The 72,089-nt window shown below is 30.5% G+C and overlaps 2 protein-coding genes and 1 long non-coding RNA gene across 7 annotated transcripts; 2 read left to right on the top strand and 1 right to left on the bottom strand.

Moving 5' to 3' along the window:
- Positions 1–48,193: 48,193 nt before the first annotated feature.
- On the top strand, positions 48,194–51,444 carry LOC111308475 (putative beta-1,4-xylosyltransferase IRX10). Its single transcript, XM_022906800.2, has 4 exons — positions 48,194–48,659; positions 49,003–49,391; positions 50,199–50,440; positions 50,721–51,444. The coding sequence occupies exons 1-4, from the start codon at positions 48,566–48,568 to the stop codon at positions 51,232–51,234; spliced, it is 1,239 nt and encodes a 412-aa protein (XP_022762535.2). The 5' UTR covers positions 48,194–48,565; the 3' UTR covers positions 51,235–51,444.
- A 6,068-nt stretch (positions 51,445–57,512) lies between these two features.
- Positions 57,513–60,549, top strand: LOC111309323 (uncharacterized). The gene is made up of 7 exons (XM_022908399.2): positions 57,513–57,766; positions 58,313–58,484; positions 58,583–58,632; positions 58,927–59,227; positions 59,577–59,765; positions 59,863–60,045; positions 60,137–60,549. Exons 1-7 carry the CDS (start codon positions 57,579–57,581, stop codon positions 60,380–60,382), a joined length of 1,329 nt encoding a protein of 442 aa, XP_022764134.2. The 5' UTR covers positions 57,513–57,578; the 3' UTR covers positions 60,383–60,549.
- Positions 60,550–63,450: 2,901 nt separating this feature from the next.
- On the bottom strand, positions 63,451–68,383 carry LOC149520018 (uncharacterized). Of its 5 annotated transcripts, none has more exons than XR_016331494.1 (5): positions 67,851–68,383; positions 65,707–67,695; positions 64,491–65,405; positions 63,646–63,994; positions 63,451–63,548 (listed from the first exon to the last, which is right to left on the bottom strand). It is a non-coding gene; the product is annotated as an uncharacterized LOC149520018 (long non-coding RNA). The 5 variants fall into 5 exon arrangements; XR_016331495.1 differs by having other exon boundaries at positions 63,646–65,405; positions 65,707–65,797; positions 67,031–67,695; XR_016331492.1 differs by having other exon boundaries at positions 63,646–65,405; positions 65,707–67,403; positions 67,602–67,695.
- Between the last annotated feature and the right edge of the window lie 3,706 nt (positions 68,384–72,089).

Genomic DNA, 72,089 nt, shown 5'->3' with positions numbered 1-72,089 from the left:
AGTATACCTAACCAAAGTGATTGGACCAACCGAAAATAAAGCCTAGTACTAGGCAAAATTTTGCTTTAATATAATGTTTACGGCTCATTTTTTGCTTGGTGATTCTTTTTTATTATTGTTGATTACTCAATTGCTTGTTGCTTTGTTGAATTGCCGACTATTCTTGTGATTTTTGCCTCCAATTGCTTATTAATTTTCCTTCTCCCTTGGCCCATAAACTTTTTCTTCAAAAATTAAAACTTTGTGTTAGCTTTATTTATTGTGTTAACTGCTTCTTCATTTTTTGATTGTTGCTGATTTTTTATTGAGAGTTAGGCTCTTCATACAAGGATTGAATTCCTTTTCAATTTGGAAAATTTTAATGCCCACTGAATCTATCAAAATCCTACCAAAATTTCTTTTTCCTTCTAGTAGAAACTTGATTCCCAAGAATTACCAAAATCAAATTCAGTGTTTAAATTTCAAATCTAAATAAAATCACAATATTTAAAAAAATCAAAATTTATGTTCATTTTTTTACCATAAATAAAAAAAAAAAACACTTTTAGGCCTTTAAATTTGGGTTTAAAAATGACTTTTAAAACCCAATATCAAAATGCAATTTGAGAACCAATAATATAAAAAAAGATCGTAAACAAAATTAGGTGTCTGTAGTTGCCCATTTTTGCACATTTCCTATGAAATAGAAATTGTATAAAGATAAAAGATATCCATTTTGTTCGAGTCAACAAACATTGCTGAAGAAAATTGAAAAGGTTTTTCTTTAACAAAGACTTTGAAACTTTGAAAATTTTAAGAAGCTCATTTTCAACAGAGGTTTTGAGCTTTTGGAAAATATAAAAAGTTCCCCCTCAATAGAGGTTTTGAAACTTTAAAAATTTTAAAAGGCTCCACCTTAACAAAAGATTTAAAAGGCTTTACTTTAGCAGAAGCTTTGAAACTTTGGAAAATTTAAATTGCTTCTCCTTAATAGAGGTTTTGAAACTTTAAAAAATGAAAGAGATCCTCTAACTAGAGGCTATGAAACTTTAAAATTCATAATCAAAAAGCTCATTTAACATGATGCTTTTGACACTTTAAAAAAATGAAAGAGCTCATTTAACTAAAGGCTATGAAACCTTAGAAATGAAAGAATTCCTCTAACTAGAGGCTTGAAACTTTAAAATTCACTACCAAAAAACTCCTCTAAATGGAGGCTTTGAAACTTTAAATTTGTAACCAAAAAGCTCTTCTAACTAGAGGCTTTGAAACTTTAAAAAATCAAATTTGAAAAGGTACCTGAAGGTTTAAGGATCATACCTTAAGGTCTTATAGATTGTGCCCAGTGGTCTTGGAGATTCTACCCAGAGGTCTTGGAGATTCTACCCAGAGGTCTTGGAAATTATGCGAGGAAGTCTTACAAATTTTTTCTTATTTGAAAAAACTTCAGTTCAACAAGAGTTTTGAAACTTTAAAACATCAACATTTTTCTTGTGCCAACATATTGAGCTTAAATTCTCAATTGGTGCCATGGGCTTAAGATTTAACTAGAGCTAGTCATTATGGACTTAAGTCTCATCATGTGCTTGCTAACTTGGACTTACATCTCATCATGTGCTAGCTAATCTAGGCTTAAATCAAATCTTTTTTATTCTTTTTTCACTTCAAAGTTTGAAAAAAATGTAAATGTCATGATATGAATACCAATGTATCCTACCAAGATACATATGTAAATGCAAGTATCTATCCCAATAAATTAGATGTAAATGTCCTTTTGTTATCATCTTTCTTAATTATTCAAAAATCTTAATTAAATGATGCAAACATTTGTAAATGTCAAAGATCTAAATGCTCACCAAATGATGCAAATGCAATATTCAAAACAATGAATTAAATTCTCACCAAATGATGTAAATGCATGATCCAAGCAATTATGTAATTTATAAATTCCCTAAATTATGGAAATGCATAATCCAAACAATGATGCAAATGCATGATCCAAACAATGATGCAAATGCATGATTCAAACAATTATGCAAATGCAAATATCAAAACAAAGATTTGTACATTGACCAAATGATGCAAATGCAATTATAAAAAAGAAAGCATTTTTGTTGACAAAAAGGCCATTCTTGTCATATTGATTTGAAAATCATCTTTATCCTATCCACCATAATTCATATGTGCAACAATCCAAATGTAAATGTATTTCAAAAACTCCTAAAAGAATGGTAACAACAATTACCCTAAAATAAAAAAATTACCTCTCATAATAATTTTCCATGACCAAAACAAAAACATATCATGTCTTTAAGAACATGTGACATTTGGATTTCTTGGAAACTGGTGATTACTAACTAGAATGAATTAGCTTAATCGCATTTTGGTCTTTCTAAAAAGAAAAAATGGTTTGGCACATCAAGATTTCAGTTGCTAAGTTAGACTTTATCTTTACATGAGAGAGCAAAAATCAAATTTTCTTCATCTAGGCTCACAAATGAAAGTTCAAATTTATTGAAAAATTATTCATATTAAAGCATAATCCATTTTGGTGCTCTTGTAGGTTTTTAATATGTGGTATTCTAACAAATATCAAGACTACTTATGATAGACTCAAAATTTTTAGGAAAAAAAAAGGCTTAAATTTTAGAATAAATCTTCAAACCAAGTTGATCTTCTTGGGTTTCTCAAAGGATTCCAATTCTTTTTTGTTCATTCAAAATGCCTTCATTTACTACTTTTTGCTTTGCATGTAATTGCATGACTTATTTTCAAAATTTCAATCTTGGTTTAGATTGATCTATTGGGTTTTTACCTTAGAGCTTCCTTCTTTCTTTTTTTTTTTTGACTTTTTCATCGTGCATTTGAAAACTCAAAATTCATCCAAAATAAAAAAGTGATGGTGATTTCCTAAAGAAAAGTCTTCAATTTAGATATTAACACTTGATCAAAATGGGCTTTTTAAAGGATGTAATATAGACCAGGGTTTTGGGTTTTGAAAGAAAGGATAAATAAGCCTAAAATTGTCTTTAAAGGTAATTAAATCAAGGATTGTTTCTTTTCCCAGCAACATTTGTCATTCCACTTCTCAAAACATGCATTTTCATTTTTATTTTTATTTTTATTTTTATTTTTATTTTTATTTTTATTTTTATTTTTTTCATTTTCATTTTTCATTTTCATTTTTTATTTTCATTTCATTTTTACTTTTTTCTTGCATGCTTTCACTTTTGACAAATTGAGTTCAAAATTTTAGAATGTTATTTACTATAAGATTGGCTTTTGGTTGTAGGTGTTCTTTCCTTATCCTTAACTTTGGATTAATATTTTTTCAAATAGATCATCATTCATACTTGCCTTTCATGTAGAGCATGTTGATTGGTTAAGGATTCTTCAAAAAGAATTTAATAGACTCAAAAGGGGTAGCAAATGGATTTTTTTTTTTTAAATGGAATATGTAAAATGGTCATTTATCATATCAAATATGGATACTTCTATCGAAAAGCAATTCTTGGAAGAATGTTTTTTCCTTTTTGATTTTGGAATCATTTGAACATCTCATATGCATGATATTTCATTTTTCTTTTGCTCTCTTTTTCTTTACAATTCAAGCACGAAATGTATCATCTCACTACATCAAATGAAGCCTTAATGTAACAATCTTCATTTTCATAACCCACACCAAATGTTCTTGTAATCTTCATTCGATAAGAGATGAAATGGATGCCATGTAGATTGAAAGATAATAGGAAAATTGGATAATTTAGCTTTTTGGTAATTTTGCCCAAGATGTATGTAAAGGAAAATTTTAGGGCAATGAATGAAAGAGAAAAGGAATGTTGCATAAATCAATATGTTGAACAAGGATATTGAAGGGATATGGCCTTTTTAATAATTATGCCTTAAGGAAAAAATCAAAAAGTTTAAGTTTTATGAAGAAACTTGGGTAGTGATGTGTTTAGAATATCTTGACACTTATCAAATTGCCAAAATCTAGAATCTTTAAGAGAGTGCCTCGTCTATTGGCATACAAAGAATTTCTCAAAAAAAATTCCAAATTTCTTTGCTTATAGTCTTAGTGAAGATCATTAACTTGGAAATCCCTCTTTATCAAGTGAAAATAGGGTCGTGGGACTTAAAAAGTCAAGCTTTAAATGATGTGGTCCATAACTGAACTAGGGTATGGAATGATAAGTGAAAAGACTAGGTATTATCATTCTTGATAGTAATCACCAATTCTCTTAAAATTGTTTCCAAAAAGTTTTTTTCTTTACAAAGAACATTTTTCAATCATGGAAAGAAATCATGTGAGCCTCAAAACTTGTATTCAAAACAATTTTAAATTCGAAAGGATGAAGTAAATATAAACAAATACATGTATTCAAAACTTATGTACTAAAACTAAAAAGAAAAAAAAAATGCCCCAAACAAATGAAATAATGTACACATAAAAATGTTTACATGGACAAAAATGTATATGCAAATACATGTATCCAATACATAGTAACAATAAGAATTCATTTTTATAACTATTTACAAAACTAAAAATAGGCAAAGATTGTCCCCAAAAAAATTAAATAATGTATATACAAAAATGTATATGCAAATATATGTATGCAATACAAAGTAACAACAAGAATTCATAGTCACAACTATATACAAAAAGTAAAAAAAAAAAAAAAAAAACTCTTTAATTTACAAGTTGGCATTCACATCTTTTTATATATGAAAAAGTGAAATGGAATATTGCATGAATGAATGGACAACAAAAATATATGAACAAATGCATGTGTGTAATGGATATGATCTTAAATTATATTAACAAAAAAATAATACATTTCAAAATTTCACTTATTTTCCTTCTTTTTTTTTTAAGAAAAAAATTATAAAAACACTTTTATTTTTGTACAAATTCAAAATTATCTTATCAAAACATAAATATAAACAAATATAAGGTGAATGAAAAAATATGTTCCTTCATGCATCTTATTTTAGGGTTTTCTACACAAAGGGGGATGGTAGGGCTCTAGCTTAGGATTTGATTCTTAGGGTTTATTTACATGCTGGGTTTAAAAGTTTTGACAATCTAAAGGCTCCTAAATTGTTTCTTATATCATCTTTCATTATAAACTCAAACAAAAAGAGTTCAATTTGAATGAGAGTTTTTGTTAGTTTACATGGAGGTTATCACCTCACAAGAGTCTAGGTACTTACTCTCTCTTAAGAAAGGACAAAATTCAAGTCTATAGCATATATATCAATGCATGTGTAATGTGTGAAGGAACCATTGGCAGATCTTCACATATAAACTTAAGAGGCCCAATTAATAATATATTATATATTTTTATTAGATATATATATGCGCACACACACATAATACGTAAACAATATATTAATAAAAGTTAACCAATTTATAAAATTGTAACATAAAAATATTAGAATTATAGCATTAAACTTTTAAGGATAATAAGAGTTTTAAATTAATGGTAAAAATATTAATTACATTATCTTTTAATGAATTATTATAATTTTTTATTTATTTAAAAATTTAAAATTGAAATAAAAAAATATAAAAAAATCAATCATTAAATAATAAATTTTTTATCAAAACGAAAAAAATAAATATAATTTTAAAAAATGAAGTTGAAACTTTAAGACTAGAAATTACGATTTTTTTTCTTAACCTTCTATAAAGCGATTCCATTCTTCTTTTTTGTTGAAAAATGATTTAAGATAGTATGAGATAAAGATCTAGAACAAAATTAAAATAAAAATTTTATGTAGACAAATATTGTAATAAGCTAGAAAAAAAAAAAAAGAAAACACATATTTAATACTTAGTTGAAGATTTAGAGTCTTGCTAAGAAAGCTAGAAAGTTAATTTAATTTTTGTTAATTTTACATAATTATTATTTAAAACTTGCTATAAATCTCTAACTTAATTTTAAGAATTTATAAATAATGATTTATGCATATAATAATTAGACACATAGTAAAGTAATTTTAATTCCTTTTAAATTACAATAACATATAAAATTTAAATTTAAATCACAAAAAAATAAATTAATAATTTTAATTTAGAGAATTAACTTAAATTTATTTAATATTAATATATACATACTATATTTTTAAAAACTTTAAGAAGAGGGCCTTGGCCCCTTTTGGTTCCAATGAAGAACCGTCGTTAGAAAGAACATTCTAACCCAAATAATCAAATAAATTAGTACACATGAAAAATCAAAATCTACAAAATAAAACAAGTAAATTACTATACATAAAAAATTATAAGCTACAAAACAAACAAATAGGTTAGTGCACATTAAAAATCATAAATAATTAAATAGTAAAATTCATCAAAATAAGGCTTAAGATAACATATAATTAACTAATGGCTTGACTCTCTAATGTCTCCAGTGGAGTCGCTAAATTGTCATAACATTTGAGTTCGAGAACCTGCCTATTAACTATAAAAAACATGGAATGGCCACTAATCATTTTTTAGTTATGTGTGATTAGCCACCTAAATGAATTTATCTTTTTTAAGATTGTCCTAAGCTTAAACTAAGGGCCTATAAAAAGAATAGATTCTAGTCTACATCAACGAAACTATGTTTGGAAGTCGGTTATGTGTAAGAAAGATTTTAGTACCCTACAACACCTAAAATTGGTACTAAATTAATCACATGTTAACTTATCTAAACCTTAATTAAAGAATTTTTTTTATTAATTTTGATATTTAAATGTTGAAAAAAGTATTTAGGTTTGCACCAAAAAAGAAAGCTTCCTCACCTTAACAGTATTGAAAATAAACTCATTGTTTACTCGAAAAGCTTATGTACTCAGATTTATTAAATATCTTATAACAAAGAAATCAATTTATTTACGTCCTTTTTATTTATTTACAAAATATTAATTACAATAATGATATAAACATATTTACGACTTTCTAATTATAACATAATATAATTATACTTTTTTAAAAAGTTTAATTCAATTTTTATTCTCATCAATTAAATCAATAGGTAAAAAAATAAAATTGAAATAATAAATAATAAATAAATAAATATGTAAAAGAATAGCAAAACAATGTAATTTCATAAAAGAATTATTATCACAAATTTTATCCCAAGCTATATTAGACAACAAATAAATATAACATAATAATAAATAAAAATAAAAGAAAGTATACATAACCAATACTCTTGGACCAAACCCGATATAAATCCTACTGCCAAGAAAAATTTTGCTTGTCTTTGTTTGCTTTAATATAATGTTTATGGCTTTTTTTTTTCTATTGCTTGGTGATTTTTCCTTATTGTTGTTGATTACTTAATTGTTTGTTGTCTTAATGAATTGCCGATTGTTCTTGTGATCTCTTCCTCCAATTGCTTATTGATTTTCCTTCTCCCTTTACTTGAAAACTTCTTCCTCAAAACACAAAGCTTTGTGTTTGTTCTATTTATTGTGTCAATTGCTTTTTCATTCTCCAATTGTTGGTGATATTTTATTAAGAATTGGGCTTTTTTATTTAGGGGTTGAATCCCATTCTAATTTAGAAAATGTTGCCAAAATTTCTTTTCCATCTTGTAGAAACTTGATTCCCAAGAATTACTAAAATCAAACTCAACCTTTAAATTTCAAATCTAAATAAAATCATAATCTTTAAAAATCAAAATTTATGTTTTTTTACAATAAATAAAAATAAAAAACACTTTTGGGTATTAAATTTAGGCTTAAAACTAACTTTTAAAAGCCAATATCAAAATGCAATTCGAGACCCAGTAATATAAAAAAAAACCTCGGACAAATTAGAATGTTTATAGTCTCCATCAATTTTTTTTGTTAGATGTGATTGGTCACCTAAAAAAATTATATTTTTAATAAAGTCTTCGAGTTAATTAAAACTTATTAAAAAGAATTTTTGTTTACCAAAAACAAAAATCGGGTTTAGAAGTATGATTACCTATGGAGAAGGATTAACAACCCCATAATACCCATTTTAAAGAAATGATACTATCTTGTCATGTGTTATCCTTTTGTTTTAATAAAAATGGTTTTAATTCTAATATTTAAAATAATCCCTTCAATTTTTAAAATTTTTACAAAAGTCTTTAAAACCTTTTATTTAGGAATAAGATGAAAATTTTTAGTTTTGAAATATTTTCTAAATTCCCTAATATTTAGGTGAAATTTTGAAAAATATTTCTTCACTTAGGATTCTCATAATAATACTTAAATTTTGGCTTAATATTCCTTTATAAAAAAGAAATTATTAAAAAGTTCTCCAACATCTAAGGAAGGTTACAACAATTATTTTTACTTAGGAATATTATTTTTTTTCATTTAAAACAAATTTTCAAAATTACCATTTGTTAATTTATACATTTTTTTAAAAGATAAAATATGAGCAATGCAGCATGATGCAAACAAGTGATGCAAACATAAATTAAAAGTTGCAAATGACTGATTTAATTCCATTTAACTTTATTTCATTTTTTATCATATGTTTTAACAAAATATTTAGCGATAAATAAAATTTTATTATTATTATTATTATTATTATTATTATTATTATTATTATTATTATTCTTTTTCTTCTTCTTTGTGTTGAAAGAATTTCTTTAATTCCTCAATATTTATGTGGAATTTAATAAAATTAATTTTTCATTTTAGAAATTCTCATAAATACTTTTTGATAAAAATGAAAATGATGGCCCTTAGTAAAATATCATTTGAATTCCCTTCAATAAGTAGGACTACAATTTTTTTTCTTTTTTTTTTAAATATTATTCTATTTTTTGTAAAAGAATTTTTTTTTAAAATTGTTATCTTATTATTTTACATTTTTTATTAGTGGATGACATGCATATGTGACAACATAAATTAAAAAATGCATGGCATTTTGGGTATTAAGAATATATATATATATATATATTTAACTCACCAATATCTAGGTAGAATTACAAATTGATTTTTTTACTTGAGAACTTCATGTAGCAAATTGTTTTTTAACAAAGATAATATTCCTTTGTAAAGAAAACGGTCATTTAAATTCCCTCTAATATCTAGGTAGAGATTCAAATGTTATATTTCACAAAGAAATATAATTCTATTTTAATATCTACAACCTTCTTTTTTTAAAAATTTTTAAACCAAAATAATCACCATTCCCTTGTTATTCAAAATTTTATTTTACTACCAATAATTTCGATCATCCACACACAAATTCATTTATTTAGTATTAAAATGCATGAAAAATAAATAAACAAATATTAAATAAATAGTTGAATCAAATAAAACAAAGAAATGTACCTAAAAAAATTGGGCTAAACCTAATTTAGAGTCTAAAGCTAAAATGGTGGGTTGATTAGGCTTGAATTAGGTCAACTATGAAACAAACTAGGAATGGGCTTAAGCTACAATGGCAGATCAGGTCTAACGCAGTAGATTCATTCTCTTTTTTTTTAAGGCTTGACATTTTAAACCTTTTTCTTTCTTTTTGTTTTTTTTGTTTTTTTCTCTTTTTTTCTTTCTCTCTCTCTTTTTCCTTCTAGCCTACTGCCAATACTATTGGTCTTCCTCTTTTATCTTTTTTTTTCCTTTTTTTTTCCTTCTCTTTCACCTTTTTTTTCTTTTTTCTCTTAGTTCAGTGTTACCACCAAATTCTCAGCCTCTACTTCTTTTTTTTGTTTCTCTTACTTTTTTTCTTTCTCTTTTTCGTCATTTTTTCTCCTTTCACTTTTTTCTTTTTAGCCAAATGCCCCTCTTCTAATTCTTTAGCTAAAAATTACCTTTTTTTTTTTTTTAAGTTTACTGGTTTTCTCGCTTAGTGAGGATTATGGCTTGCTTTTTTTTTTATGTATGATTTTCACAAAAACTAAAAGGATTTTTTTTAGGTTGATTGTGTTTTTTTTTTTATATGGTTTCCTATTTTCAGTTTGTTTTAGTAGCGGGAAAGTTTATGGTTTTTGAATGGCGCGGTGTCATGAGCCAATCTTGTATAAGGCCATAATCGGAGCTTAGGTTGTCATGAGCCACCCATGTATAGGGCCATGATCAGATAGATCTCTTGTGCTAGAAAAAGTGTCCCCATTTCAAACATTGTAATGGTTAGTGGTAGCATAGCTCTAAAATCTCTAAGGCTCTTTAGGGGGTGAGCGAGCAACATACTGTTGGATTGTCTCATCGATCGTGATACGGGCATAGGCCATCCGTTAATGGCTATCCCCTGGCCCTGACGATGGTGGGAAGTCCTGATGTATTATCCTCGATTATAATAAAATTTACCTTCGATTTGAATGTCCCGAATGTTGCCTTAATGTGTTTTTTTTTATCGATGTGAGTGTGCCTTCTTATGTGTGCTTGAGATTGATCTTGATATGAATGTGTCTTATTGCATATGCTTGAGACTAACTGTGGCTTATGGTTATTTGTTCAGATATCGAACTATTGAGGGTTGACTTGGGTGGGAGCATCCATTTAAGTGCCGCACGATTTATTACTTGTTGAGAGAAAGCCTAGTCTGTGACACATGGTATCAGAGCACGGTTGAGAAGTGCTAAAAAATGGAAGAGATGGCCATAAGTGGTGGACCCAATTATCAATAAAAACTTGAAGAACTTGAGGTCGCGGTGGCTGCAATGAAAACTCACATGGTGACTAAAGATTGATTGAGGGAGATCAAGATAACCCAGCGAAAATTATCTGATACTCTCTACAACGTGAGCGAGGAGGCTAAAGATGCCTTGAATGTTCTTCAAAAGGAGTTTGAGGAGCTCAGAGCATAAGTGAGCATCATACAAATGGCTGTGGCTAGATCAAGTTCGAGTTTGACAAAAAGGAAAAAAATGGCCAAGGTGCCGGAGCCTCGATGCTATAAGGAGGCAAGAGATGCCAATGAGCTTGAAAACTTCTTGTTTGACATGGAGTAGTACTTTCGAGTTGTACACATGAATTCAGAAGAAGACAAGATAGCAATAACGTCGATGTACCTCACAAGGGATGCCAAGCTATGGTGGCACTCTAAGTTTATCAATAACGAGTGTCCGATTAAGACTTAAACGAACCTGAAACAAGAATTGAAAAACTAATTCTTTCTTGAGAATGTGGAGTATATGGCCGGAAGGAAACTTCGAGAATTGGTGCAAACAAGAACAGTGCGATAGTTTGTGAAGAGTTTTTCTACCCTGATGATGGATATTTGAGACATGTCCGAAAAGGACAAGATGTTTTATTTCCTTGAGGGCCTCAAGCCTTGGGCCAAGATAGAACTGCAAGGATAAAAAGTGCAGATGAGGCCACAGCCGTGGCTGCAGCTGAATGTTTTCATGATTATAATGATGGCTCTTCAAAATGAAAAAATCATCCATCAGTTGGCAGTAACTTCAACTTTGGGAGTAGGGGAAAGATGACTAGATTGGATCGACCCTTTAGTAGGGGATCAAACAGGAGGTCATTTGGTCGAGATAGCACCCAACCCAAGACAAACAATGTAATGGTTTTCAAGCTTAGGCAACTACTAGCTTGCTTCTTATGCAAAGGGCCACATCGGGTGGCCGAATGCCCACACAGAGGAGCCCTTAATGCCTTAAGAGCCTCGTCTCAAGAGTTTGTAAAAGCACCAGAGATCATTGAAGAAGTTGAAGATAAGCCAACCAAGATGGGTTCAATAAGTTCCTCAATGCCTTCACACCTAATTGAACACAATAAAAAAAGAACAGGGTAGAGGCCTAATGTATGTGAACTTAATAATCAATGAGAAGGCCACCAGGGCCATGGTAGACACGGGTGCAACCGATACCTTTATCACACCAAAAGAAGCGAAAGGGTGTGGTCTCCAGGTTAGCAAGGACTGTGGGTGAATGAAGGTGGTCAATTCGTCAGCCTTTGCGATTAGTGGAAACTCTAAAAGTGTGATGACCAAATTGGGGCCATGGAAAGGGAAGGTAGACTTTACAATTTCCCTCATGGATGACTTTGATGTCATCTTCAGATTGGACTTCATGATGTTGGCTCAGGTGATCCCTATCCTCACCGTTAGTTGCCTATTGTTCTTAAGGGAACACCTATGTGTGGTACCAGCCACTATCTTACCAAAGAATGGGAAAAAAATGATCTCAGCTTTATAGTTTAAGAAAGGGGTAAAGAGAGGGGAACCCTCCTGTAATACCCCAGCCCAAATAATAATTTGGCTAAACTAATACTAAAGCCCATTAGTTTATTAAGACATTATTTAGTAAAAGAAAAAGGGTTGAAGTATTAAATGAAAGAAAACCTAACTATCATGAAACAGAAAGGAAATAGAGTTCTTCTTCCTCATCTTTCTTAGGGATAGAGAATATGAAAAATCAAGTTGGAGATTCACAATCAGAGGCTACAATCAAGTTAATCCCTTAAAGGTGAGTACATGCCTTCTTTTTATTTAAAAAAAAATATCAAGTTGATTGTTATTATTTGGAGTTGAAGTTTTAAGAGCAAAACCAAGAAAAATCATGAAATCTTTCATTAATTTTCATGATCTATTTAGGTAAATTACTGGGCTTTGTTTATTTCATGTTCTTAAGATTTATTGATGATTATTGAATGAAGTTTAAAGGCTGAAAGTAAGGATTTGAGTTTTTAAAGATTGAAGGAGAAATTTTATTTTTGGATGAGATGTTGTGATCTGTAATAATGAATTAAAATAGAATTTTGTATTAATGGATAGATTATTGCTGTAATTATTATATATCATTGGAAAGCATGTTGAATCTAGTTTCTAATGAAATAAACGAAAATCAAATCCGAGTTTTCTATGAAGAATTGTCTAATTTTAACTTAAGGATATACAGGCTATAAGATAGCGGCATCAGGGTTGAATTACGAAATTCTTCTTAATTTGTATACAAGGCTTTTAGCCATATATTTTTGGAAAGCTTATTGAGTCTACTTTCCAATGAAATAAGTGGAATTGAATTTGGAGTTTCCTGTGAATAAATATATAATTTTTATTAGAAGGTATACAGGCTGTTTGGCAACAGTATATAACATGGATTTCAAAAATTGTTATAATTAATTTACAAGGAATTACGAGCTGTGCCATGTATGGTTAGAAAGCTTATCAAGTCTAGTTTCTAACACATTAAAGAGATCATAATTCCGATTTGGATATATTGAGATATGACTGTTTTAAGGAAAAGAGGTCAGGCTGCCAGTATTAATTAGTTAAGTTAATCCTTTGTGTAACTTAGTTGATTTTTGTATAAATGGTCTCAAAAAGGTTTGATTAAATTATGATCTGTTGAACTGATCTTGGATAGGCCATTAATTATTTTGGGAGAAAAAACTAAGTGGTGGAATCGAACGGAGGTAAGTAAAATCTCACACACTTTGCTTGTTTTCGAATCTATGTATATATATATGTTTCTAAATGAAAGAATGTTTTATTTCTTTATTTTCAATGTATGAAAATAGGATCAAGCATATGATTATTTGATATTTATCTATATAAATGATGGATCATGCTTATGAATGAAATGAGAAAATGATTTATGTTTAAAGAACGATTTTGTGATGGCTACGTTTTTACATCCCTGGGAAATGGGATCATTGACACCAGAACTAGTTCTATGACCCTGGCTAACAGGTAATAGTAGTTAGCAAAGACATGATCATACGACCCTACTAATGAGTAATAGTAGTTAGCATAAGGCCCTGGCTAACGGGTTATAATAGTTAGTAATGATCATGAGGATGAAATTGTCGATACGACCAATGTCACGGGTTATAGCAGTGACCATAGCTAACGATAAACGATTGATACTGATGATTTATGATGATGATGTTTTGCGATGATTTTTAATGATTGATCCATGATTTGGTTTGATTATGATATGTGAATGATAGCATATTTTCCAATGATTTATGAGTGACATATTTTGACATTGATTTATGAATTTATGAAATATTTGACAAAACGATGATCTTGAAATGTTTTGATATTATGATTTGATGAATGTTTTGAATGATCTATATGATGTGTAAAAAAAAATGATGCTTGATCTGGTAAGGTGTGTGAGCCTATACTTACTGAGCTGTGGTTTGCTCATTCCTTTTTTACTTTTTCTTTACAGATGACTAAGTGATAAATTTGGTTAGTTTTATGTGAAGCTAGAAGATGAAATGGGTAAGATTACTTAATTGTCAGAGAATATGTTGGCCAATGAGATTTTAAGAGGCAGTTTTATATTTTATATGGTTTGTATTTGGATATATAAAGATGTATCATCAGTTGGATTAAAGATATGAATTTTACTTGGTAGATTATTTTATTGAAAAATTTTAGAATGTTTAAGAAAGAAGGCTTCGTATTACTTTGAGATTTTTTTCAAGGTAATATGGCCATGTTACGTCTTGATCTCGGGGCGTGACACCTCTTTTGTGGCCATGTCAATTTACAATGAAGGGTTGGGAGTGGAACTAATACCCGATGACGTGGAAAAAATGTTGGAAGAATTCGAAGAGGTGATGCCAGGGATGTTGCCAAAGGTTCTACCTCCTCAAGAGTCACAGACCATGAAATTGAGCTCCTTCCAAGAGTTAAACCCCCTACTAGAGCCCCTTACTGTATGGCCCCGCCAAAGTTGGCTAAACTAAGGAAACAATTAGATGAGCTTCTACATGCCGAGTTCATTTGACCATCAACGGCTCCTTTTGGAGCGCCAGTGCTATTTCAGAAGAAACATGATGGAAGTTTACGATTATGTGTTGACTACAAGGCCCTGAACAAAGTCACCATCAGAAACAAATATCTCATCCCTTTTATAGTAGATTTGTTTGATCAACTAAACCGGGCCAAGTACTTTTCCAAATTGGACTTGAGATCTGGCTACCATCAGGTCAGAATCGTTGAGAGAGATAAGCCAAAGACCACTTGTGTAACACGGTATGACGCATTTGAATTTCTTGTTATGCTCTTTGGACTGACCAATGATCCTGCCACATTTTGTACATTGATGAATCAGGTGTTCCATGACTATCTAAATAAATTTGTAGTCATCTATTTAGATGACATAGTGGTATATAGCTATATTCTGAAAGAACATTAAGAACACTTGTGCCAGGTGCTTCGAAGATTATAAGACAACTAGTTGTATGTGAAAAGGGAGAAATATGTATTTGCTCAGACCCAAATCCACTTTCTTGATCACATTGTCGAACGTGGTCACATTCGAATGGACATGAAAAAGGTTAGGGCCATCAAGGAGTGGACAACACCGAAGAATGTTAGTGAACTTCACTCATTTTTAAGACTAGCCAACTATTATAAAAGGTTCGTAGAAGGGTACTCTCGTAAGACTATGACCCTTACGGAGCTATTGAAAAAAGAGCATAAATGGTATTGGACAAGTGAGTGTTAAGAGGCCTTTGAGAGATTGAAGGATGCTATTATGAAGGATCCTATCTTAGCTCTCCCTTATATTGAAAAGTCTTTCGAAGTTTAGATGGATGCATCTAATTTCACTATTAGGGGAGTGCTTTTACAACAACGTCACCCAATAGCATTTGAAAGTAAGAAGTTAAGTAAAGTTGAGAGGAAATATACAGCCAAAAAAAAAGAGCTTTTGGTAGTAGTTCACTACCTGAGGGCTTGGCGACATTATTTGTTGGGTTCACACTTTGTCGTTAAGACAGACAATGCGACTGTTAACTATTTCTTCACCCAACCAAGGCTTACAGTAAAATAAGCTAGATGGCAAGAATTTTTAGTAGAGTTCAACTTTTGTTTTGAGCACACCGCTAGAAAGATCAATCAAGTGGCCGATGCATTGAGCAGACGAACAGAGTTAGCAGCTCTTAGAAGAATTATCCCAATGGCGGCTAGCAGAGTCACGACAAATATTCATAATTTAATTGAAGATCATTTAGGGAAGGACTCGTAGGCCAGTGCCATCCTGAAGCTAGTTAAAGAAGGGAAGTCTAAGTACTTCTAGCAAGAAAATGAGGTCTTGTGGACCAAGGGGCCTCGATTGTTTGTGCTAAGGGCAGGAGGTCTGAGACAAATGCTGACGAAAGAATGTCATGACACATCATGGGTCAGACATCCAGGCTGGCAATGCATTTTGGCTTTATTGAAACAAGGATACTTTGGCCTCACATGCGACAAGACGTGATGGATTATACAAAGACTTGCTTCATTTGCCAATAAGACAAAGTTGAAAAGAAAAAACCTACAGGCATGCTTGAACCACTACCAGTGCCTGGTAGATCATGGGAAAGCATTTCTTTCAATTTTATTTCAGGCCTTCCCAAGGTTGGTGATCTTGAAGCTATTTTAATGGTGATTGACTGTTTCTCTAAGTACGCCACATCATCTTCACTCACAAGTATTGTACTATAAAAGCCACAGCCCGACTATTATTTAAACATGTGGTCAAATACTGAGGCCTCCCTCAAAAATTGTAAGCGATAGAGATCCGAGATTCATGGGGTCCCTCTGGAGAGAACTTTTTAAGATATTGGGGTCCCAACTTAACATCTCCTCAAGCTACCACCCTCAAACCGATGGTCAAACGAAACGGTTCAATAGATTACTAGAGGAATGCTTAAGGCACTTTGTTCAAACCAATCACAAGAGCTGACCTTCGTTATTAGACGTTGCTCAACTTTACTTTAATTCTAACAAAAGCTTTTCCACTAACAAGAGCCTATTTAAAATGGTCACCGAACAATTACCAAGGTTACCCCATACTTTCTTAGAGCAATATGGAGGGAAAAATCTTAGAGCCTTCAACCTCGGTAAGGAGTGGAAACAAAACACTGAGATTACATAAGCCTACTTGAAGAAAGCATCGAAGTGAATAAAGAAATGGGTGGACAAAGGTTGCAGGGTGCAACAATTCCAAGTTAATGATTTGATTCTTGTTCGACTAATCCCTGAATAAACCAAGTTCTTGAGAAAGAGAGATCACAAATCAATGCACAAATATAAGGGTCTAGTGAAGATCCTTTTTAAGGCGGGGAATGCTTCATTCAAAATTGACCCACCAAAGTAGTGAAGGTGCACCTAGTATTGTGAGCAACCTAAAATCTTTCCATGCAAATCCTACAGATGCTAGTCAAAGAGAGCCAACTAGAGTTGCCATCACCATGAAGCCACCCTCAGAGCATCTAGTCGAAAAGATCTTAGTCGACAAGGAAACCAAGGTATCTCAAATACTAGTTTATGAATACTTAGTGAAGTGAGAGGGATTAAGACTAAAAGAAACCAACTGGGAAAAGGAACATGACCTTCGAAGATTCAAGAGATTGATTGAAGAATTTTAAGCCAGCAAGTTGACGAGGACGTTAATAGAATAAGTGGGGGAGGATGTCATAAGCCAACCTTGTATAGGGCCATGACAAAGGCTTAGGTTGTCATGAGCCACCCATATATAGGGCCATGACTAGGTAGATCTCTTGTGCTAGGAAAAGTATCTCCATTTCAAACATTGTAATGGTTAGTGGTAGCATAGCTCTAAAATCTCTAAGGCTCTTTAAGAAGGGTGAGGGGGCAGCGTACTGTTGGACTGTCTCACTGGTCATGATACGGGCCTAGGCCATCTGCCAAAGGCTGTCCCCCTGGCCCTAGCAATGGTGAGAAGTCCCGATATATTATCCTCGATTATAATAAAATTCACCTCTGATTCAAATGTCCCAAATGTTGCCCCGATGTGTTTTTCTTTTTTATCGATGTGAATGTGCCTTATTGTGTGTGCTTGAGATTGATCTCGATATGAATGTGCCTTATTGTGTACGTTTGGGACTAACTATAGCTTATGGTTATTTGTTCAGATATCGAACTATTGAGGGCTGACTTAAGTGGGAGCATCCATTCAAGTGTCGCACGGTCTATTGCTTGTTGAGAAAAAGCTCAGTTCGTGACACGTGGCTTGATATGTGTATTGGTAAGGGAGGGTGTTTGGTTCTTGACTATCAAGGAATATGGTGGCTATAGGCTTAGGATTAGACTGTGGTGGATTGGCTCAAGTTGAGACTTAGGTCTTGCCATGATTTTGGTGTTTAGTTAATGGCAACTGTGCAAGGAAGATGTGGTGCACAATAGGTGTGGCGAATAGGTTCACATAAGTTTTTTTTTTTTGTCTATGAAAGCTTTTTTCTTCTCATAGCTGTGTCTTCTGCTTTGCTATCAAGCCCTTTACATTTTTTTATATGTATTAAAGTCTTTTTGTAGACTAAACTCTAGTAGAAAGACATGGGAATTAAATTTTTTAAAACTTTTTTTAGTATCATTTTTGCTAATTTTGGGTTCTTGAGCTCTATATTGTTTTCATCCAAGAGCTTAGGAGAATTTTGTGTTAAGATGCGAAGGTGAAATAGGGGAGGTGAAAATGGGAATACTGAAAATGAGGTTAATAGTTTGGAGCAAGGAACATAGGAGAAGAAGAAAGATGATTGCCATGGTAGTTGACAATCAACTTTCTCTTTTTTATTATTATTTTTTATTTTTTAATTGATCAATTATAAAAAAATGCTTTGGGCTTAAAAAAAATGAAATTGGACTTTTTAAGCTTTGGGTTTTCAAGCCTATATGACCTAATTCTGAATTAATCCAAATTAAATTGAATCAGACGAGGTTCATGCAAAATGATCTTAAAAAATTGATTAATTTGAAACAAATCCAAACAAGTTCAATTCAATCAAAACGCATAATCTGGCCTGAATTGAAATGTTTAAACCAAGCACAAAAGTCGAGCAAACTTGAATCGAACCATAACAAATTGGTGTTTACAATTGCCACTTTTTTCCATATTATTAAGAATTGGCAATAATGCAAAAATATGGATAATAATTTTCTTTAAAGCCAATGATTCAAGTATTTTTTTTTCAAAAGTTTTTGTTACGCATTTTTTATTTTTTGGAATTTTTTGAACTTCTAATTTTTTTTGGATTTTCTTATTTTTTAAATTTTTTTTGGATTTTTTAATATTTTAATTTTTGAATTCTTGAAAACTTCCTCTCATTAGAGGTTCCACAACTTTTAAAAATAAATTTAAAAGCTCATTTCATTAAAGGCTTACCAACTTTTGAAAATATAATACGATAATTTGGAGATCATGCTCGGAGGTCTTACAAATCATTCTCATCTTTGCCCAGAAGTCTTACAAATCATTTTCATCTTTGCTTGAAAGTCTTACAAATCATTCTCATATTTACTCAGAGATTTTAAGAATTATGCCCAGAGATCTTACAAATCCTAATGCTAATACAAACTCTACTTGGAAGACACTAATCTTGCCTAGAAGACTTAGAGACTATGCCCGGAGTTCTTACAAATCTCGACACTAAAACAAATTTAGCTTGAAAGACTTACGAAGCTTACCCAAGGACCTTAGAGATTATGCTTGAAGGTCTTATAAATCTCAACATCTATGAATGCTCTTCTAAAAAGAGGCTCTATAACTTTAAAAATTTATAACATTTTGCCCAGAGAGTTATGAATTATTCTCATCTTTGCCAAGAGATCTTAAAGATTATACCTAGAGGACTTACAAATCATTCTAATTTTTGCCTAGAGGTCTTAAAGACTAATTTCTCATCTTGATGCCTGAAGGTCTCAGGGGTAAATTTCTCATCTTGATGCCCAAAGGTCTTTAAAGTTTTTTTGATTTTGAATATCTTAAAAGTTCTCAATATTTTTTCTTAAAAATGTTGTGAATTTACTTGCAAGACTTAGAGATTATGCGTAGAGGTCTTATAAATCTCAATATCTATGAATGTTCCTCTAAATAGAGGCTCCAAAACTTTTAAAAATCTCATCATTTTTCATTTGCCAAATCATCTTATCATCAAGGTCAAAGCCATTTTTCAAAACAATTCCTTTCGAGTTTGAAACTCTTTCCATTTCAAAATTCTTATCTCATCATTTTTTATCAAGAAATTTTCTTTCTAATCTTTCAATCTCTTAATATTTCATCCTTCAAATATCATTTTCATTTTTTCTTTTTAATCCCTTCTTTCAAAAATTTCTTTTTCACTAACATTTTAAATTCTAGAGAGACAAATTTTTGCTTTCATCTTTTTTCCAAAGTTTACAAATTTATGATTGCAATGATCAACCCCAATGATGCAAATGTAAATCTATAAATGTCCATTTCAATAATGTAAATGCAAATGACCTTACCAAGATGCAAAAGCAAATGCACTCTACAAAACTATAAATCTAACCATTAAGTTTCTTTTTGCTGCAACCCAAATTGGTTAGGCTTTCCGAAATGAGGTCTTAAAATCTGTCTTTGAATCTGAGAAATATGGGGATGCGATTTTTTGTGTCTTTTAGAAATTGCTGCAAATGTGCTGCTCGAATTTTTCTAACTAAAATTTCCTCTATCTCCTGCTATACACCGGTGTTTCTCGGTTTATTGCTCTTGGCTATTAAGATTGATGTCCTCAGTAATTCACATTGAATTATGTAACGTGGGAGAGATCCAATCTGACGATACAATATCTATATGTACAGATATCCACTGGCCAAGGGCTTCTGAGGGTTCGAGAATTCACTCTGGCAGAGATTGATCAGCAGTTTGTTGATCCTGAAGACAAATCTCATCCAAAATACTCTGAAGTTGTGCACTTGGAATTCCTGATGTTTCCAAGGGAAGAGCAAATATCTGGCCAATCCAAAAAGAAAATACGTCTTGGTCTGTTTCAAAGGTTGGTGAAAGCTTGACCATTCCTTTTTTGCTATTTGCATCTCCCTTCCTACCCTTTTGTGATCGTGCTGTGATTCATTGCTGTCTAGGGAATTATCAACAATGAAACCCTTGCCTACTTTATTGGCAGAGTTAATCTCTTCCTAACTCACCTTAGTATAGACAAAGACCATTTACGGTTCAAGCAGCATCTTCCGAATGAAATGGCCCATTATGCTGCAGACTGTTGGGATGCTGAGATCTATTGTTGGATTGAATGTGTTGGTATTGCAGATAGGTCTGCTTATGATTTACAACTCACTCGGTTAGATCTTGGCCTATGTCTTCATATTATCTTTCTTTTCTTGGTTAAGGTGATCATTGTGAAATATCTTAATAGCAGAATTTATTAGGTTAAGCTGGTCAGCTTAGCTGTATTTAGGAGTTTTAGATATTAAAAGGAACAAAGTTACGACTTACGACTGATTTTATCAAAAAAAATCTGGTTCTTATCCATTCTACCGTTGGGACTTTTTAGCTATATATGTTTATGAGTAATCTGATACATGAAGTGCTATTAGAAGCCAGATGAAACAGGAAATGAAAGATTAATGTTGTACTTTCTTTTCTACCTAAATACAATATACTAAATAGTTATACTCATTCAGCATCATTTTGTTTTTTATGTTAGGACAAAGGTGGTGTCCCGCTTGTGGCTGCTGAGAAGTTTTCGGAACCTAGAGAAGTGGAGGTATGTTTGCTGATTACCCCCATTGTTGCCATATATTAGGCTAATGTTAGGATCACATGACTTATAAGTTTATAAGGCAACAAAAGATTATTAAAGTGCTACTGCTTAAGGCAATAAATAAATTGACTCGTTCATTTATTCAGAAACTGGTTATAGCTCCTGTGAAGAACTTGGCCTGGCATTCAAAGGAAACCAAAAAAATGTCGTTGACGCCTTGGAGGTAAATGATAAAATTTTTTTGCTATTTAATATTTCATGCATGTGCTGGCTGCCCATATGACTTTAATGCGAGAATTTCCCTTTTTGTTAGGCACTGAATGAAAAAGAAGCTCTGGAAATGAAGGCTGCTTTGGAATCCAAAGGAGAGGTGGAATTCTATATCTACACTCCTGGGAAAAATGTGCCCATTAAAAAGAACATGGTCTCAATTTTAAAGGAGAAAAAGAAAGAACACCAGAGAGTTTTTACGCTGTCTGTGATTGAACCATCCTTTGGAAGTGGGTGGATGACTTATTGCCTCTTTGAGCCCTCTTTCTACACAAGCCCAAGTAAAGCTGGGAATGAGCAGTTGAATGTTTTCCGGCTTCCTCCTCTTGTGGCACCGTTTAAATGTACGGTATTTCCACTGGTTCAAAATCAACAATATGAGGTTGTTGCCAAAGTTCTAAGTCGTTGACGGCTGCTGGCATCTCACATAAGATAGTCATCACTGGTATGCGACTAACATGAATGATGACTCTTTAATTTTACTTGCGTTGTCCTGCATATGCATGCATAGAATCTTAAGCACTCAATTCATTTCTTTTCATTTATATCAGTATTTTCCTTAAGCCTCTTCTTTTGCTTGTTCAGAACAATTTTACTGGCAAATAAAAAGTTTTTAAAATTTTCAGCAAGTAAACTGAAAAATTAGATCTCCATTGACATATTTGACTTCAACTTATGTATGCAACTGTAGCATTGTTTTTACAATTGTAGAGCCAGGCATTTCCATCCTTTCAGAATTAAGTTATTTACGAACTTTGAACTTCCAACTCATCCCGTTTCCCTTCTTGATATTTACAGGTACATCTATAGGTAAAAGATATGCAAGAACAGAGGAACTTGGTGTACCGTTTGCCATAACTGTTGATTCAACGAGAGATGTGACAATCCGGGCGAGAGACAACAAGCTTCAATTCCGTTTTTGTGTGGAAGAGGCAGCCTCTGTTGTTAAGTCTGTTACTGATGGGCAGATAACATGGGAGGATGTGTGGCAAATTTTCCCCATCAGTATTGTGGGTCAGCATATGACCGAGTCTAAAGAAATTCCAGCAAATTGATCTTGATCTCACAATTTTCATGATGATTTCAAGGGTGATTGCAGTATTGAAAAATCCGAATTTACATTTTGTTCCCAAGAATATGTTCACGTTTCTGAAATGCTGCTACTTGCTTTTACATACCAATTTGAATACTTGTACCTTCCTCGACTTAATACTGCGTGTTCAGCTTATAGTTACAGTGTTAAAGGATTTTCCATTTTGGCAGAAATATATTTTAATTTATTTGAATTTATATAATTATCCTTAAAATATAACATCTAATAATTTTGAGTTTAAATTACAGTATTTATAATTCCTCCACTTATTTTCGTGTTACAATCTATTTTATAAAATATATATATATAGAATAATCTACCATTGGGAACGAGTAACGCCTCCTTTATTTAACCGGTTCAATTTCTTTTATTCAATGTTATAATAGTTGGTTGGATGAAGATTTAACCGGCTGGATGTTCGCTATTTTTTTATTTAATCCGTCCAAGACTTTGGCACGACAAAACTCGCCTAGACCTAATTACGTGGAATACGTGCCCCTTCCCGGCCGCCACCTCCATGAGAGTTGAGAGTTGTGACTAAGAGGAAGCCTCCTAAACCCGTTATTCGGCTGCAAAACGACAGCATAGCATTTGAACACATTCAATGTATAAAAGGACCTGTCCTTTTGTCTCTGTTTGAAAATTCATAAATAAATATGATAAATTGTATTTTCGTATTATGTTTTATATTATATTTAATATATACAATAATATAAATTATTAAAATATAAATATAATTTGAATTAAAAATTATGTTTAAATCTTAAATATGAAAATAATATATTTTGTTTTATATTATATGTGATACGACATGATTAATACGAATATAATTTATTTATTAAATATAATACGATTAAATACGAATAATATGAATATATAAAAATAGATATTAGTATAAATATACATCAAAAACATTACTAAAATAATAAATAATTATAAATTATCTATTATTTACAATTTATAAGTTGCAATTTAAAAAAAAAAAAAGGAGGAATAATTCATTTCTTCATTCAACGAATGTTTGTACAGTCTTCCATAATAGCATTAGAAATATACTCAGAGTATTCCCCAATCCAGACAATGCTCTCTACAGCTTCTAAACTTTTCTTGGCCAGTAAATGCACTTCTGTGCTGCCTTTCTTTGAGTATGTTTTACAAAGCAGACTTGCAATTGTTCCATTTTGTCCTTCGATTCCTCTGTGAGCAACCCCCACTGGTGATAGATCCGGTTCAGTTGCGGTCAGTGACTTAATGAGGTTCAAAGCATTTCCTTCAAGTGTTATCTTCCTCAATCCCAGCTCGGTCGCGAAGGTTAATACCAAAGTAGCTGCTTAGGCTTCTGCATGGAACGGGCCACCTACGTCTGATACGGGAAACAAGGCTGCAGCTAATACTGCTCCCGTACAATCTCGTACATTGACACCTGCACCTCCCTTCTTGGATTGTGTATTTACTGCTGCAACAAAGTTTACTTTCACTGTCCCATCCCTGGGTGCCATCCACTTCACCTCCACGTTTTGCTGTGCCATGGTTGGTGACTGGGCTACTTTGATCTCCTCTTTATATTTCCCAACAAATCTCACCAGCTCTTGCATACTTCTTTTACGTCCTTCATGCAGTACATTATTTCGCTCATTCCAAATAGTCCATGCAGTAATCATGCAACTGATTAAATCTTCTTTACTAGCTGTTGTGCATATCTGTTGGACCCACGCTTCACTTGAGGTATTGTTTGCTTGCTCTGTTTGGTCAATGTGCATTGCTTCCTAGACGCCCTTAGCCTCGGGACAGGTTCTAATTGCATGCATTACTGTTTCCTCTTCCAACCCAAACATGAAACATATCTTATTAACCTCAATCTTCCTTCTATGTAAGTTCGTCATTACCGAGATAAAGCCATGGTAGATTCTCCACATCAAAACTTTAATTTTGCTTTGGACTTCTGCCATTCAGATTGCATTCCATATCTTTGAGTTGTTTAAAACAGGTCCAGTTGGTGAAAAACCTTCATCACTGCACCTCTGTTTTAGCAACTTGTACCCGCTTTTAACCGTGTAAATTCCTTTGTTGTGGTAGTGCCAAACTAATTGGTTTTTTGCCCCGAGTTTTGAGAGTGGGATAGAGCAGATGGAGTCAACTCCTGAAGCTAAGAAAACCTGATGAATTAATTCTTTTCTCCATATCATGGTTGAGTTATCAATCAGTTCTTCAACCAAACTTTTTTCATCCAGATGTTGTTGCCTTGTTGATTGAAAAAATTAAGGGTTTGTTGCCAGTATCCATTTATCTTTGTAGATTTTGACTACACACCTCTTCCCTATCCTTCATCGTAGTCCTCTATCCAGCACTTCTTGGGCTGTCCAATTACTTTTCCAAGTGTAGGAAGGGTTGCTCCCTAGCCGTGCCTCCATGAAAGTACGGTGTGAGAAATACCTTGCTTTAAGTACGTACAAGGCTTTCTTCATTTATTAACAGCCTCCATCCTTGTTTTCCTAGCATTGCTTTGTAAAAGAGTTCCATTTCCCGAGAGCCCATTCCCCCACGAGATTTGGTGATACACATATTTCCCTATTTTGTCTAGTGAATACCCCTTGATCCTTCTCGACTCCGCCTCCAATACCTTGTAATAATTCCGTTAAGCTCTTGGCATAAACCACTGGGTAGCATGAAACAGTTCATACTGTAAGATGGTATTGCCTGAAAAACAGCTTTGATGAAAATCTCCTTGCCTTCAAAGGATAACTTCCTATGACACCACCCTTGAATCCTCGATCGGATCCTATCCTTCATTTCTCGAAAGTCTCTCTTCCGTCCTCGGCCAACCATGGCAGGTAAACCAAGGTATTTCTCCGAACTCTTTGTTGCCCCAATGCTGAACATGTTTGTTATTACCTCCTTTTGTTGGTTATCTATGTTTCCACTAAAAAATAAAATTGATTTCTCGTAATTTATTTTCTAGCCCAAAACTTGTTCATATATCTTCAGCATGTCCCTCAACCTTTCGCCTTCGCTTCCATTCGCCTTAGCAAAATGTATGTTGTCATCCGAAAAAAATAGGTGAGTGATTTGAGGTCCCTTTCGGCCCGAATTCCCTGTATCAATCCATCTACTTGGGCTCTGTTAAGTATTATGGATAGTCCTTCACAACAAAACAGGAATAGATAAGATGACAGAGGGTCCCCTTGTCGAAGCCATTTACAACAATCAAATAGGAGGCAGTGCTAACACAATGCATAATAAAGGAGATCCAGCCTAGTTTAAAACCTACTCTGTGCATTATTTGTTCCAAAAAAAACTCCATTCAACCGTATCATAGGCCTTACTCATGTCTAGTTTTTGTGCAAATTGGCCAACTCGACTTGACCTCTTGTGTTTCATGGAATGGAGTAATTCATATGCCACCAAAATATTGTCAGTTATTAGGCGTCCCGGAATGAAACACTCTGGGTTTCATTGATACAATGGGTAGGACAATTTTGAGCCTATTTACAATTTTGCAATAATTTTATAAATCACATTACAGAGGGTAATTAGCCTAAACTAGGTCAGCTTCCTTGGTTGCTTTGTTTTTGGGATCAGGATGATATTGGTGTGGTTAATTTCTCTAACATCGCCATTTCCATTTAAGACATGTAACATAAATCAATCACATCACTACCTACAATATGCCAAAATTTTTGAAAGAAATGGGCAAGCATACCATCCAGTCCTGATGTTTTGGTGAGGTGCATTTTTTTTAGTGCTGTGAGAATCTCCTCAGCTTTGAACTCTGCTAGAAGGAAGTCATTCATCTCATCAGAGACTCAATTTCCTATTGCTTCAAAAATTTCACCAGCTTGGCTCTGTCCTGAGGATTGAAATAGTTGTTTAAAATAACTAGTGGCTATTTTTTGAATTCCTTCCTCAGATTCACACAATTCTCCCCCCTCATCATCTAATCTCTTTATCACATTTGTTCTCTTTCTCGGGTTACTTTGGCATCGAAAAAAAACCTATGTTTCGATCCCCTTCTTTAAGCCAATCCACCTTGGATCTCTGAGCCCAGAAAATTTCTTCCCGTTTCTAGTTCCCTGTTTAGCTCCTGTCTAATCTGTCTTCCCTTGCTTAAGTTTTCTGCATTGGCCACTCCCTCCGTTACAGCGTGAAGTTCTCTAGTGACTGTAACTATCTCGTCGTGCAAACTCTTGTAACGTTGAACATGCCATCTTCCAAGTCGTTCATCCGTGGCTTTTATTTTTCCCATGACAGTTCCTACATGTAAACTATCCCCACATTTCCACGCATCCTATACCTTTTGTTCACAATCATTCTCTTTGCCCAAAAAAGCTTTAAACAAGAACCTTCTTTTTTTCCTTTTTCCTAGTCTTACTGGTCGCCTTCTTTCTGTGTTTAACATGATCAGGCTATGGTCTGATACAGGCGACGTGAGATGTTGAACTGTGTACATGGGAAAACTGTGTACATGGGAATCCTTTCCCACCACTGCTGGTTTGTCATTCCTCTATCTAGCCTTTCCCACACATTGTTATTAGGTTGGTTTTCCCTCTCCCATGTGTACTAGGTGCAATTGAAACCCAAGTTTTCCAAACCAGCTTCTCCTACTGCTTCGCTGAAATCCTTCATCTATTTTTCATTCCTAAGACACTATCCTGTTTTCTCATGGGACCACATTATTTCGTTGAAATCTCCTAGGCATAGCCATGCCATTGTAGATTGAGAGGCCAGATTTTGGATTAGGTCCCAAGAGTTCGCCCTCGTTCTTATATCAGGCTCGCCATTGAAACCTGTGATTCTCTAGCTATCATTTTCACCATTCCCCTCCACTACCATATCAATATGACTTTTTGAAAAACTTCTAAGATTGAAGTTAATCTCTGTATTCTACAGCATGGCTAAGCCCCTAATTGTTCCTGATGAGTTAACACCAAAGCACGCATTGAAACCACATTTTCTTTATTCTCTCTAACTTACTTTCATGTAGTTTTGTTTTTGAGAAAAACTACATGGGGCTCTTTTCTTTCAACAATTGTCGAAGAGCTCTAACTGTTCGGGGGTTCCCAAGCCCTTGGTAGTTCCATGCAAGGCACTTCATAGCTCTCGGCCGGATTGGGATCTAGTCTCCGCCGTTGGTACTTTAATTTGGGCCATGTCTCCTTCAGGTCTCCCCTTCTTGCTCTGGATATTTGTCTCACATTCCATATTTGTAACTCCCTCTATATTCATTTCTTCTCTCAGAGTTCGCTTCCCCAACATTTTCTATCTTGCCGTCTCCTGTTTGTTTGCATCCCTGGCCTTGTGTTTCCATGTCATTTTGGTTGCCTTCTGCTTAACTGGGTACCCATTTTCCTGTTAGGCTAAAAAGCTTTAATCCAATCAAACCAGCGGAAGTATAATCAAGCAATTAATCAATCACACAAGAAATAACAATTTAACGTGATTCGGTCCAACTGACCTACATCCACGAATGAGAAAAAAGATCCATTAGTTGTAGAGAATTACAAATATACAAATCAAATCATCAACCTCGCTCAACAATCAATACTCATAAGACATTCTTAATCTCCTCTAGTCCTATGAAGTATTCTCAACCCAAATAAACATAAATCCTTGTGCTCCTTTTCAACACAAACAAACACATACCCATATGTACCCATTCATCATACCTATATGGATTCTCTCAGTCTCCTCTAGTCCACTCACAAATAAACATACACACCCATAAGATGTAAATCCCTAGTACTCCTATGGGGTGTCTATCCCACAAAATCCTACAACTCTCTTACATCTTTTTTTCATACCTAACCCTATAGAGACTTCACTTATTTATAACTATACAAACTTGCCCATTAAGAATCCCTTTTCTCTTAGAATTCTTCTCCAGCAAATCAAACTTGCCTATTAAGAATTTTTTTTCTCTTAAAATTCTTCATTTACAAGTCTTCTTGTCCATCAAGCAATATCTGACCAATCTCAAAAAATCTCTAACAAATCTCGAACAAATCTCCTATGGGATTTTAGTCATTATTCCTAACAATCTCCACTTTGGCTCAAATTTCATCAATCTCCTATCTTCATGCTAGACATACTTGGCTCCACTTGCACTAGAAGTCTCATAATCATTTTTTCTTATGTGCCTTTACATTTCATGCAAATCAATCTTCAAAACACGAACTCAAACTTCTTCCTTGAATTGAGCTCCTCTATGCTTGCCTCTTCTCATATCTTAAACCATGCTCTTCCCACATCTTGAACCTTTAGCTCTTTCCACATCTCAAACCTTCAACTCTTCTCACGTCTTGAACCTTGGCTTTGATACCACTTGTTAGGCTATCAAATCAATGAAAGCATAATCAAGCAATTAATCAATCACATAAGAGATAATAATATAACGTGGGTCGATCCAACTGACCTATGTCTACGGATGAGAAAAAAGATCCACTAGTTGTAGAGAATTACAAACATACAAATCAAATTATCAACCTCATTCAACAATCAATACTCATAAGACACTCTTAATTTCCTCTAGTCCTATGAAGTATTCTCAACCCAAACAAACACAAATCCTTGTGCATCTTTTCAATATAAACAAACACATACCCATATATATCCATTTATCATACCTATGTGGACCATCTCAGTCTCTTTTAGTCCATACACACCCATAAAATGCAAATCTCTAAAACTCATATGGGGTGTCTATCCCACAAAATCCTGTAACTCTCTTACATCTTTTTCTCATATCTAACCCTATAGAGACTGCACTTATTTATAACTATATAAACTTGCCAATTAAGAATTCATTTCCTCTTAGAATTCTTCTCCAGCAAGTCAAACTTGCCTATTAAGAATCTTTTTTCTCTTAGAATTCTTCTTTTGCAAGTTTTCTTACCCATCAAGCAATATCTGATCAATCTCAAAAAATCTCTAACAAATCCCAAACAAATCTCTTATGAGATTTGAGTCTTATTCCTAATAATCTCCACCTTGACTCAAATTCCATCAATCATCTATCTTCATACTAAATATGCTTGGCTTTACCTACACTAGAAGTCTCATAATCATTTTCTCTTATGTGCCTTTACATTTCATGCAAATCGATCTTCAAAACACAAACTCAAACTTTTTCCTTGAATCAAGCTCCTTTAAGCTTGCCTCTTCTCATATCTTAAACCATGCTCTGCCCATATCTTGAACATTTATCTCTTTTCACATCTTGAACTTTCAGCTCTTCTCACGTCTTGAACCTTTGGCTCTGATACCACTTGTTAGGCTAAAAAGCCTCAATCCAATCAAACCAATGAAAGCATAATCAAGCAATTAATCAATCACATAAAAGATAATAATTTAACGTGGTTCGGTCCAACTGACCTATGTCCACGGATGAGAAAAAAGATCTACTAGTTGTAAAGAATTACAAACATACAAATCAAATCATCAACCTCACTCAATAATAAATAATCATAAGACACTTTCAATCTCTTCTAGTCCTATGAAGTATTTTAAACCCAAACAAACAAAATCCTTGTGCATCTTTTCAACATAAACAAACACATACCCATATGTACTCATTCATCATACCTATGTGGACCCTCTCAGTCTCCTCTAGTCCACTCACAAATAAACATACACACCCATAAGAAGTAAATCATCAGTACTCCTATGAGGTGTCTATCCTATAAAATCTTATAGCTCTCTTACATCTTTTTCTCATACCTAACCCTATAAAGACTTCACTTATTTATAACCATACAAACTTGCCTATTAAAAATCTATTTTCTCTTAGAATTCTTCTCATGTAAGTCAAACATACCTATTAAGAATCATTTTTCTCTTAGAATTCTTCTTTTGCAAGTCTTCTTGTCCATCAAGCAATCTCAACCAATCCTAAAAAATCTCTAACAAATCCCAAATAAATCTCTTATGGGATTTGAGTCATTGTTCTTAACATTTTCACTGTCGTCTCTTGGCTCGCTTCCAATTGTTTTATTTGATTATAAGCCCATTTAGAAGGTCCCTACATCTTTCCTTGCGTGCACATCAGTTGGTTGTTGCATTGCATGGCTTTCTACTCCTCATGCATGTTCTTTTATAGGGGTCTTCACAAGCTTCCTTTCATATGCCTTAGTGAGCTTTTGCATGGCATGATGTTCTACATCCTCTTACATGTTCTTTATGGAATTTGGGTCCCACTCTTGGCTTTCATTACTTTTTAATCCTTTGTCCCTCCAACTGTTACTTGTATAAGTAATTTCGATACATTTTCGTGGATCATGTTGTCTATTGCCATCCAACTCCGTCAGAATTAAGTTCAAACTTGAGACTTCCCTTCTAATTTCTTTCCCTTATGACTCATTTAGTATTTCTCTTATGTTGAACGAGTAGTTGCAATCATCTTCAACCATGGCATTGTTTCTTCATACATTTTCTCCTCCTATGTGAGTGCCACTATCAACCTTGCCTAAGTTTAATCCATTTTTATTACCCTTGTCCGAATGAGGTTGCTTCCCTGACTCGATTTCATTACCACTGCCTTTCCTCTTCATATCCCGATGTTCACTATCTTTTTGATGACTTCTCCGATTAGATTTTATTGTTGTACTAAAAGAGCTATATTCTTTCTTTATAGGTGATGCTTGTAACCATGCACCGTAAGGAGATTCAACTGTTGCCCCGTTTTAACTTATTATCTATTATCTCGCATTCCATCACTGAGTGTCCTAATATACCACATTCATAATAGAAGATTGGCAACCTCTCATACTTAAGTTTCCCTTTAATGTCTTCACCACCACCCTAGGCTCCTAGTAGTACAAACCTTCGCAACAGCTTCCTAATCTCCATTTCCACTCGAATTCTGATATACTTACTCCAGCCTACTAGATTCCTACCTAAATCAAATCATTTGTATTACCCAATCCTCTTCCTATTATTTCTCCCATATTGTGATTTATGCATTTAATAGGGAGATCATATATTCTTATCCAAAACTATGCTTTGGGAAAATTATAGTCTGATGGTCTTAAATCTCCATTAAACTTAACAAGGATTAAGAGCTTTTTGTCAAAAGACCAGAGAGATCCATCCATTACCCTAAGTTTGTCTTTTTTAGATCCAAATTTAAAAAAGAAAAGATTTAAATCTAGGATACTGACCTACAATTTTTTGGCTATCCTTTAGATGATTTTGAATGTTCCAATCATAGCTTCTTTATTGAAAGGCTGGTCTGTCAACAGTTTACCCACTAGCCATTTTTCTTCTTCATCTGTGCTTGCTGTATCACATTCGACTCCTATTTCAACCCAATCCTTTTTCACTTCTGTTAAACTCAGATTGCTCCATGTCTCTTTCAGATCCTCCTTCATTCTCTAGTGTCGAGACTTCTTTGGGAAGGGTGATGAGAAAAGCCACTAGTTACTCATAAACAAACTAATATGTTCTCAGTCGTTGCCTTGGTAAAAAACTCTTAAAACTGAAGAAAACTCTGTACTCAATTGAAACTCAAAAACGTCCTTTTATAGAGAAAACACCCCTAGAAAACTCTTAAACAGTTTTTATTTTTCTATTATATAAGGTGCCTTATTTTGTTGCCTAAATTAAACTCCTCTTTACAATACAATTAAGCATTAGTAAAACAAGACTAAGTGCTAAATTCCTAAGACACTAAACACCAAACAATAGTTAATAACTTTTGCCTTATTACACATTTTCATTGTGTAAATTACACTACATCAAGTTCAAGTCTCTAACCTTTATAAGTGATGTTTCACTAAAGACATTAAACGGTAACTTACATAAAAATATAATAATATCTGTCATAATATATAGATTTGTAAATCTATAGCTAGACTTAACAAATGGATGGAGTCACCACCAATCTTTTTTAACTAGGTGTGATTGGCCACCTAAGGAATCTATTCCTTTAAGGAGCTCTTAAACTTAACGAAGGGTCTCTAAAACAATAGATTCAAGTCTACAAATAGAACAGAGTTCGGGAGTTCGGTTACAGGTGAAAAAGGTTATAGCACCCCTACATACACATCCAAATGATGGTACTATATTATTTTAAATTTATCCTAGGATCTTAATTCTAATGGTTTCAAATTTTTATGTTAAAATATTAGAAATAATTCTTAAGATTCTCCATCAATCTGGTAAAACTCTTAAAATTATTTTTTCACCTTAAAAGTATTCAAGAATCTTATTTGATTTCTTGAAAAGGCTCCGTCGTCAGAAATATTGTTTTTGTTAGTTTTGTTTTTGGCGAAAATATATCTAATTTTGGCCAAATTAGAAATATTTTTCCTTTTTTAGAATTTCTAAATTTTTCACCATTTAGGCTTATTTAGAAATTCTTTTTATTTATTTTTTTTTCGGGAAGAAAATAATATGACAATTGTTTTTATTGAAATTTCATCTAAATTATTCCACCATTTGGGATAAATTTAGAGAAAATTTCTCACTTAGCGATTTCTTAGGAATTTACCATTTGAAATTTTTAAGAATCTCATCCTTGGATAATTATCACATATTTTCAACCAAAATTTTATTTGGAAAAGAATACAATTACTTGTATTGAAATTTCATCTAAATTATTTCACCATTTGGGTCAAATTTATAAAAAAAAAATTTACCTAGAGATTTCTTAAAAATTTACCATTTGAAATTTCTAAGAATCTCATCTTTGGATAATTTGTATTTAATTCCAAAATTTTTATTTTTATTTTTTTGGTTTGAAAATAAATATTAATTATTGTTATTGAAACTTTATCTAAATAATTCCATCATTTTAGACAAGTTTAGACAAAAATTTCTCACCTAAAAATTTTATAGAAATTTACCATTTGAAATTTCTATAAATTCCATCTCTAGATAATTAATATTTATTCTCAAAATATTTATTAAGTTTTATATTTTATATTTTTTTAATTTAATTATACAAAATACAAAAAAACAAACACATAAAAAAATAAAAAATACCCAAAAAATACTAAAAAAATACCCCAAAAAAATCGAAACAGCTCGACGACTCAACTTGGCTAAGTTGAGGTGCAGGATGGCGAAATGGGTTGCGCTCAGATTGGATTACCCAAATAAAAACACGTGAATCTTGGTGGGTTATTAAGGCCAAAACAATGCCATTTCGGTGAGGGTATAAATAGCCCAAATTCAACCTCTTTTCGCCATATCTCCTCTATTCCCTCTCTCTCTCTACTTTTTTTTTTCTCTCACTCTCTCTCTAAAGCCCAAGAACATCAATTGAATCCTTCACCAGATTCTGAGATTGCTATCAAATTTTGTGTAGGTTCATCGAAATCTAACCAGACGTGCACTAATTTCTAGAAAGTGAACGTCGAAAACTGGGAGCTCCATCAAAAACTGGAGACGCTGCCAAAATCTAGCCAAAAAATTTAACTGGAATCGAAAAGCTCATCGAAAAATTCAACCGACGCTAAAAAATTTCATTGGAATCTGAAAATTTTTCAAAAGATTTCCAAAAAAAATAAATTACTTTTTCAAAAAAATTCCCCAAACAATCTTCCACACTTTCTAACTGTTTTTCTGTATTTCTACGTGTGTGTGATCTATGTTTTCGTGTCTTCCTACCTCTAATCAGTATGGGTATTTATAACCTATGGTCAGAAGAGTTACTGATCGATCCTAAATCTCACTTTTAACTGGATTTTCACCTTATCCCTGAACTTGAAGAGATTAAAACTAAGTGTGATTCTGCCAATATCCCATACACGACATAATCTTCTTTTTTATTATTTTTATATTTTTTAGCTATTATTTAATTACAAAAAATAAAATCAAAATCAAAATAAGAATAAAAACAAAACAAAGCCAAATAAAATAAAATAATAAACAATTGGGCCTAACTTCTTAGACCCCATTGAGTCAAGCCCAATGGGCTGAGGCCCACACCCTATTGAACCAAGCCCAACGAACTTGGGCTCGGACTAATTAGGATATCTATAGCTGTCCCTCTTTGCACATTTCCTGTGCAATAGGAATTGTGCAAAGACATAGATGCCCTGCATATAATTATCCCAACACATTCATCTTTTTTTTTTAAATAAACAAAGCTTCTATAAATAGAGGTAACAAAACTTTGGAAAAATAAATTGCTCCTCTAAATAGAGGCAACACAACTTTGAAGAATAAATTACACCTCTAAATAGAGGTAACAGAACTTTGAAAAAATAAATTGCTCCTCTAAATAGAGGTAACATAACTTTTGAAAAATAAATTACTCTTCTAAATAGAGGCAATAGAATTTTTGAAAAAATAAATTGCTCCTCTAAATAGAGGCAACAAAACTTTGAAAAAATAAATTGCTCTTCTAAATAGAGGCAATAAAACTTTGAAAAAATAAATTACTCCTCTAAATAGAGGCAACAAAATTTTGAAAAAAATAAATTACTCTTAGGCAATCATGACCAAATGAGTCATAAATCATGTTTGATGGAATTTGTAAGGGGAACTCAAAGTTCATAATTTGAGTTCAAAATTCAAAGGTTTAGATTTGCAAGAACCTTTCAGCTTTACAAGAATTTACTGAAATTTGATTCTCAAAATTTCAATTTCATCAAAATTTGATTCACAAAATTTCACATGTGCAAGAATTCATATCTGCAAGATTTCAAAATTCACATTTGCAACTTGCAAGACTCATATCCAACATTTAAACATTCTCATTTGAACTTTAGAGATTCACATCTAAAAGTTCAAAGCTTCTCATTCGAGTTCAAATATTCACATTTGACAAATCTAAGGGTTTCACATCTCAAAGATTCTTATTTGAAATTCAAAGATTCTCATTTAAAATTCAAAGATTCACATTTGAAAACTAAAAAATTCTTATCAAAAGATTCACAATTTCTTTTTTAAGGGACTCAAAATTTTGCATGTAATGAATGTCATGATTAATGATGCAAATGCTTCCTTAATGATGCAAATGCTTCCTTAATGATGCAAATGCAACAATCTAAATTCTCACAATGCCATACTCTTAACCGTGATTCAAATGTCTTCTGCATAATGCAAATGCATATCCAAACCAAAGTTTCAAACAGTTTCCAAACAATAATGCAAACCTTATGCGTGTAATGTGGATGTCAATGTCATAAAATTCTAATCAAGACGTGGTAATATGTTCTCAAGAGTCCACCATTTCACATTTTCTCCTTGTTCAGTTTCTCAACACTTTGGAACAAGTTTCATCAACTGATCATCACTTGACCACCATTCATAAGCTTCTCAGCACTAACAAATTTCAGAACAAGTTTCATTCACCATCACTGGGTCACTACTCATAAGTGTCTCAGCATTAGCCATTCCAAAACAAATTTTATTGTCCATCACTAGGTCACCACTCATAGGTTTCTCAGCCCTAACCATTCCAAAACAAATTGTGTCCATTAATTCCATATTATTTTCATCATTTGATCATCATTGACAAGCTATGTCAATTAATTCATCCCCATATTCATCACTTGGTGATACCACTTTTCTTAAATCATCCTTTTTTTAGGTTCCTACCATTTTTTATTTTTCTCTTATCATCTTGGATTACTTTTCAAAGGAATGCAAAATTTTTTTATGCACATTGTCATTCATTCATCATCATTCCAAATCATGACAAATACAATGCACTCATATATCTCTTTGATTTATTCTGAGGATGCAATAATAAGATAACACAAAGTGAATTGGGGAAAGGCAATCAATGAGAAAGGAGTTTGGTATCAAAACAAATGGAGAAAGAAACAAGTTTGATGCATATCATTGGATAATCGTATATCAAACAATGACTATTCAAATAATTCTGAACATTAATCCAAGTTTTTTTTAAAAAACTCATTCCATTGACTGTCAAAAATCATTTTAAGCTCATCAAACCTTGCTCCAACTTTGGAGGATCTTCAGATATCTTTGATCTTCCATATATGTAAATTATCAACTAAGAGATTTTTTATCCAAATCGGCCTTTTGGGTCTTCAATTTGAGTTTTCCTTTTCTTTCCTTTCCATATTTTTTTCTCTTTCTTTTTTTTTCTTTTTTCCATTTTTTCCTTTTTCTTTTCTTTCTTTTTTTTCTTTTTTCATTCTTTCTTTTTTCTTTTTTTTTTCTTCCTTCATTTATTCACCCATCTTTCACATCAATCTTTAAAGCAACCAAGCATGATTCTGTCGTTTCATCATGAGCATGCCTTAACCCAACATATGACCATTCAATTCAAGCATTCATATTTGATCCAAATGAACTTTTTAAAGGTTGTAATGTAAACCATGGTGAAGGGTCATAAAAAAATAGATATAATAGGGTCAAAACATAAATTAAAAGGGTTCAAAACCCAAGGATCATCATTTGATGCAACTTGGCATTTTGCCCCATTATTTCACTACTTTTTCCTTTTTCACATTCACTTCGCTCCTCATAAAATGATTCACATTACTTTGCCTAAATCAGGTATGACATTTTTCTTTGCTCTCTTTTTTTTTTCTTTTTGTTTTTTTTAGACCTTTTGTGATCTTTAAGTTTTTTTTTTCTCAAAAATTATCTCTCAGTGTAGAAGGTGATCCTTGGTCAGGGTTCTTTTAGAAAAAGAAATTATAGCATGCTCAAAGGGGTAGCAATGAATACTTTTTCAAATGGTAAAAGAAAAATGATCATTTTTCATCTTAAATGTAAATCCTTTCCTTAAACACCATCTATTAAGCAAAACCAAGCTCATGGACCTATATAAAAAACTACATATCAATTTCACATCTACTAGTAGCTGACTTTTTTTGTTCAAATAGTCTTCTTAGATCAATGTGAATGAATTCTCAAAATTAAATCCCATAATTATTTTTATCTTTGTTTAAACATTCATCACTTGATATTTGAGAATGGAAAAAAAGAAAAAATATGGAATAGTGGATGGATGAAAGAGAAAATGTAATGAAATGCATCAACTTATCTTTTATTAAAATTATAACAACTGAAATCCTATTGCATAAAAGAAATCCTAATATTATTCTAAAAGAAATCTTAAAATAATAAAAAACTTCCAACCAACCTTATCATCACTCTTGACATTTTACCCTCTAATTCACTATAACTTTCTAGGCCTTTTCAAATCAACATGTTCTTGATCTCACTTAGAGCATTGACATTATGATTAGGCAATGGATTGCCACTAACATTAGGTGTTGTTGCTGCTCCTTGATCAAAACTTATCATTTCATCATTAATCAACCGTTACACTTTATGCTTTAGAGCAATGCAATTTTTAATGGAATGGCCAGTAATTCCATAGTAGTAGTCACAATGAGCTATAGGATTATACCACTTGGAATAGGGTGGTTTGAGTGGCTCCATATGGTTGGAGGCAATCAAATAGCTATTATAAAGCTCTCGGTATAACTCCGTATAAGTTATAGAGATTGGATCAAATACGGGTTTTTCTCGAGTAATTCGTTGCTTTCATGAACCACTTGCTAGACTAACAAGATGAATTTGAGGTCTTACGAGATGTTGAATATTAAAGCTGTATATGAGAGCTTAAAGGCTAAAAACAAGCTAGTATGTGGATGAGTAATATGGTTGTGGTATGGGTTAGTATGAGGCATTGTTCACAGTAGGATAGTATGGAGAGTAACTTTGTGGTGGATAAGGTTGATATCCTCTAAATTGTTTATCAAAGTTCACAGCTTAAGCTTTAGTCTTTTTTTTCTCTGATGCCTTCTTGGTTTCTCCTCTTTTCAACTTGTCATTTTTAATGGCATTCTCAATTATTTCACCTGAGATCATCATGTCAACAAAATTTTTTGTTACATTCCCTAACATTTTTTCATAATAGGGAGATCTTAAAGTGCTAACAAACAACACCGTGGTTTCTTTCTCAGTCAAGGGAAGTTATACTTGAGTAGCCATGTCCCTCCACCTCTATGGTGTATTCTTTGAATGATTTAGTCGTCTTCTTTTCCATATTCTATAAGAAAAGACGATTAAGGGCTAAATTTATGATATATCGATATTGATTGATGAAGTCATAGGTCATATCACTCCATAAACAAATACGAGTCTTATCAACTAGACATACCATCTAGCAATAGAGCCAGTGAGGCTGTCTTGAAATACATGTATCAATAGCTTCTTATTATTAGCATGGGCGGTTATTTTTTGATAGTACATAGTAATGTGGGTTGTCAGACACTTTGTACCATCATATATTTCAAACTTTAAAACCTTGAATTTTGGAGGACTAACCACATCTAGGACTAAACAAAGTCCAACAGCATCTATTGAATCATAAAAACCAATACCCTCTACAAATCGTAACCTTTTCCTCTAATAAGTTTATTTTTTCTTCAGCTTTTGAGCCTTCTAAAGCCTCATTCTCCTTTGGCTTTAGTTCTTTTTTTTTGGATCATTCAAATTAAGGACTGATATTGGTTCTATTACCTTTTTATTAAAGACAAGATTTATATAGCTTTGGTACTATGATGGATTTGAAATTGATGGTATTCCAAGATATGTGTACCTTATAGGATATGTAAACTGTTGAAGTGATGGACCTTGTATTGGTTGAGCTTGATGTGGATCAAAACCAGAATGGTACAGTGGGTCATCCACCCTTTATGATGGATGGTCTTACTGGCTAGTATTTTTTTCTATTTTTTTCCCTTGTTCAACTTGTTCAAAGCCTCCAAAATCCTATTCAACTCCCTTTCAAGCTTTTATTGGGCTTTTTCTATCCTCTCGAGATTATTAAAATTTTCTTGCTCCATCTGTCTGACTCGAGCTTTTGTATTGTATTGGTAAGTGGGGTTCTTGCTTGGTGAAGCTATCCCTGAACCTTTCATAGCACAATTCTGATCAGAAATATTTTGCTTTATGCATGGTATGTTGGTGCATGAATGAAATATGCCTTTTCATAGATGTAGGTCTAAAATGTGGTAAACATTCCCTATATGAAAATGACACAAATGATAATGTTAAATCATGAACATGAAAATGACGCATATAATGAAATGATAATGATGCATGAAATGAAATGATATGAAAATGATGTGTTGAATGAAAATGATGTTGGTGCACAAAATCAAGCAAACAAAATGGTTAGATCACCAATTGTTCCTTCCTGTGTCCTAACTTCGGGTTACATCTATGGATAGGTATGAATGACTCTATCCTAAGGGCTGGCCTCTTAGGAGTGAATTTATGTGCAGGGTTAGATGATTTTGACCACTAAAGGTTCTCAAATTGTTCCTTACATCATAGTTCATTACAGACTAGTAAGGTATTCCAATCCTCACCCATCACAAACTTCCAATGGAAAAGATTCAATTTAAGTGGGAGTATTTCACTAGCCATTGTAGAGATTATCATCTCACGAGAGCATAGGTACTTTACTCTTTCCTAAAAAGGATGAAACTTGGATGTAGAGCTCATGTAATACAAATGCATGTGATAGTATGTGTGAAGGAACATATAGGTTTCATGCTCTAAAAATAAAGATAAAAAAAATAGTAAATAGATAACACAAATCATTACAAATTAAAACCATTTGACCCAAAGATAGGATAAATTCAAAAGTTATGGCTTGACTCTCTAGTTTAGCCAATAGAGTTGACAAACTGTCATAACATATAGATTCGAAAATCTATAGCTTGACTTAACAAATAGATGGAGTCACCACCAATCTTTTTTAACTAGGTGTGATTAGTCACCTAAGGAATCTATTCTTTTAAGGAGCTCCTAAGCTTGACGAAGGGTAAAATAATAGGTTCGGGTTTACAAATCAGAACAGAGTTCGGGAGTTCAGTTACATGTGAGGAAGGTTATAGCACCCCCACATGCCTATCTGAAGGATGTTACCATATTATTTTAAATTTATGCAAGGGTCTTAATTCTAATGGTTTCAAATTTTTATGTTAAAATATTAGAAATAATTCTTAAGATTCTTCATCAATCTGTTAAAACTCTTTAAAATATTTTTTCACCTCAAAAGTATTCAAGAATCTTATTTAATTTTTTGAAAAGGCTCCGTCGTCGGAAAAATTATTTTTTGTTAGTTTTGTTTTTGGCGAAAATATATCTAATTATTCCACCATTTGGGCCAAATTAGAAATATTTTTTCTTTTTCAGAATTTCTAAATTTTTCACTATTTTGGCCTATTTAGAAATTTTTTTTATTTATTTCTTTGTTTTTGGAAGAAAATAATATGACAATTATTTTTATTAAAATTTCATCTAAATTATTCCACCATTTGGGATAAATTTAGAGAAAATTTCTCACCTAGAGATTTCTTCAGAATTTACCATTTGAAATTTCTAAGAATCTCATCCTTGGATAATTATCGCATATTTTCAACCAAAATTTTATTTGAAAAAGAATACAATTACTTGTATTGAAATTTCATCTAAATTATTCCATCATTTGGGCCAAATTTAGAAAAAATTTCTCACCTAGAGATTTCTTAGGAATTTACCATTTAAATTTTCTAAGAATCTCATCCATGGGTAATTTGTATTTAATTTCAAATTTTTTATTTTTATTTTTTTTATTTGAAATAAATATTAATTATTGTTATTGAAACTTTATCTAAATAATTCCATAATTTGGGACAAATTTAGACAAAATTTCTCACCTAAAAATTTTATAAAAATTTACCATTCGAAATTTTTATAAATTCCATCATTGGATAATTAATATTTATTTTCAAAATATTTATTAAGTTTTATATTTTATATTTTTAATTTAATTATACAAAATACAAAAAAAAAAAAACAAACACATAAAAAAAAACCCAAAAAATACCCAAAAAAATACCCAAAAAAATCGAAACGGCTCGACGCGACATAACTTCAAACACAAAAATGACTCGATAACTCGCTCAAGAGCTCGGCTAGGCTCGGCTCGACTAGGTTGGGGCGCGAGTTGGCGAAATAGGTTGTACTCAAGACGGATTACCTGAATAAAAACACATAGATCTTGATGGGTTATTAAGGCCAAAATGACACCGTTTCGGTGAGGGTATAAATAGCCCAAATTCAACCTATTTTTGCCAGATCTCTTCTATTTTCTCTCTCTACTTCCCTTTTTCTCTCCATCTCTCTCTAAACCCCAAGAACACTGATTGAATCCTTCATCGAATTTTAGGATTGCTGTCAAAATCTGGGTAGGTTCATCGAAATCTAGCCCGACGTGCATCGATTTTTTGGAAAAAGGACGTCGAAAACTGGGAACTTCGTCCGAAACTAGAGACATCGCTAGAATCTCATCGAAAAATTTAACTGGCATTGAAAAATTCATCAAAAAATTCAACCGGCGTCAAAAAATTTCATCAAAATATGAAAATTTTCCAAACAATTTCTAGAAAAAAATTTACTTTTTCAAAAAAATTTCTTGAACAATTTTCCATATTTTTTTATTGTTTTTTTGTATTTCTTCATATGTGTGATTTGTGTTTTCGTGTCTTCCTACCTTTGACCAGTATGTGTATTTTATAACCTATGATCAAAAGAGTTTTTTATCGATTCTAAATCTAACTTTTAACTGGATTTTCGCCTTATCCCTAATCCTGATGAGATTGAAACCAATTTGTGATTCTGTGAGTATCCCACACACGATAGAATTTTCCTTTTAATATTTTATATTTTTTAGCTATTATCCAATTATAAAAAAGAAAATCAAAATCAAAATAAGAATAAAAACAAAACAAAGCCAAAAAAAAATAAATAAATAAAACAATTGAGCCTGACTTCTTGGACCCCATTAAGTTAGGCCCAATGGGTTGAAGCCCACACCCTATTGAACCAAGCCCAATGAGCTTGGATCTAGATCAATTAGGGTGTCTACAATATCTTTAATCCATTCTATACTCCATAATATATATTTAAAATATAGCACAATAATTTATAAATGTCCAAGTCAATGTCTAATGGATAGTAGATATCAACATATCATCAAACATTATACTCAATTCAACAAATAAGGCATACTAGCTTAGGTCAATCTATTCAAAATAAGTAAATAAAAATATTAATATGAATATGATTATATAATAATCATATATGTATACATGATAAGAAGTTAAATCCAAAAGTTATATTTTTTTTTATACTTTATACTTTTTTGTTTTTCCATATACATAATATTAATATATTGATACTAGAATTATTTTTTTCTAATATATAAATATTACTATATATTTTCAATAATTACTTAATTAGCATGATTTATTGTAAAAAATCCAAATTACTTAATTAAATTATTAAAAAATCAAATTAATATATATTTTTAAAGTCAAATTAATATATTTTTGTTACTTATAATAATTTTTTATACGTTATAATATGATTAAAATAAATTACGTATTTTAATTATCATGAGTATACTCGTATACATGTGATTTAAAATAAATTATTTAATCTCTTATGATTATATATGGATATCATATAATGTGATTTAAATTTTAGAATAACGTATATAAAACAAGTCATTAAGATAAGTATATACATTACATTATAATAATACCTTATCATGTGATATAGAAATATAAATTATATAATCTCTTACCATTATAAATATTTTTTAGAAGAAATATGCCATGTTTAATTTCAAATGTATAGTTTCTTATCATGTGATTTAGAATAAAAAATTTAAAATAGGTCATCAAGATGTGTATTTATAGTAATAATTTATAAGTTACATTTTAACAATATTGTATCTTGTAATCTAAAATAAATTATATAATTTTTATCTTTCTACATATTATTTAGAATATGTGTTATTTTTAATTTCAAATGTATAATCTATTATTTTAACTCTTATAATTTAAAATAATCACATATCATAATGCATGTTATTAAACTGACCTTATAGTTTCTTATTATTATAAATACTATTTATTATTAATATAATCTATTATTATATGTTCATGTGATTTGGATTTACGTTGCTTGATCAATGATCATAATGTTGTTTGTTACTTGTTGTTAATAATTAAGCGTTTATTGTCTTTCCAAAATTTTTAATAAAAAACTTTTTTTAATTTTATTTTAAAAAGTTACAAAGAACAATATATAATTAATATGTTAAGATTTATATATATATATATATATATATTCCTATAGTGCTAATTTAATAATCTTATGATCTATATGGAAAGCTAATTGCTTCATTTGTCTCATTTTTGTATATATTGTATAATTTAACTTTATCGATTAAGTTAATTTCTTATTTTAATTGTGAAACCATATAGATAAATATATTTTTATTTCACATCCTCTTAATTCAAAATTTTAACATTGTTTAATTTGATATGAATTTTATATGTAAATTTTTAGTTGATTTAAATTTCAATAACTAACTAATAAAGTTATATATTTAATGGCAAATAAATTTTATTAAATAAATAAATATATTAATTTTATTAAATAAATAAAAATGATAAAATTTTGAAGATAAATTTGTTATTTCTAAAATTTATAAGGATATATATCTCGTTATCATTTTACATTTACATATATATATATATATATTATACATATATACATACATATATATAGATATCAATATAACCCTACATAAAAAGTATCCCTTAAGAAATCTTGGTTTGACATGTAGGTTTTTTTTCTTTTATGGTAGCTATGTTTTGGCTGGAAGCAAGATCTCTTTTTTTTTTTTGGTTTTTTATCAATCTCTTATGCTTGACCTGTAGGAAAATAAAGAACTTTCTTTGACAAGTGTCTTTTTTATTTTGTGTTTTTGTATTTGACAAGTGTAGTTTCTTTCTATTTTTTTAAGTTTTTTTCTTTTGTGTCTATTTTTGGTTAAAAGAGAGGTATGGTGGCGTCAAAAACAGACTTCTTTGCTAAGTGAGTTTTTTCTTTCATTATTTTTTTTTTCTTTTAAACTATTTTTGAGATACAAATTTTATTTCTTTTTATTATTTGATTGAATGTGGATTTTTTTTTTTTTTGTTGTGATGATTTTGGTGTTATAGATTTTAATTTTATTTAATGGAGTTTGATTGTTAAATGGGGGTTCGAGTTATGTGGTTGGGAGGTTTGTATGTTATTGTAAATGTACTTTTTTTGGAAAGATTTTATCTTTACATGTTTTGATCTTGGATGGAAATCAATTTCTAGTTGTTATTTTCTTTGACAATGCTCTTTTTTTATTGCAATTGCAATTTTTTTTATTTTCATATTCAAATTTTGTTTTGTATGTTATTTGAATGAAGTTATGATTTTATTTTTAATTGATTTTCACCTTTTTTTTCAAGGTTTATTAAAGTTTTTTTTTATATTCAATTTTCATGTTAGTATGAATTGTTTTATGTGTTGTTTTGCATTATTTTTTGTGCATTTAGATTTGGTAAGTTGTATGTGGGTTTTTTTTTTTTTGTTAAGTTGTATGAACAACTTTATCTATTGAAAATTGTCACCATTACACTAGATTTTTATTTTTTTTAAAGATGTTTTGTTAACGGGTGCATTTGTTTTGGTGTTTGATTCTTTTTTTTTTCTTTTCGTAGCGTGTTTTTGTTAATAGATATATTCTTTGTGTTGTTATTAGAATAAATTATATGTAATTGTCTTGAAAGTACTTTAAATGTGAGTTTGATTAAGGGATAGGATGATTGATTGGTGTCTCTCTCTTTTTTTTTTTTTTAATGTTAAGCGTTGTTTTTTTACTTTGGATACCTTTTGCATAATTTTAAACAAAAAGGAACTGCCTATTAGATTTTGGCCATATTATTATAGTAACTCTACCTATAAAATTTCTTGTTATCTATGTTGGTGTTTTTTGGTATTGAAAAGGTTAAGTTTAATAAGGATAATTTACTTGATGAAGCTGTTGATGCTTTATTTAAAAAGATGTTAGAATCAATTATTTGCTTGCTTATTTAATAACTTTTTGGATAAAATTATGATGCATTTGAATGGTTACATTTTTTTGCTATAAAGGTAACAACATTTAGGTTAGTTGAAATTAGTTATTTTGCTAGGTTTTTGAGATTTGCAAAATTTTGAGAATAATTAGGCTTTAAAGTTGGATGTGGCTGAATTGGTGTTTTTCTTTTCTATTGATGAAAGGGTTCTACACAAGACAAGAACTTGACAATGATTACCAATGCTTTCAATAGCAATTTGCTAGATCAATTTGTGGAGAAGAAATAAGTGTCTATTATTTTAAATCTTTCAATCTTGGTCTTAATTTATGTTGATTGCAAAAATTGTCAAATGAATTAGGAGCATGGTTATAGGTGTATCTGAAAATGTTTTTTATGATTCATAATATATGGTTGAATACTTGAATCTTTGTGCTTTTGATGGTTATATTGTTATTTTGGGTCGTTCTCCATTTTTGCTATATTACTCTATCAATGTTTGAATTGTATCAAAAAAGGTCCAGCAAAGAAATATCCTTAGCATCCCGTACTATTAGTTATCTTGAATGATTAATGTTGATAAGCTCAACAAATGTTCATGCACACTTGCACAAAAAACATAAAACTTTAGTAGTCAAGCTAATAAATTTTTTTTGTAAGTTTATTGGCGTTAACTATTGGTCTAGGAGATAATGGACAGAAATATTGGATGAATCAATCACTTTTTTTTCGTAGGCTTTTAAATCTAGTTCTAAATCTTTTAAGATAACTTTGGTATGAAAAAATTGAATAAGGATTAAAATTCATTCACATCTAATAATTGTTGGCATTAAGATGCGTAATCAGTTTTTTTTTTTACATGATCTGGTTTGTCATTGTAGTTATTGGACTATTTGGCTGTCATCACTTTTGTTGTGGGAAATGATTTAGAGGACACAAAAAAATCAATGCAAATTATGTGACAATTGGTTCATCCTAAATTAGGTTCAAATGTAAATATACATGCTTGATTTTCTCTAATTAACTAGCATCTAATGTATTTAAGGTTTTGTACAAGTTATTACTTGCAAGTTATTAATTGAAAAACATGATGTATTAATGCATAGTTGTTTTGCTTTATTTGATGATTAATTAGTTTTGTTGGACTTGTAGCTTATTATTGTCAAACCTTTTGTAGCAGTAATAACAGCATTATGTCTACTTGATCATTTTTCCTTTTTTTACAACCATGGATGGATGGAGAATCAATCCCAAACTTTGGCTAGAGTGAGTGAACTTTTTAAATCATACTCTTTCCTTTTTTTAATCTGATAATTTATTATCTTTACAATATTTTCATCCATATGTATTTCAACTAAACTGATTGTTGGAATTTAAATCTTAGGAAATCAAGTTAAAGAACTTTGTGTGGTTTGAATTATGCTTCTACAATATAGGTAATACTTAACTATAAATTAAAAACACAATGTTGGGCAAATTTAATGGGTAAAAAGATTGATTGGTCTTCGAAAATTATGTAGGTACATTACATATTTAAATTTTATGCTATAGGCAGATACCATATTATTATAGCAACTTTACCTATAAATGTTAAATATTATCAAAAATTACAATTTCAATGCTAAAATAAAAAAAAAAAACTCATTATCTCACAAATATAACCCATCTCCCTTCAATTAACTCAAACTATAACCCCTTTAACATATACCAAAAACTCTATTAGATGTATATATACAAACAACTTATTCAACTCAAATTATAGACTCTGTTACATTAAAAAAAATTTTAAAAAATCAAATATTAAATTTAATAAAATATAAAAAATCAATACAACAAACCGAACAAAACTGAGTATCCATTACCAGTATATATATATATATATATATATATCCTAGTTCTCCAGCCATACCTACAAACTATAGTGCAGAGAAAAGGCTATATGGTCCTGGATAGGAACTAACGGCATCTTGATTGTCTATATTGAGGTGCATGTATGGTAGAATTTAAGCATGACTTTTCGGTGAGGCAAATAAACAATATGAAGGAGATTATCCATCACTTTTGAAAGAGATTCAAATTGATTGTCTATATCGAGGTGTATCTTTGGCCATACTAGTAATGCTCACATTTGAACTACTTGTTTTTTATCTTCCACTGAACCAACATCATTAAAATCCCCCATGACTATCCAATGATGATGATTAAATGTCGAATATTTAAAAATAAGCATGCCCGGTCCGTTGCCATTTCTAATTGATAAAATGCAGATGAAGGCAGGAAGAAGCATGTTTCATTGACGTACGAGATGCTGGGTCCAAGGGCTCGGCATTTAGCCCAAATTCAGAGAGCAAATAGGCCCAATAATTTCTTAGTTTTCTTTATACATTTACTAATATATTAAATGAATTGCAGACCCAATATAACAAAATAAAGGTCCATTAGAAAACACGATGTTTCGACGGAAAAACATCAAATCCTAATAAGCTAACGGGAGACGGACAGGGACCTGTCATCAAACAGGCAAAACAAACGCTACTTTCACAAACATCACCCATACATTTTTTCCGTACGTCTTGTTTGCAGTTCAAACTTCAAACATCATAGGTTTTTTCTTTTTTTTCTTGATTAAAAAAAATGTGCTCTCTGCTGTTCCTTGAAGCAATGCCTCCCATCCCGATTTTCACTTTCAATTCCCTAACTGGAAACCTTCATTTCTTATTCAGCCCCTCTTCCTCCTAATATAACCTCAACTCTAAGAAAACTCACCCAACTACTACTCCTAATGACGTCCCACCATCTTTGAAAGTGCGTTGCTTATATTCCTCTTAAATATGCCTGTTTCTTCCGATCTCAGACAGGACCCATTTTCATTTCTTTGTTGATTCCTTCTTTGGGTTCTGGAGATTCTTCCACAATGGGGAAATGCTTCTGGGCTTTTCTTTTTATTGCTTTTGGGTTTGCTCCGAGCATTACCGCTGAGCACAATCCTCGTACTGAGAGAATTTCTGGTATCTCTTGTTCTTAATGTTGCTCAAGTTTGGTTGCTTTCAAAGCTTTTTTTTTTTTTTTTTTGCCTTTGAAAAAGCTCCTGAGTTGAGCCGTTAATGAATTTAAGCCCATACAGTTGCTAACTTGCTGTCTCTGTTAGCTCTGCTTTGAGTTGGAAAATTGTTTATCTGCTACAAGATATCGGTGTATCATATATTACCACCAAGTGTTACTTTGTTTTATTTTTTTGTAACTAAGCTTACAGATATGCAGTGGCTGTGCTACTAATTCATAATATATGATATGTTTTGCAGTATCACTTTAAGTTGTTGAATCTAAAAAAATGTGATTTGAATAATGCAGGAAGTGCTGGTGATGTCTTGGAAGATGATCCAGTAGGAAGACTGAAGGTGTATGTATACGAGCTTCCAAGCAAATACAACAAGAAAATCCTTCAGAAAGACCCCAGATGTCTATCACATATGTTTGCTGCTGAGATCTTCATGCACAGGTTTCTTTTATCTAGTGCTGTTCGAACACTCAATCCAGAGGAAGCAGATTGGTTTTATACGCCTATATATGCCACTTGTGATCTTACACCTACTGGCTTGCCATTGCCCTTCAAGTCTCCACGGATGGTGAGAAGTGCAATACAGCTTATTTCCTCAAGCTGGCCTTACTGGAATAGAACAGAAGGGGCTGATCATTTCTTTGTTGTGCCCCATGATTTCGGAGCATGCTTTCACTATCAGGTAACTGAGTCTATACCATTTTGTTCCCTTATTTACTAGCATGTTAATGCTGACATTTTACCAAACGGTATATGTGATAATCATGTCTTCGATCCATTTTGGCATAAATCTTCATATGCAATCAAATTGGGAAGCTCATAGTCTATATTATATCTTTTCACCGAAAGTAAATGATGGAGGTAGAAGTCATGTTTTGCCAGAAAAGTGTGTTCAAATAATCTTTGATGGCTCCATCTCAAGAATGATTATTGCCATGCGTGCATTGTTTCTGAAAATATTGCATATAAGTGACCAGAATTAGTAAAGCACATTTAAGCTTTTTAAGTAGGCAGGAAAAAACACTCTTCCATGGACTTTAATGGAATAGCATTGGGTTTTTTGTCGGTGCCTTTTACTAGTTTAATGAACTCTGTTAGATTGGCTTTAGAAACTTAAGACCAAGCGTTCGGAATGCAATAGCAACTATCAAAATCATTGTAAAGTTAGACAGATAAAGAATTTACTTTAGTCATAATCCTTTTATAGTAATACTAGTAACAAATAAGGTAGTGTGATTTCCGCAAGCGATATGTGGTATTACGGATGTTGGGATGTGAACTCTTCACTCCTAGATTAGTGGTTTAGTATTGTTTTGTAAGCAAACAAGCTAAAGCATGTGCTAATTTGCACCAACAGAAGCAATGGAGAAAGGATTACTATTCTAGACTCCAGTGGTCTATACACAAGGTGTACTAGTTTGGGGCCTTCTTAAATTTATACGTAGTTTATAGTCGAACCCCTGTGATTATAGTTATAAATCTTGTCCAGGAAGAGAAAGCTATTGAGCGGGGGATCCTTCCAATTCTCCAGCGTGCTACCTTGGTTCAGACTTTTGGGCAACGGAACCATGTGTGCCTGAAAGAGGGTTCAATCACAATTCCTCCTTATGCTCCCCCTCAAAAGATGCAGGCCCGCCAGATTCCACCAGAGACTCCACGGTCTATTTTTGTCTACTTCCGTGGGTTGTTTTATGACGTGAATAATGACCCTGAAGGTGGCTACTATGCAAGGTATTTTTCTATATTGAGGGTTTAGAGTAAGGCTTAGGTACTGTACTTTCTTCCAATTGAAATTAGCTCTTTAATTTTCATTTTTCTAGTTTACTGTAAGATGACTACATGAGGTAGACATGAGATGAGACCTATATTCTTTGTCTGGCCTTGATGCATGACCTTGTGCTATATTTGGATCTAGCTTCATCCTTTACATGAAGTTGGAAATTATTGTTGCAGCATACAGGGGCTGTTAGGTTGAATATTAACCTTTACTGACCCCTTTGATGACTGGCAGAGGTGCAAGGGCAGCTGTTTGGGAGAATTTTAAGAACAATCCACTTTTTGACATCTCCACTGAACATCCAACCACTTATTACGAGGATATGCAACGAGCTATATTCTGCTTGTGCCCGCTAGGGTGGGCACCCTGGAGTCCTAGGCTAGTCGAAGCTGTAGTATTCGGCTGCATTCCTGTCATCATAGCGGATGATATAGTTTTACCCTTTGCTGATGCTATCCCCTGGGAGGAAATTGGAGTGTTTGTTGCAGAAGAAGATGTTCCCAAGTTGGATACAATTCTCACATCTATACCCCCCGAAGTAATTTTAAGGAAACAGAGGCTTCTTGCAAATCCTTCAATGAAAAGAGCCATGTTGTTTCCACAACCTGCACTACCAGGAGATGCTTTCCATCAAATATTGAATGGCCTGGCTCGCAAATTGCCACATCAGAAGAGTATTTACTTGAAGCCTGGTAAAAAGATTTTGAACTGGACAGCAGGACCAGTTGGAGACTTGAAACCTTGGTGATGCAAGTGTTCTTCAACATTCATTGCTTCACCAAGCTCTCTCAGTTGTAGTAACAAGTCGAGACAGGTATTGGCCTTGTATAGAATTCTAAAATTTTCTTACAAATTCTAAATTTTGTATTGAAATACACATCTGGATATAGTCATATAGATTGATGACGCCTTAACACTTCCACATGACAAAGGCTGAACACAAGCAATTATTTTGATCTAGGTTGAGTTTTTACATATGCCCTCCATTCCATCATCGTTCGGTTTAATCCTTTGAAGCCGTTGTTTAGAACGGAATTGAAGGAACCTTTATTTGATGATTTTGTGTCAACCATTTGCACGTGTGCCAGGATGGATGATACTAAAGTGGCCTGTGTTGACTGTTGATCCAACGGTCACTGTGAAATACCCTTGTGGGTTCGATTCACAATCGTTGCGCCCGTGACTTTTTTTTTTTTTTTTTCTTTTTTGGTGTATTAGAGTTGTGCAAACCAATCATATGGCAACCCTTGGATGATAATAATAGTCAGATTAATGAGTTCAACCATGATGAAGGACTGGCTTATTGCAGCCTAGGCAGCTGCGCGTCCCTAAAACCTTTTAAGTTGGAACTTCTTCTCTCCGAAAAGCAGAAAATGAAATAATAATAAAAAAAAAAATCTGTCAATCAAAATTCCACTAGGTAGAAACATTCCAATTTCCATGTTTAGTTTCTAATCCTTTTATTCCTCTACCTAGGATGTCTCACTCATTATTTTACGGTGCAAGTTAAATTATAATACTTAATAATAATAATAATAATAAGTTTTACGATGAGTAATTAATGAAATGTTGAAATTTTTATTTAAATAATTAGAATTTAAATTTTAATAAGTTTAAATATATAAAAAAATTATCTCCAAAGAAAAAACGTCAAAATTCAAAGTTTCAAACATCTCTATCTCAGTCCAACCACACCCCACCCCCCCCCCCAAAAAAAAAAATCTGACATGTTCATGTGTACTTTTCAAGAAATCCACAATTCAAATTAGGCAGCAGGATCCCCAAAATCAAAATCCACATGTGAATGAAATAAAAGGAAAAAAAAAATCCCAAAAGCCAAGGAGTCTGATATGAATCAAGTTGGGACCTTCTGCGCTACCCCTTGATCAGACGGCTTCAATCCTTTCTTCTTTCTTGGCTGGCCGAAATTCACCAATTAACTCAGTCAGGCTAGTTGCCTGCCATTTTTGTTTTAAATATTTGTATTTTTTATATGATATATGTCTATTGAATAAGTCAAATATAGACTTTATCAATAATTTATAAATGATATATTACTTATAATAAATTAATAACTTATTATCACACTAAAATGAGACAAAAATATTAATACTATTTTTCTTCATGAATATCTAGAACCACAACTGAATTCAATAAAAATGTTCGAAATAATACGGATTTATAGAAGCAAAAGTGAATCCAATATATATATTACACAATTGATTTATATACTCTTTTTGAAAAGAAAAAAAAAATAGAAGAGAGAGAGAGAAAGCAGCTTCCCTCGGTCGATTTCGATCACGCCTTGCGCTCTCCAACCAACTAAAGCTTCTCCGCCGCTGTCCGAACCTGATTCCCCCTTAGCCGTCGAAAACCGCCCCAAAACCCGCTGGTTTTACCCCAAACATCCCCACCCCTTTTCCCCTGTTTTGCAATGCCTCTCCGGCCACACTGCCGGTTTCCCCCCAAAATAACACCACCAACCTCCTTTAACTTCCTCTAACTCATAAACCCGCTGCTAGGCTCTCCCTTTTTTTTTTCTTTTTCAAAATTTCAATGATTTTTGTTTCACGTTGAGATTAATTTTTTGGTATATAAGATATGTTATTTTTAAGTATTGAATTTTTATTATTGGATGTTAAATTTTTTATCCTTCTTTTTAAATAAATTTTTTTATTGTAAAAGTTTTAGAAACCTACAAGATCTTCGTTATGCGCCAAAAAACACTTAGTAATTTTTTTTCTAATAAATTTTAATATGATAATTATTTAGGGTTATTTGTCAACAAAACAGGTCAGGAGTCTATAAAGTGTTTACTTTATTTATTTATTTAATTAAATAATTAATATTATTAAAATTAAGATGATAATTATTTATTAATAATTTGTATATAATATTTTTTTGGAACATGTAATCATCCGAAAAATAACGAAATTAATTAAAAATTACTAGAATGATGCATGGTGGACACGGAAGAGAATTTTCATCATTGTGAAGACGAGTTTAGGAGGAAATTACAAGTAATTTTCTACTACATATAATATTGATATTTTTTTTTTTATATTGATTTATTGATGTATTTTCATTTTATTTTAATTTAATTATTTGAAGGTGATAATTATGATTTTTTGTTTAATTTTAAGAAAAATGCATGTGATTTTCATAATATAATATATGAGAAGAAATGGTTTAAAGACATGTTACAATCTGAAATGAAGAAGGCAATTACATTTTTGGACACAAGCAAAATATAGAGTGCGATTTTTACAATTAATCAAAATAAAATAAAGTTGAAATTTGGGATGAGTTCATTGAAAAAAGAGTGAAGAATCCAAGCATGACAGCGTTATTAGAAACTTACAAGCTTACATTTTTAAAGATAAAGATTCTGTTGTCTATTAGTTTTAGAAAAGAATTTTAACTTAAAAAATTGAAAAAAAATACATTTTTAACGATAAAATTTTATTGGTTAAATCTTATTATTGATGAAATTTTATATTTAATTTTAATAGATTAAATTTTATGAAAATTAATTTTAACAATAAATATTAGATATTAATAATAAAAGCTTCTGGCACTAATACCCTCCTAACGAGAAAAAGCTTACTCTAATGGGTATTAACAATTGAATGTGAGTTCATGAGATTTGATACGAAATATTATCTAATTAAATTATAATTCATACGATACATAAAATAATTTTATTTATTTAATATGAATATATATATTAGTTTTTAAAAATTATTTTAAAATTTTTAAAACTCATAACATATATAAAACTTATATATATTAATTTGTCATTAAAAAAATAAACTTTGTGAAAATAGTAAGAAAAAAATTATGTTTTTCTTTGGGATTTTTTGTTTATAATAATATATATACATCTGTACGATTATATCAAATAAAAATAAATTATGCCTTTCTTAAAAAATATATATTATTGAATAAAAAATTAAATTATAAAAATATTAATATACTTTCATTTTAGTAATCTTGATTAAATTATTATGTAAAATATGAAAAATGTTAGAAAATGTATGAAAAAAGAAAAAATAAATTAAAAAATATTATTTTTCATAAAAATGAAACTGTAATAATAATAAAATATATCTTAAAAAAAAGTTATAAACAAAAAAAAATTGTAATAGTAATAGAATATATCTTGGAAAAAAATTACTAAAAAATAAAAAAATTATGTATAACATATTATATTTGTAGTTTTAAATTTATATAAGAATTTTTTAGTGACAATTAGGATTAAATAGATAATTTTTAAATTAATTTTTTAAAACTTAAAACGGATATAAAAAGTGATAAAGATAATATTAAATTTTTAGTATTTATTTGAAATATAAATTTGATAATTAGAGTTTAAATGGATATAATTGTTTTGATGATTTTATTATTTAAAAATTTAAGATGAAAATTTTTTGAATTTTCAAAATCTTACATAAAATTACTTGAATTTTTTATTTCTTACGTAAATTTTTTAAAAAGATAATTTTTTTAAATCAAGATAAAAAAGATTGTAAAAAAATTTTGATAAATTTAATCTTTGTAATTTTTAAATATGTTTGAAAGATTTTAATAATTAAATAATTTTTTAAATTAAGTTATTCGTTAAACAACTAAAATTATTTATTAAAAAAATAAAATCCATATTTTATATTTTTAATTTTAAAAAATATATCTTTAAATTAATTTGATTTTCAATTATAATTTGAATAGTTTGAATATTTGAATAAATTTAAAACTATTTAATTTGTAATTAAAAATAACTATCTTATGTTTTAAAAAAATTATCTTATGTGTTATTTAAAAAAATTGTTCACATAAACATCAATGAGACAAACTTATTTATGTATATTATTATATAATATATATATATATTCAATTAATAAAAATATGTTTATTTAATTTTAAATATATTAAATTTTTTTAAAAATATTTAGATATTTTGTTATTTTAATATATTTTAAAAAAGTTTTGAGTTTTAGGACTTTTAAAAGAATAAAATTGACTCACGAAACGTAGCTAGGTATAATACAATTAGTGATGGCGATGGGTTGAGTTGGGGGTAAGTTTTGCTCGTCTCGAACCTGACTCGACTTTAAATAAATAAAATTCGAACTCAACCTGACTTTAAATATATAAAACTCGAATCCGATCTGATAAATTTTTTATTTTTTTATACTTGAACTCAACCCGACATTGTATAAAATCATATCTGATCCGATTCGACATGAATTAATAAAATATTATTTTTAATATAAATATAAAATTAAATATATAAAAAATAAATATAAATAAATAATTAAATAAATAATTTATATATATTGGGTTAGGTTTACTTAAAATTTGACTCTAACTCGACCTTGATTTTTTTTTTTATGTCACTCGATCTAATACCTAATTTAAAAAAACAAAATTAATCCAAAAAATTCGAGTTGAGTCCAAACCTATCGATTTCAAATTTTTTTGCTTTCTCTATATACAATTTGTTACTAAAATAAAGAGTGGGTAGAAAGACAAGCGCCCCGATCAAAGCCCAAATACTAGAATATGGTCTTCATTACGACATTATTATTATTATTTTAAAAACTTTTTAAATCAAAAATCAATGTTACAACTAATTTTTGGTGCAACAATTTGTCTTTATATATATAAATATATATTTGCATACGAATTAGTTATTAAATGGAATGAAAATACAAAAAATATTCCCAATATATATATATATATATATATTTCAGAGTAGACTTTTCAATTGATGAAGTGCTAGCCATATTTGTCAAAAATTTTAAGTCGACATTTGGATCAAAATTTTTAAATTTTAGATTGATTAATTATGATATGTGAACATATTATAGTATTAAATAATTTTATTTTACTTTATCTTATTTTAAAGAATATATAAAATATAAAAATATTAATATAAAATATTTAATATTTTAATAGTAAATTTAAATAAAAAAATCTAAATAAATAAGTTGGATCTAACCTTGAACATACATACAATCTGAAATATTATTCAAATTTGGTACTAACTGTCGTATAATTTTTTTTAAGTTAACTGTCGTATAATTTTATTTTAAAGAAAATATACGCTCTTACGTTATATATTAACAAAGATAAATTGAACGTACAAAAACTGTAGTAAGTATGAGAAATTTTTTTTTTTGGGTGTACGTTAGTAGCCTATATTGGACTCTTTAAATTAGATATATAACAGAGATTAAATAGTAATTTTATGTGTGGAATCATTGTATAAGATTATAATAAAATATAATAAAATAATATTATAAATATGATTAAACTTTATTTTATTTTATATTTAATATATATAAAGATTTATATATGATAATTTATTTATTTGTTAAAATTATTTTTTTAAAAATTTATATAATTTAAATTATTAATGTAATTTTAAAAAATATAATTAAATATGTAAATTTAATTTTATGAATTAAAAATAATCATCTCCATTTGATAATGATTAAATAATTTTATACTAAAAAAATATTAATTTTTTTTATAATTTTATATATATTTTAAATATAAATTAAATATAATATAAAATAATTATTATTTTATTCTATCAATAATCTTATATATTTCATATTTTAGTATCTCTAAAATAGAAAAAGAGAAAGTTTGTAAAATTAGAAATTAAAGAAGTTTTGTAAAGCACAAAGAGAAAATTTTGACGAAAAAAGACAGATAAAATTTTGAGGTAAGCGTGAAATGGAGTTGGCATCTAAATCTAAAGCAACAAAAGTGGGGAATACGTAAAAATAAAATAAAGATATTACCGAGATTGCACCCATAGAAATGTTTTCACCTGCTCGTTTGGGTCAACTGAAAGGCGCCCTTCTTTACTCCCCCAACGACCCCAACTCAACTTCAACCCCCGCCCTCTCTTTATTCATGATCTAAGCCAAAGCCAAAACGACTCTCCATCTTATTTTATTTTTTTATCGTTCCCATCGTAATGTTAAAATAACAAAGTCTTTTTTTTTCCCTTTTGTTGGAGCCTCCTTCACCAACCCTACCGCTCGCCCTGTCCGGTCTCTCATCCTTTGATCTTTGTCTATGGCAACCATTTCCAAGCTTTCTAACCCCAACCCAGCCGTTTCTCTTTCATCATCTTTCAAACCCAGATCTTCTTCATCGCTTAAATGCTTCGTTCGGTTCCCTGCCACGGCTGCTTTTAACTCTAAGCTGGTTTCATCTTCTAGCTTGTCCTTCCCAAACCACAATCCTTTCAGGGACTCCTTGGTGTAAGTATTTGCTCTACATCAACGACCTTTCTCAAATTGATTTCCGGGTTTTTGTTTTTTGTTTTTGTTGGTTGATGTAAACAGTGCTTGTTTGCTTTGATGTTGATTGATTTAAAGCCTGAAACCTTTTTCTTTCTTTTCTTTGGAAGTTTTGTTGATTCATGCAGATATTTTGATTTTATTTCTTGATTTGATGTTGACTTGGCTTTGCTTTGATTCATTGTTATCATGAACATTTAGTACCTATTGATTTTTTTTTTAAGATAGACTTTTTTTTTTGTTGCTCTTTAACAAACTTTTCTTAGGATCTATTGTTTGGAATTTGGAAGGATTGTTTTCAAGTAAGTTGGTCAGGGTTTTGACCAAAGATGGTTTTTTTATGGAAGCTATTACAACCTAGTATTCTCAGCACTGCTTGTTGTATACGTAACGCAGCGAATGAGATTTTACAAGAAACAGTGGTGCATTGTTATTCATTTTAGTTGCTTGCTACTTTGCCCTTCCATTTTAGGCTTCTTTGATTCCAACTACGTTTTCTTATTGCAGTGTCAGATGTTCTCTTGTTGATGGAAACGGTAGTTCAGTAAAGAGGACTACTTTACATGATCTGTATGAAAAAGAAGGGCAGAGTCCATGGTATGACAACCTTTGTAGGCCAGTGACCGATTTGCTGCCACTGATTGCGAATGGGGTTAGAGGTGTAACTAGCAACCCAGCGGTAAATACCTGCTATGGTTTTGTTTTCTCTGTTGTTTTAGTTGGTGGCATTTGTCTATTTTGATCCCCTGTAGCAACTTTGAAAATATGTGATTGCAGATTTTCCAGAAAGCTATATCGTCATCAAATGCTTACAATGATCAATTCAGGTATTCTTGGTTACCTACTATTTTAAGTGTTGTGATGAGTAGCATTAGTGCACTGATTCATGATGCAAAGTAGACAATTGTATTTAGGCTTGGCATTTCATGTCATAATATACCTAAACCCATAGCGTCAGCAGAAAGGAAAAATGAAAGTAGAAATTAGAAACTAGAGAAAAACAAAGACTTGGTCATCTAACCTGAGTTGACGGGTTATCATGATCTCTTGGGGTTTGAGAATTGAATTTTTGGATCTTTTTAATACTCAGTCTTTATCTTTAAAAATACTGGAATTTGCAGGGAACTTATACAGTCTGGAAAAGATATTGAAAGTGCATATTGGGAGTTAGTGGTGAAGGACATTCAAGATGCGTGCAAACTTTTTGAGCCAATCTATGAGCAAACAGATGGAGGTGATGGTTATGTTTCTGTCGAGGTTTCTCCCAGACTTGCTGATGATACTGAAGGGACCATTGAAGCAGCCAAATATCTTCATAAAGTGGTTGATCGTCCCAATGTGTACATTAAGATTCCTGCAACAGCACCATGCATTCCTTCAATCAAGGAAGTTATTGCAAAGGGCATAAGCGTGAATGTCACTGTATGTTATTTCTAATTTCCTGGCTTTACTTAGACTGGAAGATGTAGTGTTATGCTACATGCATCTGTTTCACAAATGTTCTTGTGAGCATCTACTGTTATACCAATCCTAACAATTAATGCTTTGGATGGGCAATTGGCTGACAAGTCAAGAACCATTTTCACCCAATCAACAGAGCTTTCCAGTCTTGAGATTTCTGGCACTTAAAACTGTTTGGGCCGTTTTTTAGTTCTGAACTTGTTTCACTGACGTTTTAGATAATTGTGGACGTATTTTGCAAGTAAATCTGGGCTAGATTTGTTTCTTTTGTGTACTAAACTTGATTTTTTCTTCTTATGTGTATGCACAGCTCATATTTTCACTTGCTAGATATGAAGCTGTTATTGATTCTTACCTGGATGGCCTTGAGGCTTCCGGGCGGAGTGATCTCTCTAGGGTTACAAGTGTAGCTTCCTTCTTTGTCAGTCGGGTAGACACCCTTATTGACAAAATGCTTGAAAAGATTGGAACACCAGAGGCCCTTGATCTCCGAGGAAAGGTAACTAAACCGCAAGATACATGTTCTTACACTTTGAATATTAACTGAATTACATGTCAAGACTTACTTACATCATGTCATGGTTACTGTTTTTTAGGCTGCCGTAGCTCAATCAGCTCTAGCATATCAGCTCTACCGGAAGAAATTCTCTGGTCCAAGATGGGAGGCTTTGGTGAAGAAGGGTGCTAAGAAACAGAGGTTGCTATGGGCCTCAACTAGTGTCAAGAACCCTGCCTACCCTGACACTCTATATGTCGCTCCTCTTATTGGACCTGACACAGTGAGCTATCTTCTTGTTGAGTAAAGACATGGTTTTCAACTTGAGTTGGTGAATAATTCTGTTATGTTTTTGGTCATTTGTGCTGTTGCAGGTTTCAACCATGCCTGACCAAGCACTCCAAGCCTTCATAGATCATGGCACTGTTTCAAGGACAATTGACACAAACGTGTCTGAAGCTGAAGGCATCTATAGTGCACTTGAGAAGTTGGGGATTGACTGGGGCTATGTCGGCTCTCAGCTTGAGGATGAGGGGGTGGAGTCCTTCAAGAAGAGCTTTGACAGCCTTCTTGACACCCTGCAAGAGAAGGCAAACTCTCTTAAATTGATTAGCCTGTAAAGCATTTGTGATATGCTTGTTTTGCTGTCACCGCAACCAAATAAAAGAAGCGGGTCTTGGTTCCTGCTTGTAAAGTTAGTTGGTGAGCGTTTTATAAGATGTTGAATATCATGTACCTTAACATAAAGGGTTTAGTGCTTGTTTATGGAAATTTCATTTTGTGCTTATTTCTGTGTTTCTTCTAACATTCTTCTTCTGATCATGAAGTTGCAGACTCTGGTCCTAAAGCAAGAGGATATATGGTAATTTTGATTGCACAAGGATATTTGTGGTTCTTGCTGCGAATCATCATACTTACAACAGTAGTAGTAACATTTTGGTCAATTTCTATAATTGATGGTCAAAAGTCAAATGTTTCTTCACAAAGAATACCTTAAACACTGCCCTTTGGATCTTAGTTGTTTTTGCGTGGCCAGAAAAGATCGCAAAATTTCCGTGATTCTACTAGTGTCATTTACCAAAATGAAAATATAAACAAAAGTTGTTTTGTTTTCTCGGTTTGACGTAATTAATGCCGACGAGACGGCTTAAATTACAGCTTCCACGTATAAAAAGGAAAACCAGAAGAAGTCATGAATGTAGGTTAGACAGCAATTAAGGAACCGATTTAGAGTAAAATTCAGTTGATATTGTTTCCGATTAGGTTTGAAAATTTAAATAAATATAAAGATGAATTAACAATTTGTGAATAAATTTTATTTTATTTTATTTATTAAATTTAATAAAATATTATAAATGATATTTTAAAACTTATTAATTAAATAAATAGATTATAAATATAATAAAATTTTAATTAATTATATTTTTGTACAAAAATATCTTAATCAATTTTAAAGTTTAAAAAAATAAAAAAAAATAAAATGGTTTACCAACAAAAAGTTGAAAACAAAATATGAAAAATTAATTTGAAAAAAATTAATATTATGAATGATCTTTAAATTATAGTAAAACACTTAATATAATACTTTAATTTTAAAAATTATTAATGTAGTATATGAATTATGAATTTATTAATTAAAATAATTAATTTCAAATGATCACTTGTAATTAATAAATAATCATTTAAATAAAATATTAATTAACAAGATTATAATTTAAGTATCCCATTTAAAACTTTTTAAAATTTAAATATTATCTAAATTATATATATTTTCATCACCTATTACTTAAAATTATGACATTTGAACACTGCTACATCAGTTCCATATTGCCATATCATTGAATAATAAACATTAAATATAAAAAATTAACATAAATAATTTTTTTAATTATAAAAATAATTAATTATCTGTTAATCTATTAATATAATTTTAATTAATTATGTTAAATATTATTTATAAAATAAAATAAAATAAAATTTTAACATATAAATACAATCTATTTAAAATTCTTAAAAAAAAGATAAGATAATATAGTATTTAAAAAAATTAATTAAAAATTGATTAACATAAAAAGATGAGAATTAATGTAAATTTAGTGTTATTTAATATAAAATATGTTAGAAGTATCATAATATCTTAAAAGAAAGTTATGATAATTTTAATTGTAATGAATATAAGAATATGCATAATAAGATATTATTATAACATAAATAATTAAGTTAACAACATAAAAAAATTATTACTATAAACCTAAAGAATAATTCTAAATCAATAAAAAAGGGTGTAAATGATATAATAGCACTCGCAAATTACTCAAATTCGATTAAAATAAAATTTAAATTTAACTCGATTATTATTGAGTCGAGTTTGAGATCGAGTAACTCGACTCATTGATCGAATCGAGTTCGAACATTCTTATACCCGGTTCGAATAGTTCGTGAGCCTAATCGAACTTTTATATTTAAATATATTTTAATTATTTTAATTACTAAAATATCTCAAACTCGAGTTCGAGCACAAATAGTCGAGCTTTTATTGAATATAAGAATTGAGCTTATTTTTACATATTAATTGAGCTTAATCGAGCAAGCTCGAGTAATCAATTTTTATCTCGAGTCGAGCTCGAGTTAAAAAAATAAAATTCGATCGAATTTGAACCAAATTTTGAGCCTAAAATTTCGAATCGAGCTCGAGTTCAAGTTCAAGTTTAATCATGTATCGACTTGAACTCGATCAATTACACCCCTATCAATAAATAAGTGTTAATATAAAAAAGTGAGAATAGTTATAAAATTAGTATCATTTTACCGTAAAATGAGTTAAAAGTGTTGTAATATCCTAACAAAGAGTTGTAATAATTATAAACATAATGAAAAGTAATAACAAGCATAAAAAGATATTATTGTAACAAAAACAATTAAGTTGATAATATAAAAAAAAATATTATGACAAATAAAAAAATTTTAAACAAAAAAATAAAAGTTAATGTAAAAAGTAAGAATAATTGTAAAATTAGTATTATTTAACATAAAATGATTACAAGTATCATTATATCTTGATAAAACATTATAACAATTTTAAACATAATAAAAAGTAACAACAAGAAAAATAAATTATTAAAACATAAATAATTAAATTGATAATGTAAAAAAACTAGTATTATAAATAAAAAATAATTCTACATTAAAAAGTAAGTGTTAACATAAAAAGATAAAAATAATCATAAAATTAATATTTTTTTACGTAAAATAATTAGAGGTATTGTAACACCTTTAAGAAAAAATTATGATAGTCCTAAATGTAACAAAAGATAACAATAAACGTAAAAAAATATTATTATAACGTAAATAATTAAATTGATAATATAAAAAAATATATTATTATAAATAAAAATTATTCTAAACAAAAAAAGTATTAACTTAAAAAAGTGAAGGTAATTGTAAAATTAAAATCATTTGACATAAATATGTATTAAAAATGTTGTACTACAAAAAGATAAGAATAATTGTAAAATTAAAGTTACTTTATATAAATTGGATTAAAATTATCATAATACTCTAACAAAATATTGTGATAAATTTAAACGTAATTAAAAAATAAAAACAAATATAAAAAGATATTATTATAATATAAATAATATTTTTGATAACATAAAACAATTATTATTTCAAATAACTAGATAAAAAACCCGCACTTCACAGCGGGATAATCTTACGTAGCTTCCCAAGAATAACAGTTCAAGGCCTAGTAACTTGTAAGAGTATTTTAGCAAAGGATATTGTGACCTGCCATGGAGTTCAGTGACAAAAGAATTAAGTAAAACATATAATAGAATATAATTCATCTTCAGGAATTTTAGGTAGTGGACATCTAAGTTCTTACAGCAATTGGAAGGCATATCTCAACTGATGAAAAAGACTTCTCCGAAAAAGGCTCCTAGGCATGCAACAAAATCCAATTTATCAATCTTCCTTGTCAAAATTGCCGCCTAAACAATTGAAGAGCCTTATATTTGTCTGCAAAATTATAAAGCTGCTTAGTATGCTTAAGATGTGTGCTTGAATATGTGGAATTAGCTGTCTTAAACACCAGAGATGCTGAAGCCATAGCAGCAGCAGTTTCAGCTACAACCTCTGTCCCTGGAACAGATGCGTTCACCTGTGTGAGAGGCCTCCTCTTTCATGACCTCAAGTCTTTCCCAACATTTATGGTTTGCTACAAGATCACCCACCTACCTCATTGTTGGAAGTAAAAATCTAAAAGTTAATATACATTTTAGAGGTTTTTTTTAAAGGATTGTGCAATTATCAATTTGGTCACACCATCTTAGATTCCAAGTCAAGTATGTTTTACGAAACAGCTGCAAAAGTGGCACAAGGTTTCTCACTTAGTAAAATGAGACTATGAACAATAGCATGCTCACTATGACAATGTAATTGATCTCATATTTCCAAACAACCAATCATGACAACATCAGAAATACCAAGCTATAAATTAAAGGCCTAGAACTAGTTGCTAAATTTCAAGATATTCCGGATCCTTAATAAATGCTACCTTTAGTCAAAGCTCCTATGCATTTTATTAAGTCAGAATGTAAATTTCTAAGGCAAGATTAAAAAAAAACAAAAACGAAAGCAATTTAAATGCACTTGCACAATCACTCATGTACAAACACACACAATCCACAAAAATAGATGGTAGTTAAAGACAAGGGTTCAGTGATTGACCTATCAAGAATTTGAGGAATTCGTTTGGAAACATATAAGCTGAAGCTCACTCAGATAAACTGACAGAAAATATTGTCATATGAAGATGTTTAACTAAATGGGAAATTTAAAATCTTCAAGGGAAAACCATGATCTTCTATTGCATGGGGAGTGAAAGAGCTATCGCTTTTTTCTTCCATCCTTCCCAGACTTGGAAGATCGGAAACACTTGATGTGGTTGGAGTGTCCTGCTTCTTAGTCCTCCCAGGATATCTATCTAGGTACCAACTTTGCAACATGGAGCATCAGCTGTTTTCCTGCAACCAAACAAATTATGGAAGTAGAATCATTCATAGTGGCATTCATTGTGTTACATTCCAGTCATAATCCATTATGTCACTATTCTTTTTTCCTTATAATTTAATGAAATCAATGAGACAAAGGAAACATGTCTCCCTTCATAATCTAATTTGGTGAAATTAAAGATTAAAAGTGCTTTTACATTTTACTTCAAAGTTCGGATGAACTTATGCAGCAGTATAAAAGCAGAGGAAACACTATCAAATAACTCACTTAAAAACCCAATTTATATGCCCACAAATGGCATTTTTCGAAGAATTCAATATATTTATTTTACAATCAGGTTCTGAACTGGCATTATAATTATTTTTAAAACTATACTTGCTGGAAGAAATGGCTAGATTGTATAAAGTCCCATCCCCTCACTCTCCCCCTTTGCATGAAATTGTGTGGGTACGCCTTATCAATCTACAATAGTCATGAATTCTAAACAAGTTATGGAAGTAGGGTCATTCAAATTATGGAAGGGAGGTGTTATGAATTCTAAGGTTACAAATACAACACAGGACATAATGATATTAGAGACAGCAGTTTCATAGCCAGCCATAAAATTTACTGCTGACCGAGAAAATGAACCTGCAAGTAATGAAGGAAAAACATCATTAGTTATATAACAATAGAATTATGTGACTCAGTATGTACATGTCTATATTTTCAATATATCTTATTCGTATTGACAAATAATCAAAAGATTTAATATGATGCAAATGAAAAATGTTTTAATATTTTCCATGCATGATTTAACATGTAGTGCAAAAGAAACAGATTTGCTGATATTTTTATACAATACATATGATTTTTTTAAACTTTCATTAGTATGAACTTTGATAGCCAAAGTGAGTAGGTTGTCGTAAATAAACATTTTCTCACTTCTCACCTATGGCCACGTAGCAAGAAGTCATTGAACCATCAACATTCATTACACCTACAGAAAGGTCAACCACCAAAGCAAAACTATACCGGTGCAACTACAAGGTCAGTAGAAAGGAGACATTACCATTTTCACTAATGGATCTGTCAAAAAAAAAAAAAACACACACACACACACAAAACAAAACAACTTGTAAACCCCAAAACAGATAAAGCATCCTATATCCCACATTATTTGATGCATTCACCAAAAAAGGTTAGCTAAAGCATGGCCCTAAAACTTTCTTTTCTATTTTTTTACATGATAATCTTGAATGTCTATGATAATTAAGGTTAAAATGAATAAAGGTTTGAAAAATAAACCATATAGGCAGGTGAAGGAACAAGCTCAGCCGTAGGTGCAATATTGTATGCAGTGTGAGGTGCACCTCTTATAGCACTGCACCAGACAGCATCGGTTAACATTTGTCATACTAATTTTATGAAAAATGTTGTTCTTATTCTCCACTTTTGTGCCTTATATTAGTCAAATTACATGATATTGCAATAATTAGAGATTTGATTTAATAAATCACATATAGTCACTTATACAATATATTATTGTCACATCAAGTGAGAAGAATAGCAAAACTGAAACAAAGAGATAAACATAATTAGTACTTCACTTCAATAACTTGGTTTTGTAAGCTGGATTAATACCCAATGAATATTTTGGGCACGAGAGCTCCTTTGCCTTTCTAAATTTAGTGAAATTACAATGATATAATTAAACCCATCATTTAACTTACTAAGTTCAAGAATTTCTAAAAATATTGCAATAATTAGAGATTTGAATTAATAAATCACACATAGTCATTTATACAATATATTATTGTCACATCAAGTGAGAAGAATAGCAAAACTGAAACGAAGAGATAAACATAATTAGTTCTTCAGTTCAATAACTTGGTTTTGTAAGTTGGATTAATACCCAATGAATATTTTGGGCATGAGAGCTCCTTTGCCTTTCTAAATTTAGAGAAATTACAATAATATAATCAAACCCATCATTTAACTTAATAAGTTCAAGAATTTCTAGATTATATATCCAATCACATTATTTCAAATAAAACTTTCAATATATTCCAGACTCTAACAACTCATCTCGAGCAGCAGGATTTAAATTACCAATGCAATTCTTTTAACTTCACTTTTTCTCAAATTGTTAAGATTTGATTTATATTCCCTTAACTTAGCAAGAAGCACTGCCTTAACATTTGGCTAAAAACTTCTTAACTCAAGGTCCATTTTCCAAATCTAAGAAAGGAAAAGAGCAATATCAAGTTGAATACCCAAAGAAAGGAAAGACTAAAAAGGAATATCCAAAACATGCAATGAACCAGGTACCAAAGCTTCTACATCATCCACTCCAGCTCTTATATCATAAAAGTTTTTGCTTCTTCAACTCTGCAAATTAGAAAAGCAATTAGGAATTTGAAATTGAACAATTACCTAATCATAGAGGTATCACACTTGAACAAATTGAAAACATTTCTCATCAAAGACCTTTGATGAATTAAGAAAATGAACTTACTGCATTATTTAACAAAATGAAATGCATATTATTTAGATTCATATGTCATAATTGTCTATCTACCAAACTCTTTGCTGTCACTTTTCTTTACCAATTCAATGATCATTCTTTTCTCAAAAATGCCACACCACCTACAATTCACCACAAAATCAATTAAGAAATTCAACCAAAGAATGAAAGAAAAATATCACGTAAGAAGCAAATAAAGTATTGAAACATGAATAATGGATATTTCTTTCCCCATTTTCTTTTTATTAAAATTAAATTGCTTTCTTTTAGAAAAGATTAAAATTATTCTCTAAAAGTTATAAGAGGAAGAGGGAAGATACCTTTGGAAGCACGACTCTTCCAAGATTGCCCACATCGCTCTGCTTTAACACTTTTTTGCAAAAGAAACCTCAAATTCTTCTCAGGTTTCCATCCCTAAAACACACCCAGAAAAAAAAAACAGCATCATTACTTACATATGTACATTTAACGTTCTTATCTTAATCATGCATCAATAGTTACAACACCCAAAAATTAATGTATCTGATAATCACAATAATAAAAAAATGATCGAGGATCAAAGAACCCACCTTTCTTCTATCCGCTACCACCTGCTGCTGATATGTCTGCGTTTGCATGGTTGGTCGATCCACAGGATGTACCAAAGCAACCTCATCAGGTAGAACCAAAGGTCTTGAAGCTGCACTGCCACCAACCGATGGCCAATAGACCCAGTTTTCAAGGTTGGATTGGGTTGTCGACACACAATTATCATTCACAAGCCTTGTATATTGATCAACACTCTGATTTTGGTGTTAGCTTTGTTCATTATTATGACTGATTGTGATTTCTATGGCATGATGAAAACCTTCTTTGCCTAGCCATCCTCTTCTTTCTTGCCTCTTTAGTAGTAGATAAACCCAACCTTACTAACCTACCTTACTAACCTTTGATCATTATTATGGCCTTGAACATATTGATATGGATATTGATTCCCATACCTAGGAAAAGCCTCTTCTATTTTGTTTTTCTTTTCTGAATACCGACTGATTTTTGGAGAAACTTCTCCCTTCAAGCTTTTAAAAGCTTATGGAGAAGCTCCTTTCTCACGAGTACCCCTTGATTGTTTTTATTTACATTGTTAGTTGTCCTCAATATGTGACGGACAACTTTTATAGATAATATAGATTAATAATTTTAAACTAAAAAATAAATGATAATATAAAAAAAATGAGAGTAATCATAAAATTTGTATTATTTGATATATGATTATAAGTGTCATAACATGTTTAAAAAAAAAGTTATAATACTTCTAAATGTAATGAAAGGTAAAAAGATATTATTAGAACATAAATAATTAAGTTGATAATATAAAAAAAATTATTATTACAAATAAAAAATAATTTTAAATAAAAAATTAAGAGTTAACGTAAAATAATAAGAATAATAATAAAATTAATTTTATTTAAAATAAAATAGTTAGAAGTATCATTACACCTTAAGAAAAAAATTGTGATAATTTTAAAAGTAATGAAAAGTAACAACAAATGTAAAAAGAAATATTGAAACATAATAAATTCGTAACGTAAAAAAATAATTCAATTAAAAGATAAGCATTAATATAAAAAGATGAGAATAATCGTAAAATTAATATCGTTTGACGAAAAATATATTAGAAGTATCATAATACATTAAGAAAAATTTATGATAATTCTGAATATAATAAAAGGTAAGAATAGGTATAAAAAATTTTATTGTAACATAAATATAAGTTAACAACATAAAAAATTTATTGTTATAAATAAAAAATAATTCTAAACAAAAAAAATACGTGTTAATGTAAAAAAGTGAAAATAATTGAAAAATTGGAATCATTTGGCTCAAAATATGTTACAATATCATAATGTACAAGGATAAGAATAATTATAAAATTAGTGTCATTTGACATAAATTAGATTAGAAGTTTTGTAACACTTTAATAAAAAATTGTAATAATTCTAAACGTAATAAAAAGTAAGAACAAGTATAAAAAAATATTGTTGTAAAATAGCTAATTTTTTAGACAACATATAGAAGTGTCGTAATACTTTTAAGAAAAAGTTACGATAATCCTAAACGTAATGAAAAATAACAAGTATAAAAAATATTATTATAATATAAATAGTTAAGTTGGCAATATAAAAAAATTATTATTAGAAATTAAAAATAATTTTAAACAAAAAAAATAAGAGTTAATAGAAAACATAGAGAACAATTGTAAAATCATTATTATTTTACATAAAATAATTAGAAGTACCGTAACACTTAAATAAAAAAATTGTAATAATTTTAAATGTTATGAAAAGTAACAACGTAAAAAGATATTATCAAAATGTAATAAATTTGTAATGTAAAAAAATTAGTATTATAATAAAATAATTCTAAATAAAAAAATTACTGTTAAAGTAAAAAGATAAAATAATTGTAAAATTAGCATAATTTGGCATAAAATATGTTTGAAATGTTGTAATATTTAAGAAAAAGTTGTGATAATTTTGAATATAATAAAATGTAAGAACAAGCATAAAAAAATTTTATTATATCGTAAATAATTAAATTAACAACATAAAAATTATTATTATAAGTAAAAATTAATTGTAAACATAAAAATACATGTTAATATAAAAATGTGAGAATAGTCATAAAATTGATATAATTTAATATAAAATGTGTTAAAACTATCATAATGTAAAAAGATGAGAATAATGGTAAAATTAGTATCATTTAGTATAAAATAGGTTAGAATTATTGTAACACCTTAGAAAAAAGTTGTGATAATTCTTAACATAATGAAATATAAGAACAATTGTAAAAAAAAAATTATTTTAACATAAATAATTAAGTTGACAACATAAAAGAATTATTATTATAAATAAATAAATAATTCAATAAAAAATTAAGTGTTTACTAAAAATGTGAGAATAATCATAATATTTATATCATTTGATATAAAGTGTATTAGAAGTATTGTAACACCTTAAAAAAAGTTGTGATAATTTTAAACGTAATAAAATATAAGAATGAGTGTAAAAAAAAAAATTATTATAATATAAATAATTAAATTGGTAACATAAAAAATTATTATTATAAATAAAAAGTAATTCCAAATCAAAAAATAAGTGTTAATGTAAAAAAGTAAAAAAAGTGAAAATAGTCGTAAAATTAATATCATTTGATGTCATAATACTTTAAGAAAGACTTAGGATAATTTTAAATAAAACATATAGTAAGAATAAGCACAACTAAAAAAATAAAGTAAATAATTAACTTGACAATGTAAAAGAATTGATATTTTTGAATTAAAAGATTCTAAATAAAAAAATTGTTAATGTAAAAAAATGAAAATAATCATAAAATTCATATTATTAGGTGTAAAATGAGTTTGAAATGTCTTATCCTCAAAAAAAGTTTTAATAATTTTAAATGTAATGGTAAAAAAAGTATAAAAATATGTTATTAAACATAATTAATTAAGTTAATTTCGTAAAATAAATTGATATTATAAAATTAAAAATCATATAATTTTTTATTTGTTAAATTAATAAATTAAATAAATTTATATATACTTTTTTTAATGTTTACTTGTTAACCTGTTTTTCTTTTTTTTTTTCCCTTTCTTTTTAAAGTTGTATTATTTTTACAATTTATAATGATATTTTATGACCTTAAAATAAGATTGATATATTATGATCTTATTATAGACAAACCTTATCCCAAGTTTTATCTCTTTGAAATCTATTATACTTCTTTATTTTTGTAATAAAAACCTAGACCCTTTAATTTCCTTATTTGGTTTTAATTCATCCCAAGCATTATTTATTTTTCAAGTCAGTTACTTTTAATTCCTTTCATCTTTCTAATCCCTCATCCTTTAAGGTTGAATTCAAAGAATGTTTCACTTATTTCAACCTTTTCACTTTTGCACTCCTTTGTTTCTTCCTCATTTATTTCAAGATTTTTTTCCTATTCCCTATTTGAAAAGACATTTGAGAGTTTAAGGAATTTGGATAGCTTGAGATGAGCTGAATTTTTACTATGCAATTTCATCAGGTATGTAACCCATTGTTTTCCCCCTTATGATTAATTGTTTATTATCATTACTTTTTATATCCCTAAAAAGACCTATTCATTTGAAAAGACCTTAGAGAATCCAAAGAATTTGAATAACTTGAGAGAGTTGAATTCTCAACATGCAATTCCATCAGGTATGTAATTGATTGGACAAAATTCTGTAAGTGCACAGACCGTTCAAGTAATAATAAAAACTATAAAAGTCTAGATGTCAATCTTATGAGGATTATTTAAAGACATTTCTAATCTAAGTACCTATTATCTCTATACCCTTTTAAAGTTGGTTCAATAAAAAAATATCTATGAAAAATTTAAAATTCTACTAAAATTTTTTTTTCCAGTAATCAACTCAAACTAACTAAGAAATAAAGACATGAAAAAAAATGAACAAAATGCAAAAGAAAAATTACAACAATAATCCTAAAATGTAAGAACAAATGGTAACTAAAGGAAAATGCATGGTTGAAAGTCAAACATGGAATACATGGATAAAAGTGATGTAAAAATAAAGAAACCAAAAATAATACATAAAGTTGAAATTGACATGTAAAGACCAAAATTGATGCATAGCATGATTAAGAAATGAAAACTAGAGGTTGTACTTATAACTAAAGCTAAGCATGAAAAGATTCTTAAACATAAACTATATTTTAACCAAACACTAAACAACCTACATGAAAACATGATTTAAAGAGTAACCAATAGATAGAATATGAAGG

The sequence above is a fragment of the Durio zibethinus genome, chromosome 2, assembly GCF_047325235.1.
Source record: "Durio zibethinus cultivar Kanyao isolate XHJ-2024 chromosome 2, ASM4732523v1, whole genome shotgun sequence".
NCBI lineage: Eukaryota > Viridiplantae > Streptophyta > Magnoliopsida > Malvales > Malvaceae > Durio > Durio zibethinus.
This window is presented reverse-complemented; position numbering and strand designations above follow the sequence as displayed.

What these genes read in the sequence shown, in the direction of transcription:
- LOC111308475 (XM_022906800.2), top strand. Translation starts at nt 48,566, where the DNA reads ATGGGGAAATGCTTCTGGGCTTTTCTTTTTATTGCTTTTGGGTTTGCT. An exon ending in TCGTACTGAGAGAATTTCTG is followed by an intron (nt 48,660 to 49,002) that starts GTATCTCTTGTT and finishes TGAATAATGCAG; the next exon opens with GAAGTGCTGGTGATGTCTTG. An exon ending in GAAGGTGGCTACTATGCAAG is followed by an intron (nt 50,441 to 50,720) that starts GTATTTTTCTAT and finishes GATGACTGGCAG; the next exon opens with AGGTGCAAGGGCAGCTGTTT.
- LOC111309323 (XM_022908399.2), top strand. Translation starts at nt 57,579, where the DNA reads ATGGCAACCATTTCCAAGCTTTCTAACCCCAACCCAGCCGTTTCTCTT. An exon ending in CCTTTCAGGGACTCCTTGGT is followed by an intron (nt 57,767 to 58,312) that starts GTAAGTATTTGC and finishes TTCTTATTGCAG; the next exon opens with TGTCAGATGTTCTCTTGTTG. An exon ending in GCTTACAATGATCAATTCAG is followed by an intron (nt 58,633 to 58,926) that starts GTATTCTTGGTT and finishes TGGAATTTGCAG; the next exon opens with GGAACTTATACAGTCTGGAA.